This window comes from Pezoporus occidentalis, unplaced genomic scaffold (assembly GCF_034315485.1).
Source record: "Pezoporus occidentalis ecotype Australia unplaced genomic scaffold, CSIRO_AGI_Poc_V1 ctg172, whole genome shotgun sequence".
Classification (NCBI taxonomy): Eukaryota; Metazoa; Chordata; class Aves; order Psittaciformes; family Psittacidae; genus Pezoporus; species Pezoporus occidentalis.
In genome coordinates this window covers 3617886-3685000 of record NW_026913554.1, presented here as the reverse complement: position 1 = coordinate 3685000, position 67115 = coordinate 3617886, and the positions used below count along the sequence as shown (strand labels likewise).

The following is a 67115-nucleotide window of genomic DNA, read 5'->3' as shown; positions in this document are numbered from 1 at the left end:
GCCACCTTTCTCTGAATGTTAATGATTTCTCTGCCATATTAAAAATGAGCTATTTGTGTTTCTTTTTGAAGGCTGTATTCCCACTCACACCTCTCATTTGTAATTAAAAGCTCAGCTCTCACTCTGGCCAGCCTGGGATGCCACTGCTGCTGCCCACCATGGATTGGGATGTTCACACAAAGTATTCTGCAATCCCACCTGGACTATCCATGACAGGAATAAACACCCACACAAAGCCTCTCTCTTCCACATCCATCCTTAAAAAACCTTTTGTACCTTGAAGCATTCAAAACTTCATCTGTTAGGAACAAAAATCAAATACTGTTATATCACTTCTGCTGCCTCCCTGTCTAGGCATGTTGCCTGAGGTTGGTACGTGCTGCTGCGGCAACAGGCAGCGCATTGTTCTGTTGTCCACTCCACTCTCAGCAGGCCTTCACTCCCTAATTCAGATGCCTAAGTAAAGAACAAAGCAGGTTTAACTGAGATTGTGGTTTTGCTGTGTAAAACATGGTGCCCACAACCTAGCGGTCCTGCTGTAATTGGAACGCAGGAGCCATGGAATACTTTGACCATGGTATTATCTCAATTTTGGCAACTTCCTTCTAAAGGAGTAGATTTGGAGTGTGGGGAACATCAGGTTTAAAACAGCTTGACAGTACTTGGCAACTTGGCTACTTCTAGTCATTGTCTATGTGATCTATGAAAGTCACAGAGTAAAACAAAACCAGCAGTGTAAGAGCTTGATCCTGGGAATAGAGGTTGGCAAACTGAGAGCTTAGGAAATGCAGGATTATTAAATTAGCAAGATTAATTTTCCTTTTCATTGTTGTGCTGAATGGCGGTCCTGAGACATGTGATGGTGACGCTCTTTTGCACCCTTGTTCCCCTTTGTGCACACTTTTAGTTTTGAAAACACTCGGTTTTCCGAATGCACATTCCTCGTTACTGACACTTGATGGCTTTGACTAATATTTGAAGAGATAGGGAATCAATATTCAAGTTTGTTCATGTTGTTAACTGGTAATAAGGAAACAATAACTGTTAAAAATAATGTTTTCAAGTCTTGGGATTGTCTTGTCTGTATGCAAAAAGACCTACTAGCTTCCCTACAATGAGCAGGGGCAGTGCATGTTTTTTCTTGCTTGTTGCAAAGCAGGTTTTTAGCAGATATGAGGAAGTCCTTTTCTCTCAAGTAATATCTTTACTTTCTGCACTGTATATGTTAATATTAAACGCTCCACATTAGTTCCATATAAAACAAGGAGTTTTTGACATACAGAGCTCTGGTATGGCGATTAAAATTTGTGTTCAGCAGCTAATTGCTCAGTGGTCTTACCCTAAAAGAACAATTATTAAATAATTTTTCAAAAATCACAATGTGCTTTTTCCATCTCAGCCACTTGTTCCTGGCTGATTTAGTTAATATTGACCAACATAAAAAATATTAAAGACAAAGACACCATCAAGGTTTGGGAATTCTTGAACCACAAACTGCTGGAGAGCATTCAGAGGAAAAAATCATTAAAAATTTATCCAGTTCTTATACTCTTCTATTCATGTCTGGTATTGGGTCATTGCTAATGACAGCTTGGGGGCTGATGAATTTCTGATGTGTCCTGAAATTGCTGTTCCTAAATTCATCATCCCATCATGACAAAGGGGAAAGACTTACCCTTTTTAAAAGCAGGCTTCATGTGAACAAGCCATCAGCATGAGCCAAAATGCACCATAATATCAATTTAGGAGCAGATTCTGCTGCCTTTCCTTCCAGTGAAGGGAACCGCAATCTTGAAGTACTGCTATGGAAATCAGTTTGACTACTCAAGGCGGGAGTCTCTGCCCCATGCAAATAAGAATGTCCCTGAATAACTTTGTTCATTAATTTCACATGTTGAAAAAGTAATTAACAAAATCATTTCAAGAACAACTTCATCCAGTCCCCTTGTGGGAAATCTCCAAAGACAAGCAGACTCAATCAACTATGGTGTTACCAGGGCAAACATTCCAACAGAGCCAGAAGGCACTTTTGCCTCCTCCCTGCTTTGCCATGAACACCTCCTGCAGCCAAATGAGGACCCTTGCTTTTAATTATGAACTCACCAATAAATTCAAGTTTTGTTCTAGTAATAAAGTGTTTAGATGTGGCCATTAGGTATTAGGAAAAAACTTCACTATGAGGGTGCTGACCTGGCACAGGTTGCACAGAGAAGCTGTGGCTGCCCCATCCCTGGCAGTGTTGAAGGCCAGGCTGGTTGGGGCTTGGAGCAAGCTGGTCTAGGGGAAGGTGTCCCTGCCCATGTCAGAGGGCTGGAACCAGATGAGCTTTAAGATCCCCTCCAAACAAAACCAGTCTGTGACTCTATGATTCTATGAATTCATGAATTGCATTTTGAAGACTTCCGAGATGATGTGAACCTTTCCCCCACACACCATGTTTTCTTTCACACAAACAAATCTTGCATGTCAATGGTTGCGGAGCTTTTCTGCCTTTCAGAGAAGCGTAACTGGAAAGATGCATACAGACAGCTTGATCATATCCAGCTTCTGAAAAATTTCTATGCTTTGAACACCGTGCCTGAAAAAACATCTTGTCTCTCAACACCATGCATACCATCAAATGACAGCCTTCAGAAACAGACGGCCCCATTGTCAAAAAACTGACAGCTACCCAAGGCACGAGGAAGATGTTAAATGCTACCAGAGACAGAAGTATTCAAGTTGCTTTATCTTCCATTCAATTCAGAGAAAACTGGCACCAGAACATGAAGGCATGCTCAGTATGGCTTCTCCCAAAGTCTGAAAAACTTTGGAGTCTTTCCATAGCTGTCAGTCAGGTTCCTTGATAAGCCTATTTATCTATTTATTTCAAGGGGATCTTTTGAAAGAGCTGGTTGCAGTAGCAGCAATGAGCATGACCGGCTCTCCCATGTGCCTGGACAGCAGAGCAGATGCAGGGCACAGGGAGGTAGTCCTCTGCCCACCCATACAGACGTCCTAGACAAAGGGCCTCCAGAGTGGAGCAGACTCGTCTCTGCCAGCTCCAGCTTGAATAGGTGCCCATAGACCTGGAGCTGACGGCTCGCAGCTGCATGGATGGCCTCCAGCAAGCTCTGCTGCAAGTGCAGAAAGAGCAACTAAAAAAAGCAGGGGATGAGTTAATGCCAGACAACGGGTTATTCAAGGTGGGAGAATTGCCAAATGCTGGGAGAGACCCAGGGGCTTTTCCTGCCTTTGTTTTTGGCTTGTTAAGTGACTGACAGGCAAAACATTTATTTAACTCAATATTCCTCGTCTTTTCTGTAAAGAGGTTTTGTTGTTTTTTTTTTAACCTTTTTTTTTATTTATTTATTGGTAAAAAGTAACACCTTTGATAAGAGCAATATATAAACCAGAAATTATTACATTACTATTATTATTGGCATTGCGTTTTGTCCATATATATTACTGAATAAGACTGGATTGTTTTGTACTTGGGGAAAATACAGTGGTAAACTGAACAGCCATTATAATGGAAGAAGACAGAACAGATCATAATAAAAGTCCAGTCCACCTTGTAATCTATGAATAAAGACTTGAGTTTTAAGCAGTCTCCCTATGAGGTTGCTTAATGCTTGCCAAGACATAGCAAATACTCAACAGCTGTGCTCACAGCCTTAATTCATCATGGAAAGAGGAGAATTCTATTACTTACCTGATTTTGGGGTTTTTAATAGTCTATTTCCCTTTAGGAAATGCAGACTGAGAACAAGTTACATGAAGTAAGTTAAATGGAAAAAAACCCAAACCCTGACCTGAAACCACAGCAGCTTACTCTGTTTTGCCCCTTCAAACTCTCTTGAGTTTTGGTATTTTCAGAGTATCAGCTTCACCAAGAACTCTGTAATGTCATCAAGAACCAGGAGGCTCCTTTGCTGGCAACCTCCTTTATTAAAGGCACGAAACATCTTTCAAAAGGTTCTTAAAAAACTTCCTGTCCTCTCCGGCAGTTCCAAATAAAACAGACTGCCTTTCTGAGTACAGCTCTGGCAATGTACATTTTCATCACCATCCCAGCAGGAAAAAATGGAAAATCTTTGACATGGTCAAGTGAAATATTATGAATACCCACTTTAACTTCCCCTGGTTTGGCCTTTCCATTACACTCCTCGGCTGCTAATCTGACCACAGTTTTCTGTGTACTTCCTTCTCTTTTGGGAATACTAGCTTTGCATGCAGAAAAAAAATAAATATACCAGCCTATGCAGAGGGGCTGTTCCCCAGCAAGAAGTGCTTATGATTTGTCCTAGGTCTATAATGAACGCCATTAGAACTGCAAGAGTATTCTTAAATCACATTCCAACTGCTCGGCTTTGACTGGAGAAACTGCAATAGGTGCCTGGGACAGCTTTCCAACTGTCTGCATTTTTATTTGCTCCCAAATCAACTTGTGAATCCAAAATTTCTAGCCTTAAACCAACTAAGTTATTTAGCTGAAACTTTGGAGTTGTGGGTTTTGGGGGTTTTGATTTGCAAATGCCTTTGGCCCCCTTAAGAATTCAAATTGTCTGATAATGCGTTTGCTTTTTTTTTTTTTTCCCTTTTTTTTTGTTAACTTTTTATGAAGCCCTTAAAATTCATTCATGAATCATGAGGGTTTTGCAGACCACAGCTGGAAAACCACTGTTACCAAAGCAGCAGCTTGCCCACATTATGCGAGTCAGACTTCTCATCTTAACCCTGTGAAGTATCATCATTTAAAAAAACAGAAGAATAATAAAATTTAAGAATAGGAATCAGACTGGGATGAGGGTTTCTGGAACCTGGCCTATTTAACACAGGACAACAGCAAGTAAACCAGAAGTAGTTTTGTAGCAGACTAACATGTAATAACAGCTCCAAACACAGTTGTAGACTTGGTAGTTAAAGATGTCAGTCTCCCCAAACAGGCTAGGCAACTAGGCTGCACACTGCTTCTTTGTAAAACCATTTGCTTCAAAACGCTGCTCATGAAGAATTTATTTCTGCCCCCCAGAAACAGCAGACTGTACTCTGAATAAAGTCCTTCAGCAAAGATTGACTCTTACTTGAAATGCACATCCGTGTGATACACCCAGAGGCACTGGATAGGGATACAGTGATTCAGACATAAACCCTGAATTAGTGCTTCAACTGAAAGGAACTGTTAACCAGAGATGACTGCTTCAAACCTTCCAGATTCAAAGTGGCAGCAATTATTTTTCTGATCAGCTGTATCTGGCGTGGCTGTCCCCTGAATCATCCTCCCATTTTATCAAGGATACACGAGCAATGGCAGAAAGCTACTGTAGTTCTGTCAGTCTCCTATGCAAACACTGGATCATGCCCAAAAAGCAACTACAAACAGACTGGGGAGTCCAAGATGAAATAATAAGGCACCAAGATGAAAAAGGTCCCAAACCAAACCACAAAATCCTTTACTGTGTTCTGAGTTCATCAGAAATGTTACAGGAAGCAAACTAAATTCCTGCAGGCACAAGATTTTATCACAAGTCCATTACAAGTTACTTCTCCAGCTTAAAATCTCCCTGTAATTGTAGTTCTGTGACTTGGCTGGTCTGCTACAAACTTGCAAGAATAGAACTGCAAACAGTAGGTCTTCTTGGGACACCAGCAAATTAGATTTTAGCTCTAAAGATCAATTTGTTTATATACTACCTATATATACATTTGGAGACTTTAATAAAATTATTTGCCAAGTAGATTTCTCAGTCCCATACCCTCTTTCTGTGACTCTTTGTAGCATAAAATGATTAGGATTTAGATCAATGCCAAATTCTCACTGCTGTCTCTCAAAGGGCCCTCAACTGAAAAGTTTTAGTTCACTGTGCCAACATTGGAAAATACATGTAATACACAAGCCAAATTGTTCTAAAGTTCCCACAGAAGATTTGAAGTGCTATTCAACATGACTGTTTACATTCCATAGAATAAGAGATTAAAAACAGGTGCTGAATAATTTTATTTAAATATTATTACAGTGATTATCTGAAGAAAATGTATCTCTGGAATGCAATATAACTTACTCAAAGATAAATACAGTGAAAATGATTCTTTGCCTCAGTGAAAAGTAGCCACTGAACTAATGCATCACATACTCTGTTATTTCAGACATAAAGAACTTACACAAGAGGGTCAATAATTATAGTGAGAAACCACAGAAATACACAGAAAACAAGCCAAAAGGTACGAACAATTTGTCTTTCTCCTAACCTAGAAATCAGTTGATCAGTGAGCACCAACTGCTGGAAGCAGCGTAACCTGGGCTATATGGAGGTAAACTTGAACCACGATGTGCAGAAGGGACAACCAAACTCTTCCTTCACACTCAACAACTCTGCGGAGAAATGACAATGAGTGTATCATCTAAAGCACAAGTCAGACAAGATCACAGAGGCAAATGGGATTACTGCAACAACTGGAAAACTTCTCTCTCCTTTTTTTTAATAGCAAGTTCAAAGAAAATGAGTAGTCACCATCGGTAAGTGAGCTTTTGTTTAAACTGGAAATACTACGAAGAAACGCTGAAGAGGTAATTAACAAATACCATCTGAAAGGTAAAGAACTTAGCAGCAACTGAAATACTGAATTTATTTGCCCTCCTGGAATACACAGTATAAAAGGGTCATTTTAATCAAAAGAAGATGAATTTTCTCTTGCAAATGTTCAGGATTGACTCAGATTACTATCAAAAAGATCAGTTGAGTAATAAGCAGGGCCATACAATCATAGAATCACAGAATGGTTTGGGTTGGAAAGAATCTTAAATCTCATCCAGTTCCAACCCCCTGCCATGGGCAGGGACACCTTCTGGGTGTAGACCAGGTTGCTCCAAGCTCTGTTCAACCTGGGTTATGTCAGGGTCTGAGGTTTGCTAGCCTAGACTGCCTACTGGATACATACAGTGTGTTTCATTAAGTACTACACTAATCGACCTTTAAGTTTAATAACCTTCTCCTGAGATGTCCCAGGAAACAAGGTAGTAAAATTAAAACAGTTAAGATGTCTGCTGAAAAGCAAATATATTTATTATGCACTTTCATATACACAGGGATTTTTGCTTAATATAATACAAGGAATAAAATAAAAATTTTACAATGTGAAATTCATTCAATGTACATTAAAGGCTATTTACAACCCACTCCAGGAAAAAAACAGTCTATCTGCAAACCAAGTTAACTGAGGAGTTCAGATGGGGAATATTAAGCATAACAGATATTTGCATAGCAGAGTAACTGATGAGGGAAAACACCTTTTTATTTTTAAATAAATGGTAATGTTTTCAATACTGATCACAGAGAAGACAAAAATGCATCAATTGTGCCTCTGTACCTCTCAACACATTTCTCTTCTGAAGAGTTTTTCCATATGCATACTGTATTGATATTGTTATCCACAAACCAGTCCTTTTCCCTACTTCTCCCATCAAGAATTTCAGATGTCTTGTGGAGTTGACCTTGGAAGCGCCAGTGAAATGGGATGAAGAGAATCAGGATTTACATTTTACTCAGGTTTTTCAGGTTGTGAGAACTGTGACATTGCCAGAGGAAACCATGCTGAGTCACGGCTATGCAATTCCATTTACCTCCCCTTGACTGTACAAATCTGAAAGAGCAGAACAGAGCAAACAACTGGGGGAACAGCAAATTTCTTTGTACGCAACCCCCTCACAAACGATGATATCAAAAAATCACACGCAACAGCAATGTGGAATTACACAGACCTTCTGAGGAAGTACGTGTTTTAAAGCAATTCATGCTCTGTTCCAATATTCAAACACCTCTAGGAACTGTCATTCTGAAAACATTTTCAACAGGTCTGATTTCTGCTGATTTGGATATGAGGTTTCTCCAACAAGTGTTTTAAATGTAAATATTATTCACACAAAACCCACCAGGCTATCTATAAGTTGCAGCCCTTTGTGAAACTGGACATACCTTTACGCCCTTTGTCCACAAGGTGCAATTAATAACAACACAATAAAATTAAATAAATAGAACCTCAATGACAGCAAAGGTCAGTAGAAAAGTGTTGCATTCAGGGATCCCCTTCTACAGAACGAAACATATATCAAAAACTAAGAAAAATTGTGTTCTTGCACTGCATTGCAAATGTACTATAGTTAAGGTTCAGAACAAGTTTGCTGAGAACAGTTTGGTACTTTCTCTTTACTGAGCCACCAACCCTCTCAAGGCCATTCTGCCAGACTTCTGTTATGTTTGTTTTATAATTGTCCCACAGGGACAAGTAATTCCACACATGAAACATTCAGAATAATCAATATTGCCGTGTGTCAACCTTTAACATCTAATTTTACTAGAGGCTGAATGCCTGACTATAAAAGTTTGTTGGTTTGTTGTGTTTTTTTTTTTTTTACATTTAGGAGCAAGGAAGTAAGAATGGAGGTGCAAGATATTAAAAAAAAAAAAAAAATGTTCTGATGATTGATAATCGTAACAACATGACATGGAGCCCTTTAGTGCTTCAGAAGATGCATTACATACACATCTGGGGGCGCTTATTGAAGTTTAAGTTAGGATAGCCATACATCTAATTAATCCTCTATGAAAAATAACCTCAGGTTTTTATCATCTTATTTCTGGAATGATCAGAATTTGAGTATGAAAAAGATGAAACCCAAGTCTTTAGAAGAAATACTCATACAAAAATAGGCTTATTTTCTAAAGAGCAAGGCTGTGTAATGGTGAATAGTAGAATATAACTTGCATTTGTAGGAGAAAATAACTCACTTGTTTCATTTTACCACTCACAGAGCTGTGCAAGTAAGATGTGCACATTCAAAGGAAAAATTCATACTGTTCACTTTCACAACAATGGCCTTGATTTTGCTCTCTTTCATATAAGCAAAATTCTGCTGTAAGAGTGGGAAACCAGCTTTCCATTATCCGTAGATGGACTATCCAGACTGCTCCAGGTACAGATAACACTCACGCTGGCTCTACCTAACCCATCTGAAGCAGTAACCACATTCATACAAGTTTGTGCTTTAAAAGAGTTATTGTCTCAGGACAAGGCTAACTCAGTAATCTCTGTACTCCCCAGACAACACTATTACTAACTGTTTGGCTCTTCCACTGTACTTTCAATGCATATCTCTCAGCCTCAATAACAAAGTGTCTGTATTCTCCATGGTTCATTTACTGACATTCTCAATACAATCCCTTACCTTGGAAAAAAGAAAGAGCTGTTTCTAATGTCTAAAGATATAGATGAAAGCAGGATCAGACCTTTTACTTTAGCACCTAAAACATACCCATATTTGGTTACCTCACTACTGTAACAATAAGAGAGGCTATTTATGATCAAGTGTCCAAGAGCAAGTTTGCCTATTGCTTTCAGTGGTCGCATCCATCCAGATTTGGAGCTGCAGTACCAGGTAGTGGATTTTGCCTCTTAAAAAATCCCAAACATACTGCAGATGATTGCAGTCTGACTCCTACCATCGAACAGCAATTACACAGACAGAACACACAAGTACAGTATTTATAAAATACTGTTACAAGAGTTGTATTTGTGGAGAGAAATTTTGAAGAACACAGGGAACTGACCATACATTACAACAATGCAAATGTGACAAACTGCTTATTTTCTTTAGCCACAGGAAAATAAATACAAATAGCACTGCCTTTCCATACACAGTTCACTGTGGCACATGCACCTCTACTAAGCATTCTGGAATAGGAAATCAGAATTCCTTGTTCTTACCATTTTCAGCTGTTGTCAGAGAAACACAGTATATATCTTTCTGCAATTAAAAAAAAAAGTGCTCATTCTGTGTATTAAATACAAAGTACACAAAATAAATTTTTGAAGCACAGAGGGTTATACTGAGAAGGCAGCCTGAAAATGTAGGCACATTACAGTAATTAAGGTAACTGTACTGTATAATCACATTCTTGAATTTCTAGGTGGACTAAACAAGCATTGTATGCTTTTATCCCAGCCAGCTGATAAATCATTCGGACCAGAAGCACTTCTGTTCATAGCATCATGGAATTGGCCTGAAAGTACAAAATAAAAATATTAAGGTTTGAAAGACTCCATAATATGACCAGTGTTGTCAAAAAGACAGCTATACCATTTCTAATTGAAGTTAAAAGCACACAACAACACACCAATAACAAAAAGCATTTCCCGCCTAACTCAAATCCCATGATTGATCCCCTGTGCTCTCTCTATCATCCAAAGTAGCTACAATGTCCCCACAGCAAGACTGCTTCCCGAATTGAGCTCGGAAGTGGCAGCCAGGGAAGGAAAGCCATTCCTCCAGTGCTTGAGTGGAGTAGTTCCGATATGATTCTCCACAGGTGACTAATTTATTCACTGGTCAGGGGAAATTACTGTTTTTGTGTTCGTGACTTGGCAATAAAGGAGGTAAATTATAGCCTGCACCAACCAATTCATAATCCACACAAAACTGTTTTAAACTTCCATGCTTAAAATGAAGAGGTGAAAAATCAAGAAAAAGCAGAAGGAACCATTTAGTTACCCATCACCTCATATGCTTAGCCACTTGGATAATCAAGTACTTGACAAAATTCAGTACTACTGAATTTTCAATAAAGCACTATTTGTTCTAAACATGGCAAAAGCCCAACTTGGTTTTAAAATTATATGTGGAGTGTTCGAATTTTTTTTTTTTTTCCTGCTTTGTTTATATTTTGAAACCAACAATGATGGCAAATTCATTAAAACTAGTCTTTTGATGACAGGTCAGGTCAAAATCGAGATATCCTAGGTCAGAACCATATGATTTATTTACAATACAGTGCAACATGAAAGCAAGCAATAAATATCACGTACAGGTACATAAGAGTTAGGCAATAAAATTCTTGATTATGTATTTTAATATGTTTTATGGAGCCAGGAAAAAATACAAACAAATTTAAATCCTGTTTAGACATGATGTAGAACTGTGGGAATCTGAAACCCTTTTGACTTATAAAAGATTTAGGGCCCATGCTCTCTCATCTGCTTATTCCTTTCTGTGGCTGCTCCTGTTCTACTGCCTCTGCATTTTTGCCTGCCCCAGAGCTCATCTGACAACTCCCCAATACTTGTATTTATTTTACTAATGCACAGGTTCTAGTATAAAGTTTTTTAAAACATTGTATTGTTTCAAACATTTTAGTTTAACCAAAATGCCAACACCAAGGAAACATCTTACAGTCCTGCACAATATTCTAACACTCTGCAGTTCCCAAGAGATCCCAGCTACATCTAGAGAGATGAAGTCCTTTAAAGTGAAAACCATTTCCAGGACATTTTGGGAAAAAAAAACTATGTGTTTTTACAGCTGAAAGCCTCCTGTCTGTGGATTCTGCACCAGCTGCAATTGTCCTAGAAACCCGTAGTCTGTGCTGACCTGCAGAACTGAGTCAGTTAGCAAGAACATTCCTGCTCTAAGGAGCAGCAATCTGATCTGTCAAAAAAGCAGCATTTACACAAACAAAAAAATACGCTGTCAAAAAAAAAGCAAATAAGCAGTAAGAGACGTGCATGCATTTCAAAGATGCTGCTTCTTTGAAATTCAAATAGAAAACACATTAATTAATACATTCCCAATACCCTCAAAAAGATAAATGTCAAAGAGGGAGAAAATTAGTTCGGTTTTAGCTGACTCACTGACACTTTACATCTGAAAAAGCTACACAAAATTCCCTTAAAATGCAGTATGGGAGAGAATGTAAGAAATCTAAATGAACTCCAGTGATTAAGAACTACAGAAGGGTCAGAAAATTGGTACCATAACATAGATTCTAATCCTGCTCTTAAAAATGCCATCTCTCTTATACAAAGGTTACCCTCACCATTACAGAAATATAAATCCAAAGCTTTAGCTTAGTATTTTAACTTTTTAAATGTCTAGATAATTATGCTACTGAGATTTCACATTTAAAATCCAAATCCACATAAGTGGTTGCCTGTAACTTACAGGAATCTTCAGAAGCTTTCTGAAAATCTGTTTTTGTAAATTAAATAATTACTGTATCTGAAAATCGCACGCATTAAAATTCCCAGCTGTCAGTATGTTTGAAAATTCCAAATCAATGCTCCATGAAACTTGCTGGTTTATTCAGTCACATATGAATGATGGGGGGTGGTGGTGGTGGTGGTGGTAGTATGATTAAAGCAATCACAATGCAATAGAAAATACGATGGTGATCCAATTCCTTTACGGTTGATGCTTTTAAACAACAGCAAAACAAATACTTGCCAGGTTAAGATTTTAACATTCATGGTTCTCATTAAGAAAGCAATTATGATATAAGCAACAATGAAACGTGATTTTAGTGTATGTAAAATGCACATGAGGAAAGCATTTGCTTTGTTTGTGCTTGGATAGGTTACCTTTTATAATGGTGTTTCCTTCTTGTAGTTGAAACTTGGGTCACTACCTTCAATCTGAAGTTTTAAGGCTTGCTTAAGGCTGAGTTCTGTCTCTGCAGGAGGATAGCCTTCCAGAACTTCCTGATGCCCTCTATCCTGCACTGTTCGTGGGACAGAAACCCTACCGAGAAACACCTGATTGTTCTGAAGATGGTAATTTGGATTTGTCATAATTCCATTTCTCTTTTTCTGCTCTCCACTGTGTTGGTGAATTAGGAACTGCTGCTGAGATCGACCAACCTCTTGCTGACCTGGAGGGACCAAAATTTTGCACTGTGTCTCTGCTGGCATTGATTTAAGCTGCACACTGGTCCCAGATTTGGCAATAGGTACTCGTTTATCAAACTGAGTCATTTCATACTCTAACACTTTTGGTTGGTTGGAACTACTTTGTTTTGTTTTCTTTCCAGCTGACCCAGATTTACTGGAGTTGTCCGGTTTCCCACCTCTGTTAGCTTTAGTTGATTTCAAACTAGGTTTTACTTGGCTCCATTCAAATTCACTACTTGGTGAGTTATGATTTTGGCTTAGGGAATGAGTTGTGGAAGAAGGAGAAACAATAGACTGCCTACTTCTGCTGCGTGGCAGGGAATGTTGTTGTATTTGCTCTGTGAACGACAGGCTATGGAAACTATCAATGGGCACTGTCTGAGCAGTCGCAGTTGATGACGTGGTACGGAGAGAAGAATTTTTGGAGCTTTTCAGGGAATTATTTGATAAAGATGACTTCTGACGGTCAACTGTAGAATCAGGTGACTCTGAAGGAGAACTGAAGGCATGAGCAGGTCCATTAGATAAGCCACGCATACTAGGCTGCATATCTCCACCAGTGCTCCCTGAACTATTTGACTTCATTGTTAATGACTGCATTTTAGAAGAGACAGACTGTAAGGGTTTTTGCTCCATTGTGTGGACTGGAGATGGAGTGCAACCATTCAGAGTAGACGCACCATATTTTTCCAGTAATTTAATGATCTGAGAGTGTCCATTTTTAGCTGCAACACGCATTGCAGTGCGCCCAAATTGGTCAGCATGATTTGGATCAGCACCATGCTCCAGTAATATTTGTACAACATCAATGTGCCCTTCTTGGGCTGCAATGCAGAGTCCAGTAGCACCCTGATTACATGTATGGTCAACCAGAGCTCCATGCTCGATGAGAAGCTGCACTACCTTCACATGACCTTGCCATGCAGCAGACTGCAAAGCTGATCTCTTCTCATTATCTGCAGCATTCACATCTGCATGGTATGTTATCAGCACCTGTACCATCTCAAAATGTCCCTGCCAGCACGAAACATGGAGTGCTGTTCTTCCCTCAGCATCACTTGCTTCTACGTTTGCACCATTTTCTAAAAAATACTCAGCCATTGTAAGCTGGTTTTCTAATGCTAAGATATAAAGCGTTGGCCGGCCATCAGCATCTTTGTAGTTTACATCTGCCCCATGGCTGAGCAGCAGTTCAACTATATCTCTGTGACCTTCTAAAGCAGCAACCCGGAGAGCATTTCTCCCATCATAGCCTCTCTGATCAATATTGGATTTATTTTCCAGTAATATCTGCACACAAGCATAGTGGCCTTCTTGTGCAGCTAATATGAAAGGTATGCGTCCATCATTATCGATTTCATTTGTTCTAGCACCTTGCTCTATAAGAGCTTCACATATCAACCTGTGACCTTCAAAAGCTGCCATATGCAAAGGTGTCCAGCCTGCATCATCTCTGTGATTTTCATCTAGCCCCCTGTCCAGCAGAGTCCGAACTACTTCAACATTGCCTTGAGCAGATGCTATGCTCAGAACAGTTCTCCCTTCACTATCAATGCTATCGACAGCTGCACCCCAAAATAAGAGAGTATTTACAACTGACGCGTGGCCCATTGAGGCTGCTGCCAGAAGTGGTGTACGACCATTGTTGTCTGTGTGATCGACATCAGCTCCTCCTTCTAGAAGTAGATCAACAACATCTACATGTCCTTCATAAGCAGCTACCAGCAGTGGAGTCATGCCATCTTTATCACAATGATCAACTTCAGCACCGCGGTCAATTAGAAGGCTAACCACTGAGGCATGTCCTTTACTGGCTGGTACACAAAGGGCAGCAACAGACAGTGCAGTCCTTCCATCCACATCCTCGTGGTTTACCTCTGCACCATGATCCAGCAGGTGCTCCACGATCTCTTTATGGCCCATGTACGCGGCTGCAATCAAAGCTGTTCTGCCCTCATTATCAGCTTTATTAACTTCAGCACCATGTTGAAGCAGATTCAACACAATATCTTCATGTCCTCCCCAAGCTGCTGCTCGCAGTGCTGTTCGGCTATCAGCATCTGCACAGTCCACTTTGACTCCAGCATAAAGGAGTGCAGAGACCACCTCTGTGTGCCCACCCCATGCTGCAGATCGCAGTGCCGTCCAGCCATCATGATCAGTGTGATTAACATTAGCCCCACAACCAATCAAGCAATTGACAACCTTGGTATGTCCCTGCCGAGCAGCTAAGGTAAGTGCTGTTTGCCCATGAGTGTCTTCTATCTCTAAATCTGCTCCCCGTGAAACCAGTAAGTTAACGACATCGAGATTGCCGCTGTACGCTGCATTGGCCAAGAGCGTTCTCCCATTGGAATCACACTGGTTTACTGATGCTCCATTGTCTAACAAGGTGCGAATGGAATCTTCTCTTTCCAGAGCCTGCCGAACAATGCAAGATGTGCGGTCATCTTCACTGTTGACGTGAGCACCAGCTTTTACCAGCAGCTGTAATACTTCTTGTTCTTTAGGAATTAGGGTTGACAGCGAGTCTTTGACAGGTGTGCCATTCCATATCATCCATAACGCCAGCTCTGAAGTCTCTAACTGTAAATTGGAATTAATTAAATGCAATGCAAACTCTTGAGCTTCTAATGGTGTTAGATCCTTTGCTCGGCAAGTGTAACTCATTGCCAGCATTCTGTGTCCCTCTGCTGCATTGCACAAGTATTTTTGTGTACAGTGCTTTACATCGAGCAACCATTCTGCAAAACTGTAATGAAACAAGATTTTTGTATTTCCAAGTCCGTCAACAAGGACTTTTGACAGGACATCCAATTTGCGTTGAAAGTCTTCCATCGTCAGCATCATATTTTTGGTCCACACTGCATGATACAGTTCTGTTGTGGTTAACGGTCTACAGGCTGCAAGAATGACGTTAAGAATAGGCTGGACCTTTGCAAATTGTTTTCTCACAAAAAGCCTCTGACAGAGCCAAAGGTAGAGGCCATTTAACGTCCCTGGAATATCACGGATCTCTCGTAACATAATAAAATTCTCCACAACTCCATCTAGGACACGTTCCAGATACAAAAAGCAGCCGCTGCTTTTGATGTGAAGCTGATTCAGCATTTCTGCAGTTTCTTTCGTAAGATGTTGCCTCAGTGCTTCTTCCTGATCTAAACGATGCAGAATATACTGCTGCACATCTTTCACAATGTAAGCCTTTCGGAGATCATCCAGACTTATTTTTCGAAAGCCTATTAAAAAAGAAAGGATATATTATTATTATTATTTCTAATCAAGTTTTGCATAACTCAATGTTAAAATAAATAAATAAATGGCAGACATTTCTGGGTAAGGAACACCCACAATAATATATTTTGTGTGTGCATGTATTAAATGTAAATAAGTATAGCAAAGAACTTTGATAACAGATGCATTTTTATCATCATCTACTATAAGTAGCAATACATGCTACTAATGAAGCAAATACTAAAAATCACATTGCACCTAGCATGGACAATACTAAATACCTAGGCAAAACCACCAGCACTGCAACCAAAGTAAGTTTATTAAGTAGTATTATATCATTAAAGGAATAATCCCTTCTCCAATGTGGTTGACAATGGAATTCTAAATAATTTTCAGCTATTTAAATTTAGACAACTATTTTATTCATATATTATAGAAAAAGCTATTCACACCCGGTGCATATGCATGATGCATGTGCTAAATGTGAATATGCTAAATATGCACATGTTAAAGTGATCTACATATATCGATCACTTTAACTTGATCACCTTAATTTCTCTTAAAAGATAGCTTTTACGATATAACAGAGAGACACCCTCAAAAGCAGCTTTTCAGTATGTACTGAAAATTACCTAGTTAAAGTAATAAGGGCTGAGTTTTAGATGAACACCTTGGTTCTTTGGTAAGTGACTCATTCTATAAGGAAACAGGTTTTCTCACAGTCATGTGATCTCATTGTTCTTCCAACCTGTTTGCTCTTTATGGGAAAAGGAGAAATTATTTCACACACACAATGCTGTGTACATCTCCTCCCTACCTGCGCGCATGTACATCTTCCCTGCACAAAGCAAAGAACGCTATTCTTAGCAGCGGATCCAAAGAAGTCCCTAGGCCAACCTCAGTGGCCTTAAGGCTCTCGGGTATGAGGTAGAATGAAGATTTAGTTGTATGGTCTACACAGCTATTGCTGCCACTTAAAAGAATGCTTCGGTTGTGTCAAGTTAAGCATTTGATGAAGAGCTACCTTATTTGATTAATGACACATTGCACTGTTTGTACACTAGTTTTCCGGAAGCTATGGGAAAACCACAGAGGTCACCGGCACAGCAGTTTAAAATACTGTGTTTTAGGGCAGAACTGTACCTCACTTCTCCAGGCACAGGCTGTAATCTCTTCCTCTAGCGTAGCAGATTGCAAACATTTCCTTACAGTCAGCTCAGCTAGTCATAAAAACACCCAACTCTGCTTCTCAAACTAAAGCAGTTACTAACCTCCAAACTATACTGAAGAAAATGCAACCACAGAGCAACACATTCAATTTTGGCCCCTTTTCCATGGAACAAATAATTTTAAGTGAAACTCAGAAGAATGTTACTTTCAAATCTGTATTTTTCATTGTATTTAAACATTCAGTGGACCAAAGTGATCAGTCTGGGAGCTTGTTCTGACTGAAAATTACGCCTGGTAACAGACCTGTGTTTTTTGTTCCCTAGTGTCTTCAGCAGAGGTTCCGAATGTCACATTAATCTCACTCTGTTAATTATTCAGTCTACAGGAGTATTGTAGAAACACAACAGATTAGAATTGACAGTTAAACTGTGGCAGTGTTACTAAAATATTTATTCTCCCTTTAATAATTATGGTAGCACTACAAATCTCACAGGAGTGAATCAACAGAATACCTAAACCAAAATAGAATACCTAAACAAAAATCATGCTTCTCCCCCAAATCAAATCACTTTTGTACAGTCACTTCTCAGGCTAAGACTACACTGATAAGATTGTTTTCTTTAAGATTTGTGAATGAGAAGGCCATGAACTTTAAGTAATGTCCTAACCTGACTTGTAGAATGGCATAATTCATCAATTTACTATGTATTTGATTAAAATATTCTGTACATAACTTTGTAAAGCCCTAAATTCTTGCACATCAGCCAAATAAGAAACTTTACTGAATAAGGACAGTGCCCTGTGATCCTGCAGATCCCAAGCTTCCACTTCAAGTGAATATTTCTAGGTTAGGATCCTTCAGAAGATACAGAAATGAAAACAGAGGCATCAAAACCAGGACATTGCTTGGTGCATGCCTTCACAGTTGTATACATACTCAGAACTGTAAACAGACACAAGTGTTCCTTTGGTTGTCTGGTGTGCAGGGAACAACTCTTTTGCTCAATTCAGAGCAAATGCAACCACTGCATTCACTCACCTTCCAGCTCTCTGAATCTCTCTGTACCTGTCACTTGGCTGAATGAGAATAGACAGAGCGCTCTGCAAACTCCTCCTCAACGTGGTTAGTTGTAAGTGACTCTGCTCACAACATACCCAATCTCTCCCATTAATCCCATGCCCACATCCTCCCTTCCAATATATATGTACTTATGTGAGCTATTTTTATTTTTACATTACTGTTGTTTTTTTTTCTATTCTTACAGGAATTAATTCCATTTCCCCACAAGAAAACCTCTGATTGACTCAAGACAGCAACCCTGAGATTTCTCAGCTAATGCGCAGTTTTGCCTGACAACAACACTTCATGTCCCTTGATACTCTGCATTCACATGAAAGCTTGTAGGGTGGTAAATGTTCAAGCATCTTTGTCCCAGTATGTGTGCTTCAGAAGTAAAGAACTTACTCGTATGTTCTTTGAATACCAATTTTCATTTTGCTTCCCAAAAAGTGAACAAAACTATTTTGGATGGGATACAAAGAAACCCCAAGGCCTCAAAAAAAAGTAAAAGGGTTAGTGTGTTTGGTTATTGTTGTTTGTTTGGTTTTTTTTTTTTTTTGGGGGGGGGGGAGTTCCTTTATATGAGACTATATCATTACTTTACTCCATATTAGGGTTAAAATATTGCCCTGCTCTCTACTTAAGATATACCAAATGTCTAAGCACTTCAGCCAAACAAATAAATTTCAGAAGACTTCAGGACAGTGAGTACTCCAGAAGTCAGTAATTGAAACAATTTGACTGGCTCTATGTTCACAGCAGCTAAAAATCAGTATTTCCAAACATTCCTTGTTAATAAGATCCTCTATACCGAATCTGAAGACCAGTCTGTATAGCAAGCAGCACACTACACTCAGCTCTTCATACATCCCCGGCATGATCTGCTCTTTAAAGCCTGGGATTAACAAACTGCCATTGAAACAGACTTTTCAACAGAAATAGGTTAATTTTAACCACTGCACCATGCCATAATATAATAAACAAATAATTCAAAGAAGGCCTTATAGATAGAACTATTGTTTAAAAAAATAATCTCAAATTCTTGTTGCTAGTTTGAAGGAGGAAAACAAAGCTGTGTTTTTTTCCCCCCAACAAATGAGGTCATTTTACATTCTTAAACAAAGATCCTGCAAACTTGCTCTTCAACCCCACCATATACAATAAGTCACTTTCATGAGCAAGAAGCACCAAAACATTAAGAGAAAGCTCATTTTGTTTCAGATGCATTCCCACAAACTACTTAAGCCAGCAGAACAGGAGAAAGAAGTTGAAGTCCCACGACCCTGCTTTTTTGCATTGTTAAAATTCTTACAACACATCACTTTCAACCCAATGGGAGCTCCAATATGGATTTTCTTGATTTATTAAATTCCTGGCAGTTCTGTCAACAAATTAGTTCCAAATGTATTTCTTGGCAAGATCCAGGGTCATTCAAAGGGAAAAAAAAAAAAATAATAAATAGTATCTTGGCTATATAAATAGTTCTACAGTATGGCAACCTTTTCAAAATTTAATAATAAAAGTAAGCTATTACCTAGCAGGTTCCAGAAAATGCTTAAAAATATCCTTCTACTTTCATATCTTTTGTAATTTAATTATGTAAATGTATTTAAAGTTTTAAGTGCATTTTAATATATTTCATTTACCTGCATTGTTAGCTTTAAAATAATTTAAATTATTAAAACCACAGCAATGGTTCTGAATTAATAGCTGACACTGCTACTCTAAGCATATATTAAATTACCCATTTATGCACACCTGCCCAAATGAATAAGGTATCTAGCAGTGTAAGATGCACCTGAAAATTCAAGTAGAACACTTAGCTTTTAGTGCACTGGCACTATAGTATGCACAACAAATTTCACTGCAGGTACCAAAGATGCTAAGAGACATTCACACTGAAATCTGCTGCTCTCACTGGTCCGTGTCATTGCACAGAAGTTTATTTCACTAGATTTACAGGTAACAGTCCACTCAAAACAGTTTAGTCTTCCCTCTTGAATTACAAAGCAAATAGGTTCAAAATGTACACACAGCTTTTAATAAGGAAATATAAAATGCCCTAGCATCATGTTTTCAAAGTGGCAATCAGACCACTTTGAAAAAGACCAAAAGTGGTAATGAGCAGAAAGGAAACAGTAATTAAAAGTTCACAGTTTCTTTCCCAAGCCTTCTAAATAATTTATTTTTTTTTCCTAAGAGCCATACAAGAACAACAAATACACTTTTTCAAAGCTTTAATACTACAGAAGTAAATTTTACAACCACATAAATATATAAAAATGATCTTTTATAGTAAAAATCCAACTCCCATTAAAGACTTTAAAGTAACATGAAACCACCCAAATAAATTCCTACCTTCCAAAAATTAGACGACAATTTAGATGTTCTTTTCTGAAGCAGTCTCTCCTCAGTCTTATGCCATCTATTTTTCTGGAATGGCAGATAAGGTTCAATTCCAAACCAGGCCACTGATTTGATGTGGGGTTTCATTACTATGACTAGCTGGGTAGCTTCAAATACCAAATGGTTTGAGTGTTCCAGGAAGGTGGGCTGACTTTTACTCCATTTCTCTAAAGTTTCCACATTTTTAATTTTAGGAAAGGGTGCAACAAAAGCAATACTCCGCATGTATTTAGATCAGAACCAGGAAACCGTAGAAATATGAGAGAGACATGGTCCCAAGATTTCTAATACAGCGTAAGTTTGGCTAAATATCAGCCTTAGTATCTGGCTGTCTGGAACTGAATGCCAGATGAAAGGAAGGGTGACAAATGAATGACAGATTGTCTATTTTTGCTTATGGGGAAGTGGGTGAACGAAGCTTAAGCTGCCTCTGAGGCTAAACTGAACCCTTTCATGTCCACTTTTGATTCTTCCTATTGTAGTTTCCAGCATCTTTGTTATCTAACATTAATTTTATGAAAACTAGGGCTCCCTGAGGTGTGACATCTGCATGTGTTGTACCACACCAGTGCACTCATGCATCTCACATTGGAAGGAATTCTTTGGATGATGAATGTGTGTAATTGAGGGGTATAATCAAGCCAGATGCCACAGATATTTGATTTTTGTAGCAAAAGAAGAAACTAAGTAAATGCCTATTAAAAAAAAAGCCTCTTTGAATCAATAAAAAGCACATTTGCACATATGAATTTTTCTCTATCGACCTTTACGCTATTAAACAAATTAGCTGCTTTTCACTCAAACTTAGCTAAATAAAATCATCTGATTTTAAAATGCCTGAAGTTTTTAACTAATATGATGGATCTTTAAAAGGGAATTTAGTTTTGTAAGAACAAGTGCTTTGCTTTCAAGACTTAGGGATGAAGTGGGAGACAATCTTGATAATTAAGGACATAAGACAGAGAATTGTTAAATTTAGGGAAAAAGTCTGTAAGAAAAACAGAGACATGATATGGCAGTTGGTAACAGTGCACATGAAGAGACGGCAGGAGGACACCAGTATCTGTTCCCCTCCTTTTTTACTCAACTGGCTGGCTTCTTCTCACTGTGGAGGGTGACCGCAGACTCACGCAGGAATCATTGTGCATTTGGTTCATATTTTTGAGGTTGTCTCTGCAGCCACAAAAGGCAAAACCTTTTTTTTTTTATTTTTTTTTATTTCTAATTAATGAAAGCTGAGAATCTTGAGAAATGTCAAAAATCTGTAGCACATTGTGCTACTACAGAATCTGGGAATACAGAAGGGCCCAGAACACAAGCTGCAGCAGATGCAGACATGCAGGCACAACTATTTAACTTGCTTAAGTAAGTTGCCCACAAAAGAGAAGGAGCAAAGAGGATCAGAACAAACACCCCTCCTTCTTTTCTCATTCTTAGAGAAGCAGAGGTGATGAATTCACCACTGGCAGCGGCAAGATGCCACTGGATGAGAAAGACTGGACTCTTTTCCATGTCACCACTATTTTTGGCTAGGGAGATGCCTGCAGAGGCTTGTCTGTACTGGACACCCAAAAAACATTGTCAGGACCAGGCCACTGAAGTAATCCTGCTCCTGGTAACTGATAAGACTTGCTGACAAATAGGTTTAGCTCTCATTTCAGCAGATACCTGGAGGAAGTTTTCACTGCATAAAAATTTAAAGTGAAAACTGACTGTAACCAAATTAATATTGGTTAACATATACTTCATATTGTACTCCAAAATTTTTTGCAGAAAAAACTATACAGATGGGACACATTTTCCTAAAATAATCCTGAAAGGATTCCAATCTTCCTAAGTAAGAGTGAAACTGAGGGTTTTTTTGTTCCAAGTTAAAGAAACAAATTTAATGAAAATTTACAGTGATTACATTATCATTATGGTTGCAAACATTTATTTTCTGTGAAATTGGAAGTACTAGAAATTCAGTACAACAGCATTCCATTATACACCACTTATTTCTTCAGTCATGAGGGCAAAAAATACTTATTGCTGATCTTGAATTCTGTGTGCCCACCAATTAAATAGATTTATAAATTGACTCAGCTAAAAGTAAGCATTCAAATACCATAAAGGAGAAGAAAAGTCTTCCCTAGTACAAGCTTTAATGACAGTCTATCCTTGTCAGGCTAGAACAAGAAAAGAAATCAATATTATCTCAAGTTTTGCAACACAAACTTGCAATGTGTCTGAATTTAACAAAAGCTTCAGCCACGCTCCTCACATTGTCACTATACCTTTCACAAACTTGAATACTGGCTGTAAACAGGAAAATCATCCACCAATGTATTAAGCAGGCAATGGTCACATTGGCTGTAATGTCACAGTTTCCCTTCATAATGGATAAAACTAATTCCTCCAAACAGACCCTAAAATTTCTTCTCAATTTCTATCCAACTACTTTGAGATTAATTCTTTTCCTGCTGTACCTTTTCCACAGTGAAGATGGGATTTTAATATCATAAATCAGCTTTATGTTATTCATCAAGTCATCCTCCGTGGAAAGGAGAAACTAACTCATTCAAATTACATTTATTTTAAAGGCATATCCATTAGTTCAGCTGATTTTTCCCATCAGGAATTCCATCTGGAAACACACTCAGAAAACAACAGCAATTTTTTAAGACTCGTCTAAAACATTATATGATTCAATGGAAAGGAAATGGAACTGCTCTGAAGGAAGTTTTGTCTGTTACTTTGGCAATGACAACTTATCTAATCAGCCAAGCTTTGACAAAACTATTCCCATAGGAACATCCAAAGGAGCCCTGTGAAGCTTCCCCAACATTTCCTTTAGTTCTCACATGCTCCCAAATACCAATCTTCATGTCTGCCACTGATCAATACAGTGCTTCATTCCTAAATGCAATTATCCCATTGACCTTTTGCCACTGTGGAAAAGAGCAAGCCCATGGGTCTATGCTCTATAATCACATTTTTGTCCTAATTGTGGCCTTAATACACATAGGCTTTATATATAGGCCTGGAATCCAGTCTAGATATTGCCCTTTATTAAATTTCAGAGAACTTCCAATAACAATGTCATTATAGTGAAGAAATATTCTCATGACACAGTAAAGCCTAGATGAAGAAGCTGTAAAGAATTTTTTACTGTGTAACCTTTGCCAAAAGTATACTCCAAGAATCCCCATCTACATTGTTCTGCTTTCAACTTCTACCTTCAAAGATTATTCCCTGCTTTCTGAAAATGAGGGGAGAGATTTTAATGGCAGATGAAAAAAAATATTCTTTTGAGGTTGTAAGGAATGGGTGTACACAGCCGACATACTTCCACATCACCACATTATTTCAAAGCTTTTTAAAACTAGCAAAGCACAAGGAAAAGTCAAAGCAGAAGCAGCATATTCTTTGCAGAAGTACTGCAAAGATGTAACTTACCTCTAAAGTGTTTGGCTGATTTAAGCTTTCTATAGTCCTTAGTGAACTGGAATGTGTGTTTTTTAGAATTGTTATTGATTGCCATTTTTTAGAACTAAGCATGCATTGGTATTTTCAGCAATGACATGGGGTCTTGTGAATACCACGCTCTAGTTACAGGTAGCTAACATTTCTTATGCTCTGTACTCACCTGTAAACATTTTTGTAACAGCTTTACTCTGCTTGCGGGCAGAACACAGGAGAAGCAGCCAGGGAGGGAAGAACTCAAAGTGACCCGCTAAAAGTTCTGCTATTGTGCCAGACAAACTCGTAGAAGTCTGTTCACCCTCAGAAACGTTACAGCCCTCATCGACAGAATCCACAAGCAGGAAGAGGCTCTGCTGAGGGGGCTTCATTCCCAAGAGAGGGAGCAGAATACACCTGCAAGGAATGTGAATCAAAATTGGTATTTTAAATACATTTAACAACGCGTTGACTATCATACAATCATTCAAGTCGAAGCTATGATCAACTTAAAATGCCAAGTTACCTTTTCAAACAGTCTAAGGAGCTTTTTAAATAGTTACCACAGAAAATACTGAGGTGGACTGAACTAACAGAAAGAGAAACAGTTTGAACAGTCAGTGATGAAATTCTTGCTTAGACAATATTACTTCTTAATGAACTTTAATAACACTTTAAAATGATGTGATGTTGTTCAAGGCTGATTAGAAGACTTGCAAATGTGATGCTTCACTAAGAAAGAAGCCACTTGGCTTAAAGTTTAAGAACTTTAATTACAGCTGTCTGACAAAATTGTTGATATTGCTTATCAGAAACTAACAGCAAACAATGGCTGTAAAACAAAAGTTGAAATAAAAGACACAAAGTTCAGAGTGGAAGTCTGAATGAGTAACAGTCTTACAAAGAACAGAATTACTGCCATGCCTTCGCAAATGAAATGCAAATTAATTTAGTAGCAGACTGAGTAGTTATTTTGATGTATTTATTTATATTGAAGGTGCCCAGTTCTTATTACTAGAAAAGGATTCTCTGCATTGTCAGGATGCTAGCATCTATACCAATGCACCTGATCGTGTAGCTAAAAATCTCACATGTGCATGTATGGTTGCCACCCTTAATGATACTCCTTAAAAATATATTTAACTTTGCATTTATGTATCTTTACATAGCTACTACACAATGGCCATGTGTCTGTCCAGTATTTCCAGGCTACAATACTGTTATTTGGGAAACTTCATAATGATTTATGCCCATAAGTTTCACTGTCTAAATTATCTTTGAATATATTTCACAAGCAAACTTTGACATTACAGTAAAATGATTCAGAAAATTAAAGGAGGTGAGAAAAAAAAAAGTGTCTAACAGTTTACTCTTTTTTTAAGATTTGTTATTTGCATGTGTCCAGAAGGCATGCACACCGGAAATACTTTTTTCATTTACTCAAGACCATAATAATTTTTTTCAAGTTTTACTGAACAAATTTATCTTCAGAAGACTTTGGTCGACACATTATTATGTACCAAGCATTCAAACCGAAATATAGACAAGTCTAGCCTGTTAATGGAATAACGCTACTCATTTTAGAAAGGATTCATAAGCCCTGTTAGTAGAAGGTTTTTTCCACATTTTCTGATTGAGAAAAATCAAAATGAAACAAGAGTGGTGCAACTTTCAATGTCTGAGAGTAACACAGTAGAATCTAGCACAGGTAATCTATTACACTTGGAGAAATTTCCCCAAAGGTATAAGCCGAAGTACAAAAGACCTGTGTTCTGAAAGTATACAGTATTAGATGGATTTTAAATCCCTAGTACTGTTCCCTGTCATTCCCCCCCCCCCCCCCCCCCCACACACACACACAGATGCACAAGACTACCGAGAGCTTTTTGGTACTTCCACAGCTAGTTACTCTTTCAGAAGATGCCTGAAGTACAACTAAAATCACTGTTCACTAAGCTAGGAAGTTAAGCAGCTACCAATTTACAGAACAGGAAATTAAAGTAGCCATAAGGTTAAAATTACTTTCCTAAATGATGCCAATCCCACAATGAAATGAGGCAGTTGGAAATGACCACATTTTCCACCCCTTCCCTCGCCGGAATGGTGCCTTGCCCCCTCAGCTATTTATATCATGGCATTTTCCCTGCACTATTTCTTCTTCTATCAAAACCAATTTTCTTTTCACATAGTTCTTGATATGAAATTACTTTTGAAGTATTAATGTTACCATGAGATATGAAGAAAGAGTAATGGTAGCTTAACTTAAAATTTCACTTAAAATCTGTGTGACCCTAAGAGAATGCCTACAGAATGCCTATTATAAAGGCATCTGACAGCATTTTTTTTTTTTTTGGTATTTACCTGTTGGGAACACACCAAGAAAGCTAACTGTCACATCTGCAAACTGTGAGCACTGGGGTCATGCACTAAACTGCATTCTCCCAGAACTCTCAGGGACTGCAGCAAACAGTGCTCCTGGGACTTTCTGAACCAGAAATCTGGTCTTCGCATTTAATATCCCTTTACTTAGCATGCTTCCACAGTTTTGTACAAATCTTCTATGAACTGGTTTAAGTCTCTGCATCCACAACATTCCGTGGCAAGGCCTTCTGCAGCTTAGTTACATGCTGCATTTAAAAACTCTTCATTTTCATAGTTTAAAATCTAATATGTCCTTGTTTCCTTTGATACCCTTCAGCTTTCATACTGGATAGTAAGCAGTTATGTCAGATTCACCTTTTCTGTGCCATTTTTACCTTCTGACTTGTACCACAGCCCAGTGGTACTCACAGTTTACAGCAATATTGCTATTATTATCAAGACAGAAATCAGGCTTTCTTTTAAAGTGCCTTTAGAAACGTTTGATAAATGTTTGATCTTCCTAGACATTTTGTATCTCTTGGGTTCAGAGTAGATACCAAGTAACATAATAGTGAAACTACTAGAGACAGTAAGTTCAGTGCTATCTTGTGAGAAGTCATGTTAACCACCATAACATGACTTAGTAATTCCACTCCCCTGCAATTTCTTGCTTGCATAGGAAAATTACATAAATAATACAGAATTAGCAATGTCATGAAGTACTTCTGCAAATGGTGATTTATGTACAGACTGTTGTAACAGATTGCTTAATCTGCCAAGTGCCTCTCAAAAGATTAAGAGCTGATTTTCTTTACCTTCTGAAAAGGTAACAGATTTGTATCTTTTCTGCTCAATACAGACATAAAAGTGGTCATCATGACAGAAAATTTCTGAAATAGAAATCATGATTTAAAACAGCAGAATTAATTAGTAAAAATACAAAATCTCTCTAGGAAACAGCACATTTAAGTATTTTAAATGATGGCATCCACCTTAATGGCAGTGCAATGACTTATTTATGAAGAGCAGAGATGTTTTACATGCTCACTAACAAATAAGGAGTTCTCAGAATGATGAACCATCCCACAGAATTCTTCAGGATTGCTACTGAGTTGACTTAACCCATGCAAACATGAATTTCCACACATGAAAGGAATATATACAGGCTTTGTCGAAGTTCTGCTTATGATTATCCTTGAGATACCCACAAACATACCAAGACAAAACAAAACAAAGTAGAAAGACAGCGGTGTTGTACACAAAGGCTGAAAAGAAAGGTACAGTGAAATGCACATACTTGCTAAAAAAAAGGGCAAAAAAAAAGGCAAAAAAAAACCCAAACACACACACCCCACAAATAACAACTGAGTGGTTCTAGGAGCAAAAGAAGTTATAAATCATAGTTTCTTATGTGCTCCTCATATTTGATTGTCTCTGGTGTACAGGAAATTCAGTTACGTCCCCATTTAAATTGTTAAGATGTTACAGCATAAACATAACTTATCCCTAAAAGGGGTCCTTTTTCCATCCCCAGCTGCTAGCATTCACAACTGACAAACACACAGAACAAATGTATAAAACTCATCTCCTAAGCAAGCCAGAAGCAAGAAAATGAAACAATATCCAACACTTTAAATGTCATGATAGCAATGACTGATTTGGAAATGTGCTTAACTACTGCTACAGCTTAACTACTGCTACAAAAAGTAGGTAGTACTACAGCTACTACTACTACAATTCTAGTGTTTCTACATCAGTATGACAATTCTTCAAACTGCCTTTTGAGTCACCTTCTCCACAATAGCTTATAGCTTAGGTCTTGTGTTCAGTTACAGCTGCTGATCCCAATTGGATCCATCCCAGAGGCCTGCACTGGGAATTTACAAACTCTGTTCTTTTCAAAGCAAGATTCTAAAAAAACCAGAGAATATAATTATCCCACACATAGCCTTCTTTGTTTTTCTCCTCCTGCTTTTTTCCGAATGCTTTTACATCAGATTCCTTGAGCAAATTCACCAGCTATTTGTCATAGTCCTAGTCTTTGCATATTAAATTAGCCTATCCCCACCCTGCTTCCTTATTATTGAGGGATTAACTCTTCCTCCTAATTTTAAACTATTAGATGCCTCCAAACATTTTTCTTCAGAGGAAACAATTTCTGTAAACTACAGTTAGAGATCCAGTTTAAGGATTAATTCTGAAACTGGGCACACACCCTGCCCTCTCACAAAGGTGGAATGAGAAACTGATTTTGCATCCACAGACCAAACCAGTGACATTTTCAACAGGGCTATGGAGTGAAGCCTACTGTCCTCTTCCAACCTTTGCAGCTACTTTCACCAAGCCCACACTGAACTTCCAAAATGGTGTTAAGTTTCTCTTTTGTACCAAGAGAACAGACTGCGCCGTGTGCTTGTCCTGTCTGGAGCATGTGCAATGTTACCACTCTGATTGTGGCTGGATCCACTGTTTGGGTTGTAATTTTTCACTGCTGCATGTTGTCAAGATTGGAAAGAACAGTATCTCATTGGCAGCGCTGCAAGGTAAAACCACCATTACAGGACATGCGTACCAGGAAAGAAAGGCAAACATCCCAAACTAATTTTTAAAAATGGTGCTAAATGCTCTGAGTGATGTTTTTGATGCCAGGTAAGGTTGTCCTTACCCCCTACTTCATCTCATCTGTCTCTGGTTTGGGGAGTTTTTAGGAAGTTGGCATTCTCCTACTTGAGTTCACCAGCACCTCCCTGACAAGATCCCCACAGAATATCTTCTTTCCTAAAGGCTATTTACATTTCAAAAAGGAAAACAATATTCATTGCTCATGAAACAGTTCATATGTAATATTTACAACTAAGTTAATATTAATGCCCTATTCTGAGTCACAAGAAACAGTAGTAGGCAATCACATGGAATAACAGAAAGTAGCTGCAAACTCCAAAAGAACTGTAGTTCCTTAGAACTGAAGTAATTACTGAGGATTATAAACACATGCTGAAAATATGTATTCACAATACTTTGGATGAATAACTTCAGCCATTACTAACAACGTGATAGAGGTGATCAACTGCTATCGGCAACCAAGGTTATGATAAAGTTTACCTGAATTTATTATTTTATTGGCAAAAATTTGCAATAGAACTTTATTAAAAATTCACCTTACATGAAAGGGGCAAAACAGAGCTGTCTTCTGTAAGAGATCTTGTAGAGGTTCTAAGGAAACTGCCCACTTGCACATTTGATCTAAAAGAATTATTGAAGATTAAAGTAACAGAGGAATATGCCTATATATATATTGGATAGATATCTGTGCATGTATATAGTCTAACAATAAATGGTGTATAACAAAATAGACAACTCTTCAAATATTAACCTCAAAAGCAAACAAGCATCTTCCTTCTCATGGGTAGTTTATAACATGATGTTTCTCAGAACTTTACCACGTGATTTTTAAGACAGTCATTTCCATTTATGTTGTATCAGAAAATACAGAAAATGAAGTACATAGTGAAACTGTAAATAATCCAACTATATTTACATAATGTTGCATTAATTTTTGCCAGCAACGTAGGAAGTTGTGGGATTTTTGCCTAATAATCACACACAGACCTAGCAAAAATCTTCACAATTCCTGCTGCTCAGGTGATGAACTATTACCCTCCTTCTGAGAAGACTCTTGGCAGCTGTAGTCACACCGAAAGAAAAAAATAGAGCATCTTTACAAATTACTTGCAATACTGTTTGTAGATTAGTGAGTTTTACTTTGTCCTGTCACAAGGCCTTTATGTCTTATGGATGACTGACAGTAAACAGTTTATTTACCTGCCTTCTAATGCATTCTGGCTAATGATTAAAAGGGAAATTCTGGTGAAATATTTGAGAAATACAAGGGCTAGGAAGCCTAGAACAGCTCTACACTTAAAAAACCGTAAAATAAAGCATATGGCTAAGAAGGTGAAGTGACCCAATTTGATGTCTGCACACCTGTGTATGCGCCAATGGCAGGTTATTGAGTATCCATTTTGTGATTTGTCAACATGATAAAGTATACTGCAACTGATTATGACTTACTGACAAAGTGCAATACTGGAATTACACTCATGCACTGTAGTATAATACAGATTATTGTTTCTAGTAAATTATTTATTTACAGGCTGGACAGAAAGACAAACTGGCTCTAGCAGTCTGACTCAGCTTTATGAAGGAAGAGGTAAAAAGAAAAAAAGGAGAGAAGGAAAAAAAACCCCACAAAAAAACCCAAACAATGTAAAGCCCTGAGAATCACCTATTGGGAAAGCTCCAGGTACAGCACAGTGATGTGAATCTAGGGTCTGGTCTTTTCAGCAGCAGTGAATCAGAAACAGCAGGCAAGCCTTGTGCAATACAGTACCTGATTTTGCAATGTCTTGTAGCAACCTGACTTTGATCTGTAGACCTCCAGCCCCACAAGGAGAGCACAAAAGCAAGCTCTAGGGCATCAGGGCAGACAAAAGAAGAGTTTATCCTAGAACCAGCGCCATCAGTCACATGCAAACAGAGCATGATGGACACCTCTGTATTGATTAGAGACCTCTGTCTGTCTCATACAAATATACAGGCGATTTTTGTCTATAAAAATTGTCAGCAGATCTACTAGTCTACTAGAAACCTTAAGAGCAAATATTTTGATGCAGTAGTTGGACTGACTAGAACAGTTTGCAAACAACTCAGCAGTTAAAAGGACAGACAACTGTATCTGAAACCCATTCACACCTGCTACCATGAGCAGGTTGACTCTCGCTATGTATTTTTAAATGGAATATATCTGCCATATGTGCTAACATACACAATATGTTCTAAACACTTAGTCTGACATAAAAAAAAAACCAAAACTGGGTCCCTACGTAAGGCAAAGAGTAGGACGGTACAGGAAACAATGCAAATATTTTCCTGACCATGCAGTGTAAAATAGTAGTTTTTTTTCTACACACACTTTCCTAGTTCTGTTTTTTAGTGAAAATGCTATCTAGTCCACTTCCCTGCCTACAGACAAATCAGTTCTACATCTGTCATCCCAGAGATACACTAGCACAGGCATTCCTAAAGACCTACTGATCAATACTCTGCCTAAGCAATGTATTCCAGGGCTCCAATACTCTCATAATTGGGAAGTCTTCCCCTTTCCCCCATGTGCCTAACCTTCCTTAACCCGTTTCCTAGCAAATTAAACTGTCACATAGATAACACAAGGGTCATAACAAGGAAGACAGTAGTATCCAAAATCTACAACCATTTGCCTCCATTCAAGTCAGCCAGACCTCTAAAAAACACATTCAAAAGAGGCAGAGGCAAGACATACCTCTAAGAAACCCAGTGTACTATGTCAGTTTGAAAATGAACTACTGATAATTACTCTCCAAGTACAGTTACTCAACCATATTTGCACGCAGCCAAATATAGTTTACTTTGCACATGGTCTGTCTGCACAAGTCTCATGTAAGCATCAAAGCCTTCCTGGAGTCAAAATGACATTTATGATTATCCCCTATCCACTACTGCTCTGTCTCTTACAAAAACAAGTTGGAATAGATTTGTCAAAACCAAGCCATGACATGCCATGTTAGCTGTTTTTCAACTCTGTTACCTTCCAGTGGCTTGCAAATAGTTTGTCTAATTATTTGTTCTGGCATCTTTTTATTTCAATTGACACACTTCTAATTCCCCACACCTTTCTGTCCTTTTTTAAAGCACGGCACTAAATACACATCTTTTTCTTTCAAGTCTGAATTTTCACCCATCCTGATAACCTGTTCTTTCATGACAGTAACAGTTCATAGGCTGAACATTTTGAAAACATCTCATATACTCTATGTTGCTTATTCTTCTGTTGGTTTTGTTTTGTTTTTTGCTTTGGGTTTTTTTTTGGCTAGGCTACGGTTTTCTGTAATCCTACATCTTCGTTGCTAGTTTTAACTATGTTAGCTGACTGCAAAATGACTATTTTTAAGAAAGGGCAAATAATCAAGCATTGGACATTTTAGGTTTGCCAGTGCTATGAGTTTTTCCTCCCCAGGGACCAGCAGACCAACAGTTGGTGGATACTGTCTTCCTTCTGCTAATGTACATATGAAGTTATTTATCACCAAACAAACATGACCAATGCACCTTTAACTTTCAGTTTGCCATTATTCACACCTCACTCTTTTGTTTTCACATTCAGTAGCTGATCTACTTTTTTTCTGCAGCCTTCCTCCTAGTGCTTAATACACACATGATGAATAGCTCAGTTTCACTATAATGGACATTTCATGCTTTGAGACATCAGTGTTCTTTCCAGCTAATTTCATTATACTTGTCTTCATAAAAATCTCAGCCACAAATAATCTGAGGTCACCAGTATCTCCAAATCCACTGCTTTTATTTTGCCCTTCTTTCTCCTCCTCTTCTGAACATCAAGTATTTAAAATCATTTCAGTCACTGTCCCCAAAAGTTGTCTACGATTTTCTCAGCTGGTTCTTTCCAATCTGATTGAAGCAAATTCATGTCTTCCCACTAGCTATTTTGTCCTCTGACGTTAGAAATAAGGTCATTGACAGTCTCACTTATATCATGCTTTCCCAGCTGATATTCATTTTCTGTTGGTTTTGTTCCAATTTTTCAGCTACATAGACATTATTGTTCAAATTCTATGCTTTGAATAATTCCATTTGATATTTTAAAGAAGTTCAGCTTACTTGATCTTGCTTGTTTGGTAGAGTAAAGCACATGTATTTAGGAAAGACACAGTTTAAAGGTGTGGGAATCTCTCTGTTACTGACAACTACTATGCCAAAGCAGGTAACTCTTACATACGCGTATGGTCTAATTAAGGTAGTCGGTAGGTAGTCTTATCTACAGTCCATAAAAGGTAACAACAAGCCTTTAAATAGGTCCCATGTGTGGTGTATATCTTTTATTCACAGATTTTTCAATGGCTTTAACTTCTTTATTCTAGAACTACAAGCAGACAAAACTACTCCCGACCAACCTACTTTTTTTTTTTTTTTAGACATACCAGTTTTACAAGTTATCCTGACAGATCTTTCAGAGCATTTAAGTCAATCTTGACTCTGTACTAATATTTCCAGTTCTGCTTGCTTACCCCATACCTTTTTTCCATCAGTATAAAGATACCTAAGGCATTTGATTAGTACCTCGCTTATCCTCCTCCTTGTCCATCCCATGACCCTACGTGAATAACCTTATTTCCTCTCCCCCTCCACCACCAGTTCTTTTAAGCTGGTCTCATTTATATTAACTCCTGGAATCTATCAGCCACCAAGTGTAGTTTAAAAGCTGTCTTCTATTAGGGGAAAAAAACCCAAAACACCACCACCAACAAAACACTGCTTTTCTTTGTATTAAGCATCAATGAAATTCTCATTGTTTCCACAACTCAATTTTTTAAGAAAAACAAAAGATCAAGTTAGGGGGTGCCAAAGAAAGTCCACTTTACATCAAATGCAGGAGATGAAAGCATCAAATCAGACTCACTGAAAACTATTACTAGATGAAATGAGAGAATTACCTTTACTGCACCACATTTTCTATACCTGTAAAGTTATGATAACAACCTATTTTGTAAATATTCAGCAGTCTGTGGTTGAAATGCAACATGTAGGAGTGGAGTACGACAATAAGAAAACTAACAAGTTTATATATGCAACAGAGTATATTAAAGTTAGTTTTAAATAATTTACAGAACCAAACTTACAGCAAGTGAAATACATAGTCTTTTCTGCTTTCTTTATTAACTACCTGGTTCCCCAGCCATACAAAAATTATTATTTGTGAGACAAAAACGTTTCTTCTTCTATGAGCAGTGTTATCTGAACACACCAGCGTACACCTGAACTGAAATTCTTGTAGCTTTTACAGGCATTTGAATTCATTGGTATCATTTCATGTTTTGAAGATAAGCAAAACCCGTTCCTTCTGCCTCCATTTATGAAGAGCATAAATGTAACTGAAGTAACAGATATTGCTTTCTATGTATACAATTATATTGTTGATATGAGAGAAATGTTAGCCACAAAAACAGAAACAAAAAAATACCCCAAACGGATGAGACTGGTAGAAAACTGCACTGAATGTATTTAATAATGTGGTTTTTGTCAGGATATATTCTAGCCTACTGTCCAGCCAGTCCAATGTTCTATTATTCCATGTGTGTAACAAAAGACAATAGCACAATGCACATGGTACAGTCACCTTTATTACTACAGTTCAGTCAATTCCCAAATTAATTAAATTTGTCATATGCATTTGATTCCAAAATAGAATAATAAATAAAAAGAAAAAAGAAAAAACAACCAGAACTCAGCAAAAATCCAAGCACAAAGCACAAAGAAGAGGTGCTGCAGTGGTTATTTCAGCAGTAAGCTGTTTCTTTAGGAAACCAAGACAAACAATATACCTTTTGAAGTCTTGATCATACCCTGATCTAGTTACTCTCTACCTGCCTTTCTCATTTCTTGCACATCATCACAAAGCACCCCACACTTCAACTGTTGAACTAATTGCAGAATTATACTGTCCAACCTCATGTTCAGAAAATCCTCTGCACAAATACCAGAAGAAAAGCTGTTAAGATTCTACCTTACTAGTCAAGCACTTAAGATAGCTTTCCTCCTATGTTTGCACTGCCATGTATCTTTTTCAATCTTATTTTCTCAAGTAAAGGGACTATCCTAACCTTTCATTGCATTATCTTGGCTGAAGAGGCAACAGATGGAGCATCTTTCATGTGTCCCATTCAAAATTATTCTCCCAAACTCCCCAAAGAAGAATTCACAGCATATGTTCCTCATGCGTCACTCTTGGTCTGTATTAGTTACCTTCTGGTTTGTGGATTATTTTCCTTCCCCAGCCCCAAGCAGATACAGTTGCTCTTAATTTGACTGTAAATCTCCTGTTGATCCTTTCTGTATCTTCTCTGTAATTTACTTTAAAACACATTGTTAGGCTAGCACCATGTGAACCTGATTCTATTATCTTACAGCAGTGGTGTGTTTCACTTTGGAACTGATTCTACAGCTTTGTATTTAGTAAGATTTATTTTTAGACATAACTACAACGGAAGAAGTAACAAAAGCCTCCTCCTCTCCCCCCAGCAATTTACATATAAAATGTTTACTGCGGATGGCAACTTTATCATAATTTAAAACAACAAGGTACCAAGGAAAAAAAATACACCTGAAGTCATAAAAGTCAAACTTAATGTGAATGTACAGTATCTGCTACAACCTTTTGGGGAAAAAATAATGTGTTTTTTCTTCATTTTCTAAGAAAAAGTAAGTGAATGAGGCTGAAGCAAGGGAAGTGGCAATGCTCCAATACAGAATAAAGCAACTGGAACCAAACTGGTGCATGCTACTGTCAATGGAGTGAGAAAAAGTTTAGAAAGTTCATCAAAGTGTTTCTAGACTAATCAAGACTAATGTGTCTTGGTACCACTACCATCATGTACACCACTGCAACAGTGAGGGAATATCAGAGAAGAGCTGGTTAACATTCTTCCTACTTAAACTCACTGCATTATTGACTACTTAAGTTTCCACCTGTTAGAGAAGGAAGAGTTCATACTTCTTTGCTAATTTAGGGTAATTCATACATGACATGATTTTCCTATAATGGATTAGCCACACTTTACCTGTAGGGCTTTTTTCCAATGTCCTGTTGAACTCTGCTTCATGCAGAGAAAGGACAGATAGCTCAGTGACTGTATCACGCTCACCATTGCTGCAGGAGAGCTAATGTAGTTAAACCAAGACTTATTAATTAACTGCTTTAAGATGTAAACCATGGTGTAATCCAATTCTTAATAGATTTTCCTCCTGAGGTTCATTTAAGAGTTACCCATTACTGTCATCGCTATAATGCTGGTATTCTCCTTAACCAACCTAGAGCTTCTGATCACTTTTCTGTTTCTTCCAGCCTATTCTTCAAATGACCTTAAATAGGATGCTCCCATGCCCCTTTCCTCTTAATCTCTTTCACTGTGGTATCTACAAGATATCACAGATCTTTAGCACCCAAGCTTGCATCTGTGCAGCCAGATGCTTCTCTCTCCTTTCCCAAGCACCAGTATTACTAACTCTTATAAGTACGTAAGAAAAAAACCACCCCCCCCAAAAAAGCCCCCCAAAACCAAACCCACAAAAGAAAAAAAAAACCCAAACAACAAACTACACTCCCCCCCCACAAAAAAAAGAAAAAAAAAAAGACATTGTTAATGGGCCATGAACTGCAAGTCCACTCACGTATGATCCTTTGTTCCCATTCTTCCTCCCACTCCTGCCAATTTAATCAACAGCATCATCTTCTATCAACAACAAAGACTGCTTGGTCCTTGCTTTGTGTGAAGGTGTCTGCAAACATGCAACATAAGAGAGGACTTTGGTTGCAATTGTTTTGCCCCTTTCACTTCATCAGCTACATAAATTTCCCCATTTACCTTCCCTTCTTGATCTCATTATCAGTTCTTCTTTCATGCTATCCTATCACATTTTGATGTCATCAAGTATACTAGGAACCTATGCACCCACTCATTCTTTGCAGCAACTCCTCTGCAATACCTTTGAATACCCATCTATGACTCAACCCTTACCTCAACATAATTAAGTGGGTTTTTGTCATCACACTTGCCTTTTTTCCAAATTGTTTCTTTTTGAGCAGTGATTCTTCTAGGAGCAGTAAATGCTGTTCCTAGACAAAGATGGAAGATTTCTCACCATTCCTTGTGTATTGTACACATCATCAAGCAGAAGAAACTGAAACCTCTTCAATGCATTGCTTCACTAACACTTTCAGGAGGCGATATTTCAAGCCTATCTTTCCCCAGTATATTAGACACACTAAGTCCTTTCTACTTCACAATCCTCCAAATCCTTTTCATTTTTTCATTAAAAAGGAAGAAAAGAAAAGAAACTTAAACCCCTGCACAAGCTATGAACATGTGCATAGAAAACTGGAGGGAAGGGAAATAATTAACAAGTGAGAGTTGCCATGAAGCTACATCTAACTAAACAGCTTATAGGAAAACCTGTAAGGTTTAAGACTGAGCCACATAGATTAAAGGCAAAATGTTAATGCCTACAGAAGTAGAAGACAAAAAGGTCTATGTAAGTTGACATTATTAAAATGCCTTAGGGAAACTTTCTTATGGTAATTTAAACTGAAAAGGTTAAAACCTTAAATGGTATTATGTTCAGTCTATATGCAGTACTTCCATACAATGAAAGAAGAACACACAACTTGCTCTTGCAGAAACACTAACTGTTGCTATGTGACCTGTTAACTCTATGGATTTAAAGGAAAAGCCTAAAGAGAAACATACCACAAAGTACTTAAGTTTCAGGCAATGCTCAACTTTCTAATAATCTAGAGAGCACCAGAACATAATGTCTTCTATGAAACCCAACATCAGCTGAAAGTTTAAAGCATCAGTTACACATTACACATACATACTAGGAAACAGAAGCCCCATCAGAATCAAGATGCTCTCACGACAGTGAGTTTATGAAACACTAGTTTACATCCTGCAACTTCACTTTCAGTGAGCTGGAAATACAAACTGAAGTGGCAGATTCTTTTTAATATCTTGTGCAAAACAAACAGTTTCTCATCTCGCTCATGAATTGGTCTGATTTTCAGTCAGTGTTTTTGGCTCTATCACTTTTGAGTATAAAATAAATCATGTTAGTGAATAATTAAAATGTAGACAAATGTATTTACTAGAAGTCTCTATAATATACATGAAAAATACATAAATACTTATAAATTAACAAACTCATATCACACAAAAGTGAAAGCACAGAAATAGTATTTATAATTACTTGAGCTACTGTAATGAGTAAGCTACACTGAAGACAAGTAGCATTTTACCACACATTTAGCACCAATACACTTGTAGTAGTTCACATCATCACAGTACACCACTGCAAGGGAGACAGTATTAGGGTTCAACACAATATTTATTTTTTTTTTTTACTGTTCTTTGCTTCTTTCATGCAGACTGGCTTGGGCACCACTTTTCTTCATTAAATCTCAAGAGATCTTTTCATCTTGCAGCTATCAGCTTACATGGAGCTGCTTCTTATAGAGTTGTAAAAGGCTTTGTGCTGTATAGCCTGTCTACATAGCTTTTAAATATTTTATATCTCTCAATACACAACCACTAAGTGTAAGACTCCATATGGGAGGATTAGTCTACAAGGGAGCTAAAGCCTGTAAAACTGCCCAGTCTTTCTGATGGAATCCATAGGAATAGATTTTTTAAATTAAAAAAATACCTCAGCCACTTCATGTTGAATGTACGTATTATTTGACGCAAACTTTCATCACCAGAAATATGATACTAAAATAAAATTGTAATTATTCCATTATGATTGAGTGCATAGTACCGACAGTGAAAACAGAGGCATGTACTCCTTATGTTTTGGCATGACTACGTTTGACAGCCTCAGGTTTTTCAAAAAGCAGAGAAATTTAGATCTTTTCATGAATCTAGCATTAAATCATGCAGAATCAAGAGCTTGTCATTCCAACACCCAACGTCTGCAGAATCTCAAACGGAGTCTAGAAACAGGCACAAGACTACATGGGAGAGACCATGGAGAACCTCCCTCACTAGAACACTGCTTGCACTTCTTTGGCATGCTGTAGTTGCTGAGATCTTGAACAACCCATCAATGCACCCCAGGAAGTCACCAAAAAGGCACCTAACATGCACCAGCTTGCTGTTAGCTGAAATGAGCTTGTTTTTAGCTGAAAATGGCTGTGGCTCCTACTAAAAGTAAAATTCAATCTTGTACCAGATCAAGCTCCTCTGGGCTAGGATCCAACTAGCTTCAGGATTCTAGTCAAGCATAAGTGAAAGATGTAGGAATGTACAAAATTCTGGGAAACTACAGAAGTACAATGTTGTATATTTACACATCTGAAGCATTGCTAGGAAAAATTCCTCTTAAATTCAGAAAACTGTATTTAGCTAAAAGATTTTTTTAATGTCACATCTTAGGTGCAACCTCTGAGGAAAGACTAGCAAGTCAGAATTATTTAAAGATGAGACAAAAGAGAATAAAGCATTATTCAAATATGTAAGAGGTTTTATCCAAAAGGAAAGAAAGCATCTAATCTCCAAGTCTCTGTAGGAACAAGCTTAGATTACAGCAAGAAAATAAACTTCAGGTTAGACATATGGAAATTTTTTTCTGATAAGAATTGTGAAGCATAAGAGAGGATGAAGCAAGCATCTCTAATCACAGACTTGGCTTCTTCTGCCTGGTAAAGGTGATGGTGGACTTGATTTTCTGAGGTTCCCTTCCAACCTTCTCTTTCGAGGTCAAAATCAGTCACGCATTTGAACTTTACATGTGGTAAATGAATAAACACACTGAAAGTTTAAGAACTCTCTTCTTTAAAGGGTCTTGGAAATTAATTATTATGCATTCAGATCTTTCTTCACATGAAACAGGATACAGTTAGCCCTTGGCTTAGTTTCTGCCAATTGCAGCTCTATGAAATTAAGGCGTCTGACAAGATCTATGTTCACATCCTCCTTGTTACCGCTGCAAAGCTACAGCTACCAAGACTGTACTGGAGCTGCAGAAGCAGAGAGAAATGCAGCCCTTTTCAGAAGAAAGGAGATGTAGATAACTTCCAGACACTTCAGACTTGGATGAGAAAATTCAAGGTATTTCTTTTCTATGAAAAAGATTAATACTTAATTACTAGTGTCATAAATTGAGAGAAATCCCAGCAGCTTACAAAGATTCCAGTAGTCCAAGCTCAGGTATCCATAAACATCACCCATGCGTTGCCTCTCAGTGTATCTTTTATTTCAATTCCTCCTGAACTCATGGTAAACCCAAACTTCTACTAAATGCATTTCATTTAAAAAAAAAAAACAAACACCAAGAAACAAAAACAAAAAAAACCACAACAACAAAAACAAAAAAAAAACCCACACCAAACCAGTAGCAGAAGTACGTACTGTGGCTAATTCACTAGCAAGGAAAAGTCAAAGTTCGTAGTGTAAAGTATCAAAGGCTAAACCTATGAAAGTTAGGATACCCTAATTAAAGTTGATTTGAAACTTTGTTAGCTAAAGACAATGCAGTAAACAGTTAAAAGAGGGAAATAATAAAAAGAAAGGCAAGAACTAAAGAGAACCTGGCCTTCAACTTCTCAGAATTACTTCAAAACTCACTTAAGTTATTATGATTAAGAATGAGCTATTCTGAAACAGTGAAAAGCTCACTAATTTATTGTTCAATGAAGCCCACACAATCCATGATAATTTTAATTATATTACTGGCTTCAAAGATCGTACAAGGAGTTGTAAAAAGAACAGCTTCTTCACACTTCATCTGTTATTGCATACAACTCAATTTCTAAACCTGTTCCTTCGTCTATGCTAACTAAATGGCAAGAAAAATGGTATTTCAGTACTGCAGACAAGAGTCACAGAATATTTGCTAAACAAACCTGCATTTTTCTACATTGTCAGACAAACAATTCAGAACTTGAAATAAGACTCATTGCCCCTTACCATTTACGTACGGGTAAAAGCTCTCTCAATCACCTACAGTCTGCAACTTTCTGATGATACACTACTCTTTTTAGAGAAAGCGAAGAAAAAAAGAAAAAAATCAGTTGCATGGAAAGCAAATGCAGCTGAAGGGCCAGACTGGGGGTGGGGCAGTGAGGAGAGGAAATGCTTGTTAACATTGGTTGACAATCCTAGTTTTTTTTGCACTGAATTCTGGTGTTAATGAGACTTCTATCATACTGCCAAACACAAAACACTAGATGCTGAATCCTTTGGAGCTTTCCTCCAAACAGGTAGCAGTACCATTACACAGATAACAGCTATTGGCACAAGATCTGTTGTATTTTAATGCTGTCCAAATGAATGACTCATAGAAGGCAGCTTTCAATTCTAATCAACATAAACCCCTGCTTCAAACTCACAGTCAGCATAAAACTTTATACGACCTCTCACACTTTTTACATCAAGCCTACAGATATTTGTGCATTCTAGAGAACTATAAAACTGCTTTACTTTATCTATCACTTAACATTATTGGTCACGTTCCGTTACAACGCAAATCTGTTGCGCACACAGACACACAGGAGCTATACCACAGATACTTAGTACAGCCTTACAGAGCACTACCTGTAGAAGGAACAACACTGAATTTAGCACCAGTGTGCATAGAAAAGAAAGAAATCTGGTGTCCTTTTTGTACTTAGGTATCCTTTTTGTCAGGGTCATAGTTTCCTCTATATTCATCTTTGGTAGAGAAGATGTAACATCAGCTTGAGAGAAATTCTATGAAGTTCTATGCTGAAATTTGTTCAGCAGTTCTTTTTTATTTTTTTTTTAATTGTTCTTTTCTTGGCTCCCTACCAACCAGGGATGGCTACGTGCATAAAGATGCAATTCCAGCAATGCAAGTAAGTGGAAATCTGAATTCATAACATCATTTTCTCCCCAGTAAAAGTCTCTTTGATCAGACCATCTTACATTAAAGCAATTGTATTAGAAATACTTTAGTAATAAAGTTCTAGGACACTTTGCAAGTAAATCACACTTGAACATCACTGACCCAAATTCAATATGTGAGAAGTCTCACAAGCTTTGAAGTTTCTTGAAAAGACATGCAGAAGACAGCAGGAGAATTCAGCTGTGAGGGACAGTAAAGCAGTTTCATTTGCATCAACCTTCTGGGAGATGTGGAAATTTATCATTTTGTGGCGATTTAAGTTTGTACAAGACCAACAAAAACTAAAGGCGTTTAGTGCAAGTTGAAAAACAATGTTATTTAACAGACATGTTCTATCTCTGAATTCTCTGAAACTGGCTCAGGAGCTCTAGTTATGAATGCCTTTGAAACTCAGAGTTGACTTCTTTCACAACCATTAATCTGCAGGGTAAACTCAGGTCTACCCTTCCTGTAAAATTCACTTTCTGGGCTGTGAATTTACCAAGCTCTGCCTTCTACCACTAATTCTAACCAGCACAACAGGAACTATGTGCCTTTCTTTGCTGTCTGAAGGTGTTTAATGACATCTCCTTTGTCCGAAAAAGGTAAACCTCAATCGTAAGGGTAAATGTCTTTTTACAGACTACTTTGCACAAATTTCTTGGCTTATACCAGAGTTCCTCTATGTCCTCATGGCCTTGGATAACTAATATGTGCCTGTACTTCTAACCGCTGGAGGTATAAACTTGCTGCAGCAAAACCAGTATAAACCCCATTTGCAACCCTAAAGAAAGTACTGCAAAATTTGGGTTATTCAGATTTTGACTCTTCTATTTAAATAAATAAGAATAGCCTAATAGACTTTTTTAATACAGTTCTTTCAGTTTAACACATTTTTTTCTTACTTTTGGAATTTGTAACACTGCAATTTACTTTATGCTTTCTGCTTCACTTTCACCTAAAATTTGAAAGTGAGGCTTCAGCATTCTCCCTTACATTTAAGACTGCTTTCTGCTCCAGTAATGCACATGTGAGAAGAAAATTGCCTCAGAAGCGGTGCTGCAAGTATCAGTTCTCTCTCTCAGCTGCCAGTGCAGCAACAAATGCTTGTTAAATCTGTTTGTACAGATCACCCCTTGCAGCTCTTCAAATCTGTAAGACCTGCCCCTGAAAGAATTTTTAGGGCATGTTAAGATTAAAAATACAAGAGAATTTTTTAAGAGAAGACATCCAAGCAGGAGAAAAGTCTTAACTCTACACGTCATCACCTGCACATGTATCACTATGACTATCAGTTGCTGAAAGCTTATTTAAAAAGCATTCTTCAGAAAAAGATTCACTATTTTAACTAGTGAAATCTATGTTGTTTATAAGCTGGCATGTTACATGCCATTTAAAAGTTTTTCTTTCTGACTATTTCTAGAACAATTAGCACAAAAATAGAATGGTGTAATCTTGTTCAGCACTTTTGAAGAGAAGTCATTCCATTTTAGGCCATGAATACAAGCTGGGCCCAGAGCAGTCGTGCAAAGCAGAGCAAAAATTTGACAGTGTCCTTAAAGAAAGATCTTTCCCTTCTACTAAGTAAGTTAAAATAAGGTAAAAATCAATGGAGATTGAGACGAGAACTTTATGCTGTTTCAGTGCCTTTACACAATGTGAAAGGCAATCAGCTGACGGTTAAGTCTTCCTAGAACTCATTTCACATTACAACAGCTCTCACTGAACAGAAAGCATAAACACACCAGACAAGAATAGTGAAGCATTCAGCTCCAAGTCTCTGAAATCATGAAAAAATACTAACTTGCATTTTTGTTAAACATTTCTCACATGCATTATATATATTTTAAAAAGTTCAATTAACACATGATTGAGGTTTTTGATGGTGGGAAGGGATTTCCCAAGTTCCTCTGGTTTGTGGACAGTGATTGTATCATACAGGCAGCAGAACAAGCTCACAGAACTGCTGTCAACAGCCATCTCCTGGTCCCCTTCCACAGTGCTGAAAACTTATATTCCCAGTATAACACCTTGTCTCTAACACCTCACCTCCCTCAAATCTGAAACGTGAGAATGAACACAATCTACCACAGCTGCTTTTGAGAGAAGGAGATCAGGGTAGGTGGGCAGCAAGGGGAATACATGAAGAACCAAAAATAAAGAAAGAAAAATCTTCACTGAAGCTGTTGTGCTACAATGTAAGTAATTTTAGCATAGTAAGAGTTCACAGTCACTGCTGCAAAATTTGAGAAAGACCAGCACCAGATGTTGTGTCGTATTTTATTTTTCCAGTAGAAAAATCAAGAAAGCTGTATATTGACCTAAATACTCAACCAACCCATCATTGAACCCAGTGTTCATAAAAAGTACCTACCTCAAAGGCTGACTGACTCCCAAATATCTTTCATATTTCTATATTGCATTTTTGTCTAAAGACATTTACCTAACTCCTGCTCGTCACAGTAAGGCAATCATGTTTAGGACAGAGAAAGGATTCCAGCTCTTGGAGAGCACTTGCCTGTACCAAATTAGTAAGATTTCCTTCTAATGGACTTTTAAACATAAACAGGCTCTTACTCACCAGATTAATCCACTTCCCTGATTTTCAAAGACTGCCTAAAGCTAGATGGCCAGGCTCCTACTCAATTTATAGACCCTTAATTTCACTCAGTTTTAAATCATTAGAAATTGAGAGGGCTTAATACTTCTGAAATTAGGACCTATATAGCTGCTACACGTCACATCTCCACTTAGCAACAAACAAAAAAACCTCCAGAATTAGCCTTGGTTTAGACTTTGTTTTAAGACACTACACTGAGAACAATGTAGACACACATCCTGTTTATTCAGTGGGCAAGGACATAACAGCCATCAGACCCAGAAGGCTCTTTTACACCACCATGACAATGTAAGCAAGCACTACAGCTCAACCTCAGTACTTGTTTACATACTGTTAGTAGTAAGGGGAAAAAAAAAGAAAAAGGGTCAGGATTTTTTTTATACTGCAAACATCATCCGGTAAACCCTTAAGTACTGCAAAAAGTATCTCTATACAAAACTAAAGAACTTTAGTTTAACCAACATTGCAGTGAAATTGTATACTGGCAACACAATCAGTTGAAGCTCTGTTGCTAGAGACAAGCCTTCTCCTTTCTGAATTTTCCTCCATTGTGACCCAAAGGAATAAAGACCAAATAGACACGTGCCTGGGAAAGCTGCACTCAAGACAGCAGACTGTTCTGAGCCATCTAGGGTTATACACTCTTACAGACATATTAGTATCCTTACAGAAATGAAAATTCCCAGTGACACACTCAAGAGACTTTGGTTTGTTAGGGAACACCAAGTAAAACAAAAACAATAAAAAATAAAAAACTTCATTCATCTTAGATAGCTGACAAGCCTTCCAAGGAACAGGGTGAGCCCTCCTGATAAATTTCTGATCCTCTCAACACTTCGGGGTATTTATAAAATAAGTAGCAAGGAAGGTTTGATGTAATCTGTGCATACTGAGAGAAGTAACATAAGGAGTTAATTGACATTTTCCTACCACATATTTTTAGACAAGCATAAAACTGATGTGCTGGGTAAGACCCAGAGATCCATTAGTCCAGTTTCCTCTTAGAGCATGATGTCTGAAGCTTTTGCAAGGGCCCTGAAAGGTCTGTTTCAGGTCTAACAAGAACAATTGGCCTACCTTTTGGCATGTGAAGATTACTAACTAGGTATCTTGCACTCTGAGGTCAACTACTTTAAAGTCTTTCTAAAAGAACAATTACAACTGAGGTTATTAACATACAATGTAAATAAATTCACCCTTAATAATAACTTTTGCTTAAAAAGCAAGTATTTGTCAGCTATAAGGACAAACTTATTTTTTTCCATGGTAGGTCTGCAAGCTCTGACAGAGATGACAAACCATGAAACAAATATGTTTTAAACCATCTGAACCACAGACTTTTCGGGAGGAAGACCTAAACAGAAGCCAGCATTTTTTACTTTGGGTTTTATTTTCAATAAGGGTTTTTTAAAATTTATTTAGTTTTTACCTTTTAAATGCTTCACCAGGGTTCCTCTCACACTCCCCAGGCTGCAAGAGACTTTGAATAGCAGGATCTCTTAGCTTGTCCTCATATCCCTGGATCAGTCCACTGCGGCAGATCTGTGTAACTAAACCTCTAATAAACCCTCCGACACACAATGTGTCAGAGTCTTGGGCCCTGCAGAAATGGAAGGCTAGAGCCTGACGATGTAAGCCTCTTTGTAGGTTTGCAGCTGAACTTGGCCAGAGTAACTCAGTACAGAGGGCGGTCTTCCCACTCCCGGGCCCTCCTACCAGCAATACACCCCAGGCAGCTCCTTTCCCAGAGAAAACACCAGTATTATTCCCAGAATTCGCTACAAGAGACGGTTTGCTGGCAACACTACTGCTGCAGTTAGCTTTCTCCTGGAGGCAGTGCTGAAGCTTGTGGAAAACCCACTCCCTACAGTAAAACTGCTTTCCCTGCAGTAAGCTGGTTTGAGCCATTTTACAAAGCTTCTTCTCTTTGGTTTGTCATAAGCAGCAGTAGTACACCTTCAACATCTCAGAGCAGGGAGACACTCATTCGTCTTGCACAGAGAAGTCTTCTGCACACAACTTGACAGCGGTTAGGGTAATCAGTTGTCACAAACTTAACAGCCTCTTCTCAGGACGGGTGTCACTCCATTTGTATGCTTCATTACAGTCAACGTAACACCATCACAGCTCAGCTGACATCGTGAAGCAGCATCCGATACCAACACTCAGCAATGCTTCTCACGTGGCTCAGAAGTTCACACAGCTCCATGGCTGCATCTGTAGTTTATGCAGTGGTGTGTGTTCCCAGTATACAGGGGAGACAATACATCTGGAAAAATTGAGAGAAAGCCAACTTTTCAGTGTATACTAAATGCCTTTCAGTTCTGGGCATTAATCTCTCTGGATATACATTCAGAAAAACCTGTCCATAACAAAATGTTCCTTCTGGGAATTTTATAGAGAAAGCAATTTTTCTTCAGAGTACTATATACATCTCACAAATCTGGTTAAGTACCACTTACTAAAAAAGGGCCAGTCTGGACAGCAAGGTTTGCAGACTTCATGCATCTGGGTGAGGTTCCTTACACAGTACAGAGAACGGGAAAAAAAAAATGTTTACAGCTTCTCATTTCAATACATTTGTAATAGTCTTCTCCAGGCACTTGGATTCTTACTGAACCTGTTCTCAGGTATCTTAATCGCAAGATGTCAGAAGAGACAATATCTTCCCCTAGAGCTCTGAAATAAAGAAGACAGCACTTTTAACCGTGCATGCAAGTCATAGTTCAGTCAATTTCAGATGCAGACAACAAAGCACGAAGCAAGGACTCATTATTTTTGCTACTAAATTAATCTTAAAAGCTGTTTTAAAGACAATTGTTGTGACAAGTTAGGATGAGACACACATAAAAAACCCATGGCAATAAACAGATACGACAGTGGACTCTAAACCACAGGAATCCTGCATTTTCTCCTGCGGAGAACTGAATACACCCCTTCATTCTTCCTAATGAAGCTTCACCACCGAATCCTCTCTTCCCCTCATCTTTCTACTACCGGCTGAGGGGTATTTTTGAAGTTTATTTTACAGGGGATCGCTGCCGCCGGCTCTTCGCACACTTCTTTGTTCCGGGCTCGCCGGCAGCAGGGCGCCCGGCAGCCCCAGGGTCGCGACTTAACACCCGCACCGCCGGTACCTCCCTCCCCTGTCACCGCTCCGCTTCCCCCGGCCGAGCTCCGACCCCCAGAATCAACCCTTTTACCCAGGCTGGCCTTCACCCCCGAGCTCGGGCTCCTCTCAGCGAGGCACAGACACACACACTCGGCTCACAAGTCACTTCGGCAGCGCCCCGGCTGCCCCACTGCCTCCCCCTGAATCCCCTTCCCGAGCCAGGCGAGCAGCTGCGGGCTCCCCGCCCGCCCTTCCCTGCTTCCCGTGCCCCCGGCGCGGAGCACACACGCCCTGTCCTCGCTCCCCACCCCCAGCGCACACACACGCCGGGCTCCACACAAAGATCCCGTGAACCGCACCCGCCGCTTCGCTACCAACGCCTCGCACCGGTGTCAGCCCCATGCTCACCTCAGCCGGCAGGTACAGCCCGCCCCACATAAACGCCGACACCACCAGGCATGACCCGCGGCCAGGCGAGGGGCCTCTCCCCGCTGCTCGCTCGCTCGCTCACCTCCGGCGTAGCCCCGGCAGCTGCTGCTCCTTGCAGGCTCTCCCCGCGGCGGCTCAAGCACGCTCCTCCTCTTCCTCTGGGCGCCCAGCTCCGCCGTTCCAGGCCCACAACCACCCCTCTCCTCCTCCGCCACCACCGCTCAGCCACACCGGTGCTTTCCCCGGCGCCTCCCTAACCCCCCTCCACCCGGCCTGGCCCCGCCCCAGCCCCTCCCCGGCCACGCCCCCTTTCCTCTCCAGCGCGTGCGGCTGCGGATGAGCCAGATGCCTTCCAACATCTGGCACGAAGTAGTCCGAGGCGGAGGGAGATGGGCGGCGGCCCCACCACCACCCAGTCGCTTCGGCGACCCGGGCTTTGTCCCGGGCTCCGCGGGCCGTCCCGCCTTCGTCTCCCCCGCTTCAGCGCCCGCGGCGGCGCGACCGTCCCGGCGCGGTCCTGAAGGGGGCGGTAGCGCGGCTCCGGCGGCCGACGGGAGGGTCGGGCACGCCCGCCTTGTTGTGCTGTGGGGATCCGGCCCCGGTCGGGAGCGGCGGAACTTGGAAGGGAGAGGTTGGGGCTGGAGAAACCCGGGCGTTAAACCAGCCGCGGGCCGCCTCGCCTCCCAGCCCAACTGTGGTGTGGAAACGGCGGCCCTTTTAAGGGCCGTGTTTCCTTTGACCCAGCGCAGGCCTCGGATTTTTTGCCCTTATGCCGCACCAGCGCCTTTCCTCATTTAATCCTGAACCGTGCTATTTCAGGCAGAATTTCAGGATGCCGACAGCAGAAGCGTAGCCTCACTAAATACATGAGCAGTTTTGAACGGGGTTCACCCCCCCTCATTGCTTCTGGCACTACACACTAGCAAAAAGAAAACATCTCCACATTTTTCCACAGCGCCAGGGCTCCGCTATAGCCAATAGCAACGCTCAGGCTTTAAAAGTTGTAGATCCCTACAGACCCTCGGAAACGCAGACCTAATATGATAAAAATGAGGGTAGAATTTTCCTCTGTCAACCCATGACAAGGGATTAAGAGCTGTCCATTTTAGCCATGTGACAGCAAGCAAAGGAAAGGGTTTTCATTAAAATCTGCTCCCTTCAGAGCTGACTGCATTATTCACCATAAAGCACTTTGCCATTAACTGTTGGCTCAAGGTCTTTATGATTGCTAAACAGTGCCTTCATTTTAGCACGGCTCTGTATGGTTTGGCTCTGTATGGTTTCGTATACCCCGTAATTAAAGTATTGTTGAGTACACACTGAATACATCCATAGGATACAACGGAATGATTTAGGGCCCTTCAAGGAGCATCCCGAGGTTCTTTGTAGGAGCAAAGTGAAAAATTGCGTTAAATTCAATTGGATTACTGAAGAGCTTAGGAAAACAAGTTTGCCTGCTTCTGAAAACCAGTAGAACAAGTTTGAAGAACCTTTGGAAGCAGTGAATTACGAACTTTGCAAAGCAATTGGGAGTGGGGGAAGAACAGAAATAAGATCAGTAGTAAGAAAAAGTTGTGTGGTTGTTTTGTTTTGTTTTTTTTTAACCATGCAGGTTAGGCAAATAGTCATCTATAGGCTTTTTCCTTCTTCTCCAGCTGCACCATCCTTCCATTTTGAAATACTGTGGAAAATCAAGACTATCAAAACTTATGCTAATACAAGCTCTGAGAAACTCTAAACTGTAAAATCTATTCTTATTTTAACAATAAACAAATAAAGATAACATTTAGCGTGACAAATTCCTGGTCTGCAGAGTTGATTAGAAACAAAACAGAGGTTGACAGAGGGAAAGAAATTGTACAACACCCACAAGGAATAATTGTAGATTCAACACCTTAAGAGACAGATCTTGGGCTGCAAACATTAGACTGGTGGATGATAGAAGGGGAAGAAAAAAAAATAGATTAAATAGGACAATGGTGAAGAAAGTGCAGCTTCTGCTTTTTTATGACCAGGATGCAAATGAAAACCCAATGTACATGAAAAGGTGTTGTCAGATTTCACAAGATCCAATATAAATATGCCGCAGTGGGAGGAATAATAGCATGGTTTGCTAAAATCAGAAATATTTAAATGTAATCACAATGGAGTTCTAGGTAATAATTGTAAAAACACTAATCTTTTCACACCAATACACAATAAATTCTACAACCAAACTGATGGCAACGATTTAAGTTTAGCATGGGACAGAGGACACAAAATAACTATCCCCAGAAAGCTTCGCTTCAGGGTATCACTTCTGCACCTAGCAGGAGGAGCGTTAAGTACTTGTGGAAATGATGGAGGTAAGGAGAGGGAGGATGGGAAAAGAAGTAGGAAAAAAGTAATGCAGCAGGCCCACAATGTAATTGCAGCCTTATTACTGATATGATTTGTAGTCTTCCACTCAAAAGAAGGCAAAATATTGCAAGATCTGAGGTGACCTGCACAGTTCTTCCCAAAAGAATGTATGTACAATCTAAAGGTGAAGGTTGGTAGTGACTTTGTATTGACTCTCTGATTTGCTATTAGGAAGCAAAAACACATAGATACTTTTGATGATTAATCCTATTTATAAAGAAAAAAAAAAAGAAAAAGAAAAAAAAAGAAAAAAAAAAAAGAAAAAAAAATCCTAGGAGTTCAAAGGGCTTAAAAAAATGAGATTGTCATGAACAGGCTCAGACACTTAGGCTGGGATCTTTCATCTGTACAGAAAAAACTAAGCCCCTGAAGTCAACCTTCAAAAGCAAGGAAGGCAATTTGCTATGCAAATTTATTTGCATAGCACCTCCTACACATAATGTGACAGATGACATCATCCTAGTGAATTATTATAGCTGAGGGTCAGATATTACTGATACAATTGTGCAGTGTTGTAGTTAATGAAACGGTATCAGGGTAAGAACCAAACTTTATTTTGTGGATTTGTGTAACTTAGTTTGACATCGCTAGCAATCCAATCATGATATAATTGGCTGCAACCTTGCAGGCTACAAGGCTGACAGGTAAGACCGAAAAGAGACATGAAGAAGATGAAACAGATCAAAATTTTCTGTCCATTTTCTCTTTCAGCTTCAGTGGTCTGAAGTTGTAGCAACCTTCTTACTTAACCTGCCTGAGTTGCAGCACCTGGTTTTAAAATATGATGGGAGGTTTATGTCATACATAAACATTAGTTAAGGTGAAGAAAATAAGAAACTTTTAGTAAAAAGATTGCACAAAAAGCTGTAGCGTTACAAAGTCTGTGCTGGCACTGAAAAACCCGAAGGGGTGGGTTAAACAAGAATCTGTTACACTAAATGATTTGCTACATCTTTTTCAGGCTATTAGAAAAGAACAGGACATGTTTTTCAATTATTTTGAAGTTTCCATACAATGTTATTTGTGTATGAAAGTAGTTAATCCCTGACAAGCGAGAGAATGTAATTGATTACAATGAGAAAGGCAGCATGAGGCTGATCACGTCATCTAAATCTCAGCCTGCATATGTAAACTGTGGGTTGTTTTGTATGTAGTTTGGAGCACTACTACCAGTTTGTAGCTTCTCTTTCATGCAAGACTCAGACACACTCTGGGTCCTAGGGTTCGGGTGCATGCCCATTCCAGCCAGTTGGGAACTGGCTCTGCACGCAACAGGAGTTGAGCTCCAAATCCTTGCAAGCTTGAAATGTCTTTTGTAAAGCTTTTGGTAGGCAGTGATTCACATCCAAAAATAGAAGTTTTGCAAGGATGGGCCTGAGGCCCTTAACATGTAGTAGTCATTTCAACTACTTTTCTAACTTTTAAGTTACTGGTTTTCATGCATCATTATGAATTCATTCAGATACTTTATGACAGGTAAAATTAGTGAAGTTGATGGTAAATAAAGATAGCGTAGACTTGGTATAAGAACATTAATATTTTATAATATCCCAAGCAAATTCTGAAAGTCTTATCACATGAACTATTTAGGCGAAGGCATTTCTCCGATACTGATGATCCAGTCCCAAAATCTGTCTAGGGTGAGGTGTGCTTTCATCTTGAGCCTCTCAGAATAAGATGTTTCAACAAATTCATCTGGAGGTCCTGTACTAGGGCAGCCCATGTTCAGCCTGGCATACACCTCAATGTTTGTGATTGCTTTTGTCTGAGCTGGTGCTCCACTGGTTGCTTTGCAGCCTTTGGAGGTGTCTGGGCATGCTCTGTGCCACAAACAGGGCTCTGCACCTCTCCTTATTGAACTTCCTGAGGTTGCTACTGGTCCAGTTTTGAAACCCAGGAAGCTGCCTCTGGACTGAAGCTTGCTGTGTGCCATGGCAGCAATTTCTCCTGTGTAGCACAATGCTCTCCACAAGTTGCGCTCCATGTCATCATCCAGGCTAGCAATGAATATGCTGGAATTGCTGGAGTCCCTGGCATTGATCTTAGAGCCCCTCGCTAGTCAGTGACTGCCCTGTGGATGTTGCACTGCTGGTTGCCATTCTCTGAAGCAATTCTCTGTGAAGCAGTTTCCAACACACCAGTTAGAACCCATCCAGTCCTCCAGGCATAATTCCTCAGCTCCTGAATGAAAACACTGCATAACCTGGGAAGGGTCTGGTCAGATCACATTCACTATTTGCTGATCGGGTACAGAATCAGTCACTTGTTCTGGTAAAGCGCAGTTTGCCTGGCTACTTTGTCACATACATGGGAATGGACTTCGGGAAGGGGCTCCAAGAGACTCCAAAGGAGTCACTTTATGAGCTCCTCAGAAGCTCAGTTGAAGCTGACCATCCATAATGCTTGTTTTCCCTTTCCTCCCCCCCCAGTCATCATGATTTTCATTAGATGAAGGCAATAGTGTTCTTTTACATAAGAATACAGCCAGAAAGTGTAAAAGTTGCTTTCAGCTCCTTCTTCAAGCCTGCCTCATTACCCAGTAATCTGGGTAGGAGCACTGTCTGTCTAGTGAAACTGGATCTCAGTGGACAAAGGATGCAAGAATGACTGCGCTGAAGCAAAGCTTATCAAAAGGTCCTGGATAGGATCATGCAGTGGCTAGAACATTTGTCTGGGAGGGGAGGGAGCTACCATTCCCCCTGGAAAGGAAATTGCTTCCATTTCCAGGCTGACAGCATTAATTTCCAGGTCATTACAGAGCTGCAACCACAACATATTCAAGTTGCACTTTGGTAGAAAAAAGGCTATTGTGCTTTGGGTTAGAAAAGTCAATTATCAGCTCCTTGATAAACAAGGGCAAGAACCTGTGCCCTCTTTCAAATAACAGTATCTGTTCTGTAGCCACAGAAGGGAGAGGGGAGGTGGTTTGTATCCACATATCCTCATCCTTTGTGCAAATCCATATGTATATTGAATATCCCAGCAGTGGCAGATGGTCATTTATGTAGCTTAAAATGTCTCATTCCTGGAAGTGTTCAAGGTCAGGTTGGACGGGACTTAGAGCAACCTGGTATAGTGGAAGGTGTCCATGTCTGTGACAGTGTGGTTGGAACTAGATAATCTATAAGGTCCCATCCAACCCAAACCAGTCTGTGATTCTGTGATCCTAAAAGCCTAATTAGGACAAATTCAAGAGACATGCTGCCCATGCCTGGAGGAGACCATGGGTGGGAAGAGAAAGCAGGCACAGGAGAAGCACCCGTACCGCCTCGCTTAAGGCTCTTACCAGCCAGCAGCTTAGCCTCCTGCGCAGCTCAGGCATAAAGAGGCAGGGTAGGTAGGCTTACCCAAGCTGGAGTATCAGCAAGTGATGAATCAAAGTACAACCAAGTTGAGCTGCCAAGAACAGAGCAAAACACAGCAGCAGCATTACAGATACAGTAATTATATGAATGCCTGATAGCTTGGATATCTTTTGTATCACATGTAGTTATAACTGATTATATCTACTACTATGTAATACTATCATCACAGTAGTAGAATAGCTCATCACCGTTACGCTGTCAAGAAAAATGCTTCTCCAGATGGCTATTCAAAGACGGCCTGGTTTAAGTGCTTAGAATTGCTTTAGGAGTAGCCTTTTTCTTCCTTTCTCTTGAGAGGAGAGCACCATCCTCCCAGTGTAGACACCAGGACTGCACACTAAATTTAGCCAGTTTCGCCTCTTGGGCAAAACCCTGGGCCTTGGCTTTCAAGATATGCTGCAGCATCTTTTTTTCCTTCCATTCATATATATACACAAATATGCATCCTCACAGAACTAGGAAGATACTCAACCTCTGATACTCATTGGGCATGGATTTAGCTGGGTATCTGGAAGATGTGTTGCAATTTTTAGGCAGCTAAACAAAACAAAAACAAAAACAAAATCAAAAAAGAATCCCAAACCAACTGCTTTTAGCATCTATGAGTCACATGTTGATGTAGTGCCCTGAAGTGCTATAGTCTGTCCAGCCTGTGTCATCCTAACCTTGAATATTGCTGTGTATACAGGAACTACAGGAATATGGATATACTTCACCTTCCTCCTACCTTAAAGTAATAACATTTGACAATGCACAAGGCCAGCCAAAATTAATAGTAAAATATGATATCCTGGAAAACAGGTGCTGCAGTAGATAACTGATTTTTTTTGGATGAAAACGTGAGGAACAGGAAAGAATTTAAATGTCATTAAATGATGGCATGAAAATGTCTATGGATTGGAAAGAAAAAACCTGTAGCAGTAAGCCGTAAAAAAAACCCAAAAAAAACCACCACCCAAAACAAACCCTAAATCAAAGTGACTTTTTATGCGAGTTGGATATTCAGTATCATTCCCAGACTGGGCATGAAAAAAGTGATTGGTTGCCTAAGAATACAATACTTACATGAATAATCAGAATTACTACAATAACTGAAGACTAAGCTAGCACAAGATTTTGTGTAAGCTGTGATATCTAACATCCTGGTTAATGTGAGCAATGAGTAAGCTGTAAACTGGGGGAAATTTTGTGTACAAATAGATGAAGTACATAGTATATATTCCTAATGTAATCTCACTGTTCTCATCAGTTTGCATTACAGTGTTTGAATGCTTGCCCTGACCTGCTCTGTGATCTTGAGCAAGTTGTATCACCTTACCTGCTTCTGTTTCCCCATCAGTAGAATAAAAATAGTAAATCTTTCCTATCTCCTGTCTTATGCCTGGTCAAATAGCAAGTCAAAGCAAGATTTGCCAAAATATTTTGTACCACACTTTGGTAGCTCAAGGTAGCAGTAAACTTGCTCTTACTGGCTAAGTTTGACTGACATGTCATTTAATCAGCATAAATTATCCAGGATAAACCATAAGTAACAAATAACCAAAATACTTTCTGTATCTGCTTTTACAAACTTCTTCCCTAAGCCTATAAAAGCTTATAAGCTTTTATGCAAAAAGGCATGGTGATGTACTACAAAGAGTCAATTCAACTCATTTTCTGTCCATGTAGTTTACCCTGTCTCAACAGTTTCTTATTATTTTTGAATTTATGCATTTTAAACAGTTGCATTGCAATCCCTACATAGGCAGGCCGCCCATTTGACGGAATCCCCTGGTCAGTAAGCACTTAGTGTTGCATTTTTGCTGTTTTTCTGAATTTGTGGGTGATCTGTAAATCACCTTTGGAAGTGAGAAAATGGCAGGATTTTATTTTGCTTGTCTTTTTAAACAAATTTTACCTTAGCAGGAAGGAGCCTGTTCCATCTGTAGCTGGGGAGGCATTCCACCATTCATTGTATTAGCTGCAAGACTACTACATCTATCAAATGCAAGTTTGCTTTCATCAGTCAGCTAAGCTCTCAGATTTATCAGCATTTTAGAAAATAATATGGAATGCAATCGTGCCCATCCTTATTCCTTAAGATAAGGCATGCTTAAACCAGCAAATACAGATCTTCTTTTCTTACCAGATATCTGAAATTACATAAAGCACATACAACAGACGGCTTGATGGGGCTTTGAGCAGCCTGGTCTAGCGGAAGTTATCACTGCCCATGGCAGGGAGTTGGAACTGAATGATCTTTGAGGTCCCTACCAACCCAAACCGTTCCATGATTCTATGAACAGCTCAGTGAGAGCACTGGAGGAGCCAGAAAAGAGCAAGCTTGGAGCTGTCTTGGTGGGCCTTGCAGACAGCATCCCTTGGAGTGGTCACAGGGCTGCTCTGGCCTTTGCCCTTCCCAGGCTAAGGCAGGGTAAAGCACTACTTCAGCATCTTCTGTTGCTGCATTTAAATCTACTTGAAAAGTCATACCCATCACTTGTAGAATTATCTTAATGCGTACAAAGTAAGTACAAATAATCAACATAATCCTAAAAAATTGTAATATAAACTATATTTTTTACAAGCTGGGGCCACTGAAATGTTATAGACACTCAAAATTAAATTAGTCATGACAAATTGTAATCAACAGGGGAAAAAATAAAAGATTTTGTAATCTGTTTCACTGAATTTATGAAATTACTGATTAGTCCTTTTCTAACACATTTCTAAACAGAAAACACATGGTGAGAGGATGAATTTTTAGGGCATATTTTGCTTAGATTAATTGCAGATTGTCTGAATCTAGGAGAGGAAGCTAAAATACATTCCTATAAATGTCCTGTTAGACTTTGACAGTAAAATGAAAAAGAAAAATTAACGTTGATTGAAAAACAGCATTTGCATTTTGTATGGAAATGAACTTAGATTGATCATTGATGTCATTTGGTAACCGGAACTGTACTCAGTTCCCCTAAATAGTCTTTTATTTTCCAGACTATCTATTCTAACAGATTTTAAAGAACCCGAAATAATTCCTTTTATAAAGTAAATAATCAAATTATGTTTTCTTATGCAACACAATAAAATAATTTAAAATTTTAAGCACATATTGGAAGAGAAGACTCATATCAAAGCAAATAAGTTTTCCACTTGTGATTTTCCAGCATGAAAATATTGGTGGTTTATGGGCTGAAATTTAGTTCAGCATATCACAGGATAGATTTTTTGGTACTTACCAAACACAGAAGTCACATTATTTAGTTTTACTTCACAAGCTGGGGTAGTTTAGGAGAGATTCAGAAAATACATAAAGCTGATCCTGGGCAGATACTAAATTTTGGTATTAAAGAGTATTTGTAGAAATTTACAAAATCCGATATTCATAGGGCAACAGAATGAGTCTTCACTGCCCTACAGAGAAGAGTGGGGTTTGTGAATTTCTACTTTATATGTATAGATGCATCTAAAGTTGCACTAAACACTGCAGAATGAAATAGAAAATGCAGGTAACTGTCCTCCACAGAAGCAGCAGAATATCCTTTCTGTATCTGGGAAGCATGCAGTAAGCCACAGCAACCTATATAGTAGTAGTGATACTGGTAACAGGTTCCATAAATACCCTCTTTTACAGTAAATGGCAAAAACTTATCCTAATTTAAAGAAATAGACTTTTACAAAATAGTTTGGATTTCAGTGGCATTTGTTTTGGACCAGTTGGTGCACTGGGAAACTGGAAAACAAATGTGATGATGGCATTGAAACAATTCTTCTTCATACTCAATGCTGCTGATACATTGCTGAATATCTTGTTTATGATTAACCATCTCCTGTTCAACTTGCATTACACCAAGTACCCTTTGTTTTCTGCATTGCTTTAGCACACTGTAGAAGTCCAAATTGGAGTTAAAATCCAGGCCACATCTTTAGAGCTCTAAGGGTTTGAGTACAGGTTGTTTCCCTGAGTGCCTCATCTTCATAATGTCCTGTTAACACTCTTACAAAGCAGACAATGAAATTGAAACCTGTGAGAAGAGGTGAAGATCTGGCTTATACAGCAGATGGTTTATGACAGTGGTTTATGACTATGTTTAGATGTAGAACAAGACTCGTTATTTTAGTTTTTCCTTTAAGGCAAGTCTCAAAAAAGTCTAAAAAACAAGAGTTGACATTAGAAGAGAAAAAAACATTAATTTGATGATACAGTTCCTCTAAAAAAAAACCCCAAACTAGTATGTGTTGAAAATGGCAAACAAAACTTAACAGATTACCAGTCTGACCTATTCACCTCCTTATAGGTGAATTCCTTATAGATGTGATCCTGAACCTACAGGAAGACTGGGAAAAAGTACAAAGTCCATTTTGTTACATAGGCAGAAGCAGCAGAAAAGGGGCAAAAAAATGTTATCTTCAGTGGCTCTACTGAATCTTGGCAGGAACACTCCAGTACCTTGGTGTTGGATATACTTAGAAACATTAAGAGGTAGCACATAGGACCTTGAACCTGGGGATTTAGCAGAAGGAAAAAAGAATAGAAGGATTTAAATGGCTTAAGTGGGTGATGGGACAGAGGCAGAAGGAAAGAGAGATAACTTTACCTGTCTAATAAGTGAGAAAACGGAGAGATGATAAACAGAGTCCTAAAGCTTCCACAGATTAAATTATCTGGGTGAGTGGAAGGTGTGAATTACTGGGGAAGTGCAGGAACTAAAGGGATTTTTGTATTTGCTGGTATGAAGTAAGTTCTTCATGTCATGTATTCACAGTAGTGGAAGTGCTTGGAACTGGGTCCATCCGTAAACATTTTAACTAAGGCCCTGGGGATAACTCTCAGCCTGAGAATGAACCTTCAGTGTCTTGCAAAGACTCTGCAAAGGGCAGAAGGGCAGCAAAAGATCAACCTTGACATATGTCATTAGTCACCATGGCAAAGACTATCGTATAATGGGGAGGACTGAAAGTAGTCTGGAAAAAACTGGGGAAACTGCCTATGCAGCAGATTGATATGCTGCAAACGTTGCTAGAAATCAGTCACATACCCATGACACCAACAGGTTTGCAATCTCATTGCCAAGAGTCTCATTTTAAAATATTTTAAAATACTTTTGCTACAGTTTTCAGATCAGTCTGTCTTTCTCAAGTGGCAAGAATCCGTTTGGTGGCTCCACATCCATTATCTGCCACAATTTACTACAGTTTTTAGCCTATATTTATTTTCTCCCATTTTGACCACTGATTGAAAGGGTCTGTTACCCTTGCAATAAATCAAAATGAACAGATTAAAGCCAGGTTTATCAGAAGTTACCAAGTTTTGTCAGAAAAGTAGAAAATCAATTCAATGACTTTCTAATTAAGAATGATAAATTATGTCTCTATATTAAGCAGCTATATTAACTCCTCATGTTAAGACACTATTTTTTGTCAGTGCCATAATAAGTACTTATTTTCTTCCTTTGACATGTATTCTGTATTTTCAGAAATCACTGAAAGTCAGGTAGACGCTACTTTGCAACAGCTTTTAAGGAAAGTGAATAGCTAAGCGTCTGTTTTCAAGGAGTTTTAGACTCATCATGTTTTCTCTTGTGCTATATTCACAGCAATAAATTCATTGAAAGAGGATTAAGTGTTTTACTGCTAATTCAGTCTTTTTACTGGAGGCAGTAGCATCCATGTGTATCAACTGCTCTATAACCCTATTTACATAAACAAAAAATTCAGGTGTGAATAGTACACGAGTGGTGACCACAGCAGTTGTCCCAGGTTTATCATTTTATAGCAAGACTCTATGCTCTCATTTTGTAGAATTTTTTTCCCCCATCATTTCATACTTATATTTTCTTCTCAAGCCATGCACCTTAACCACGTGCATAGGGTGGTTATGTTCTTTAGTGTAAAGACTGCTTTCTCAGAGGGTTACAACCATTAGATCCCCTACTAGCTTGTTAAGTAGCTAGCTTGATTTTCCTAAATGCTCCTTAAGATCCACCCACACCACAAAGAATAATTCCCTTCAAATGAAATCAAATTATATTTAATCAAGACATTTAATTATGCCATGGCAATAGGTATTTTTTTGAATGGCACAGATGAGATGGATTAATCAGATGTTCAGGAGGTAGGTGGTTGATATTAATAGGGCAAAATTTGTTTGTACTTTATGTAACAGACAATTCTGAAACTGCCAGCCAGATAAGAAAGGAAGGATTTGTACTGGTACTTTTAATGAGAAGTAGATCAGGAGAAGCCGTGCAGTTGAAACAAAAACTAAAACAATCACTATTTTAAGCCATACAGAAGAGTGCAAAAACAGTTTAAGCTCTTAATTAATACAGAATCACTGGATGCTGACTGACAGCTTCAATATTATCTCACTATAAATGTATCATTAGTTGGGTAATTCAGCTTTCTGAGGAACTTTATTAACTATATTAGAATTGCAGTCAAGTCGGGAAATCAGATTCCTAAATACACTGAAGCCAGTGCCTGTTTTATATACAGTGTCTGGGAAGGAAAAGGGTTAATGAGCACAACTGCAGTTAGGTCACTGCAACACAAGCATTTTATGAACCTAGATCAGGATTTTCCTTGGCTGGAACTGTTTCCAGTTCCACAACAGGGTAAGACCCCAGTATAAAAGCAGTCCCTGCCCTGGAAGCAGCACGCAGCCAGAGCAGGTCAATGGCCTGAGATGCTGCAGGGAGAGTGCAGCAGCATCAGCAGCACTTATGGGTCAAGAGTGTGTGTGTATATAATTATATTCATGTTCTGATTATATAGCCAGATGACTCATGTTGCTGCTGCTCCTAGGAGCATAGAAAATTTGGACCACACCAGTCAACACAGAAGAAATAAGTAATGGCTGTCATCACATTGGCTTGTAAGCAAGACACACTGTCACCTTTATGAAAATCTACTTCATTAAGAAGAGCATCGGTGTGACATTTTCATTTAATCCTAATGACTGCATAATTATTAATTACAGTAGCTACAGAAGCAAATTCCCAGGATAGCTGGAATGTCAGTCATGTCATATTCTTCACAGTTGCCAGGTACTTTTGGATTCGTTTACCCAGGAAAAAAGCTAGCCATTATTTTTTTGAAATAGTCATCATGAACATAGAAGAGTCTTCAGTGACCAGCAGAATTCCTCTGTCAGACTTAAAAGAATCATAAATAACATTTATTTTAAAAAATGTTATAATTAAGATTAGGTATGAGGAAAGAATTCTTTATTGTGTGGTGAGGCACTGGAACAGGTTGCCCAGGGAAGCTGTGGCTGCCCCATCCCTGGCAGTGTTCAAGACCAGGCTGGACAGAGAGCAACCTGGTCCAGTGGAAGGTGTCCCTGCTTGTGGCAGGGGGTGGAACTTAATGAGCTTTAAGATCCCTTCCAACACAAACCATTCTGTGATAAAAGCCAAAGATCTTTGAAGTCAGAAAAAACAGAGAAAGGGGAAATTCAGAAGCCTTGATAGGGAAATAGGAAGTCTATAATAAAGGATGAGTGGATTTACAAAGCTTTGTTCTGAAGGTGAGAAAACATGTTTAATAGTAAGAAACAAGATCCTGGAATGGGGAAATTTATTTACAACACCAATTATAAACTCTTTACAGAGCTCTAGAACATGGAAGACAGTATAGCAAAAAGATGGACAGTGTATGCTTTAATTAAACACAGAACATAGAATTGGCCCGCTAAATCAATCATTATTTCTAGGAGGAAAGGACAAGTGCAGAGCTGTGCAAATATGAGAACAGAATTTTGGGTGAAAGCCCTGCAGATTTGTCTGAGGATAATATTTTGACAGATGTTGAGTGGGACGACTTCTCCTCATGTTGAACCCAAAGGCAACAAAAAAAAATTATTTTATGGTATCCAAGAACAATCTAAAAGAAATCTTGATGTGTAAGGCTGAGGGGTTATTTTCTCCCTGGTCTGAAGTGAAATACTGGAAGGAACACAGACTAATAATCTGAGATAAAATTCAGACACTAGGTAATTCAGGGCAATTTCCTTCCCATGCAAAGGCTTAATTCTTTTGCTCTTGCTAGATTCTTAACTGCAATGAAAGCATTGATGCAACTCTTCATGCAGTTTAAATGTGCCTACATCTATAAATATGAGCAGGAATATGCTTAGTTTAGCCAAGGATCTGTCCACTGCTTTTAGTGATAAGTGCTCTGAAATGGCGGTCTGCCAGAAGATCAGAAAGTATTCTGTCTCTATGCAAAAATCACCTGAACAGACATCTTGGTGATAAACCATCTCTGAGTCTTTTCAGGCGACTTGAGAAAAACAGGTTTTTGGTGATGACATTTGAAAACGTCTGTCACTTAAAGGGTGGGAAAGGAAACAAGGGTTTGTTATTTGCTAGTCAACGCTTGTCATCTCACTTTCTTGGAGTAATATTGCTATTCAGTATTTTTCATGAACCTTCTTCTAATATAATGTGATAACAGCACAATCAGTAGCCAGCAGTCCATGACTTAAGGACACCAACCATGACAGGAACAGAACAAGGAAACATATGAGACTGAGACAAGACTAAGCAGTTCTGGTGGTCACAGCAGAAGACTGGGCAGATCCCATGAGATACACACATCAGAGTAATGAGAAGAACATTGACTATCAGTGAAAAAAACAAACAGAACAAAAATATACACAAGATTTCCTCAAGTTCACTGTGACTGGAACGCAGTAATCTTTATACCTCTTTCTAGGTCTGCTCTGGAGCAAAACCACCCTTGCATGGTGTCAATGATAGTGCTGTCTGGAACAAAAATACTTATGAAATAAATAAAAAAAATACTTGTGAAAGAACTGTTCCACCTCTGAACACATCCAGCATCATTTTTTTCAGAGAGTTGTCCTTGAACTTCTAGGGTGCAATGAAAGTCGTTTGGCGCTTCCTGAATAGATTGTAGGGGGTCAGAGGAACAAAACTATTTACACATGCACATTTCAGTATGGAAAGCTTGTAAATATGTGCACATTTAAAGCTTTGCTGGCTCTGTGCAAATTTCTGGTCAGTTATGAATAACGTGCTTAGTCACATTCTCAAAAATACAGCTATCCGTAGTAAAACAAACCATCTGTTTCTCATTGACTTGAATTCTGCCCCATGCAAATAGCTGTGTCCAGGAAAAAGAGTAATCTCCATTTATATACATGTAGGTGAGAAGGTAACCTTTTTTTAAGGTTTTATATGTAGTATGTAACATAAGACAGTAGCATGTCAATATTTGCTCACAACTTTGTTGACTCATATGTCAGTCTGCCCAGTGACGAAATGTGTGTTTAATTCGTGAAAAGAAGGAATTATTTGAGACTGGGCATAGATTTAGGGTTAGAAGTCATCATGCTTTCCAAGAAAGCATTCTATAACCTATTCGACTGTAGAAAGACATAATTGGGAAACCAGTCAAGTACTAAAAATCAAGTGCTAGAAAGTCTTCTTTCAAGCCTTGTTAGGTATTACTAATTACCAGGGGAAAAGGCTTTGAATCAAACATCTGGAAGCAAATCAGTCACAATATTCTTGCAGCCTTTGAAGCAAAATGCATAGTCAGAGTGGAAGGCAGGAGACAAAAATGAATCCTCAGAGAATGAGTTACCTTCTTCCAGTCATCAAAACCTCATACATTTAGTTCACCCTGGGTGTGCTGGTCTGGACATACAGTAAGTAAACCACATTGCAGAATCCCCCACAACTGACCACTACAGATGTGACATAGTATTTATGCCATCTCAATTGTAATTTTTTATTTTTCAGATCTTTATTTCTACTCATCTGATGCCACAAGTGTCTAAAACCTGCCATCTCCCACAGACATTTTTCATTCCCCTTAAAAAAAAAAGGACTTTCAAGGCTTTTTTTCACTGCAGGGGACAGAGCTGGAACGCAAAGCTTTCTCCTCTGGTAGCAGCAACAGCTAGCATGTACTGGGTTACTCTGAAGTGGCAGACACCTATGTGCTTTAGTTGATATGGAGTTTCATGTTTTAATCAAGAAGCACCTGAAGGAGCAAATACTTTTTTTATTTTTACTATTTTCCTATTTCCATGGCTTTTCTTTCTAATAAAATGAAATAATCAAAAGTTTCCCATTAGGTAGATATTCAAGTTTCTCCCATGTGAACAGCACAGACACTAGCACTTCAGTTTGCTACTTCCACAGAACCTGCAAGAACTTTGCATTTTTAGGGTTATTCCTCTTCTTTCAGATCTGATATAAAGCAGCAAATGGATTCACAAGTGATGAGGTGAGGACAGGCAGATATACATACATATATGAAAAGCACCCAATTCCATAAGACATACTTATTTTAAGAAGTCTCATACTTTCATAAATACAGTTCCTCTTTTCAAGTCAAGCAGGGAAACATACTCCCCAATTCCAATGTAAATAAAGCATCTGAAGCTAAGGCTAAAGAAGCATCTAATTTCATGATATCAAACAACCAACTAGATACCTAACCTACAGCCATTGATAGAAGACTGATAGAAGCATTTGAAAGTTCATTAGTTTAAGGACTGCTTAGTTTTCCCCATTTGAAAATTAAAATGTAAGGTAACTCATTTGCCCTGAAATATTTAATGAGGCTTAGTGATTAATCAAGGCTTCCTAAGATAAATATCCTTAGAACTTTATGTTTCCAGGATTTGAATACAATACTTAAATCTTTCCATTACCTTTTCCCTGAAGAGCTGAGTCCACTTGTTATTGTGTAGCATGTGAATTAAACCTCTATTATAACTATTAGATTTCTAACACCATTGTTAGACATGCCATCTGTTTGTGAAATAATAACCAATCATATAATGGCATTATGTGAAATGAAATAATGAAATGAGCTTGCTAAATCATTTTATATATGCTAGCTGTTATAAGCCAGGTTTCACTAGTACATTTATACACAGCAGTTTTTAAGAGGTAAAGAATACTTTCTGCAAGGAAAACCCCTTTATTCCTAAGGAAAAGCCCTGTACAGCTAAATGAGGAGGAATCCATAAAAATAATTACAATTTCCTGCCTTGCATAACATGGGACAGAGTATTTCAGACAGAATATTTTACAGCAATTTTGTTACACTTAACTGAGAAATTTAAAAAGAAATCTTTTCAATGTATTTTACTGTCTACAATCTCCATTACTAATAGCCTGGGTTTTATGAATTTACTCACAGGAACAGGTGATTTAATGCTATTATATGGTGCAAATCCTTTTTCCAGGATGAAAAGCATGGCCAGGGAATAACAAAATTCCCTTCCTTCTTTCCATTTGTCCTGTCTTGTTCCTGCGGCAATATTAAGTTTCACTTTTCTACAGTACGTTTGAATACCTCTGGTAACATAAGAAATTAATTAAGATTACATACTTATATATGCTTTAGGAATGATATATTTCCAGTACTTCAACTCTTATTTTCCTGGGCCACACTGGAAAGTCCACTGGAAAAGTAATCCAGAAAGCGTGTTGTGACTCAGATATCAGAGAACAGATTTTCTTCTTTATCTACAGAAGCAAGTCTTCAGCATGACTAAGGCATTTAAAGTTTGATTCTAATAATCTTTCTGGAAGTAAACTGCATTATATTCTACAGGTGATTCCATTGAAGTGAAGTATTACATACTCTGAGTCATAAGAAAGGCTGCTGGGCCTTACCCCTAACTCAAATTTAGAGTAACTTAAGAAAGAGCATGTTAAATATGAGACTTTGAAAAATCACAATAGAGTGTAAGCTAATCAATTTGGCTTTTTCACTTACAGCATAAGTAATTAGGATAACAGATTTTTAGATGTAGCCTTCTGAATGGTTTCCATCTTCAGAGATTATACTGAATGGCTCACATGAAAGGACCATATTAAACATCTGTTACAATATAGATTGGTCAGTCAATGTCAAACAAAATATTGTTCAAGTTTCTAAATGCAGAATTGAAAAAAAAAAAGTACTGGAATAAAAATCGGAATTTTGCCATAGATAATAAATTAAGAGCCACAAACTGTTTCAAGCAGTGTTGAGGTAGTTTGCAGGAGCACATTAAAAGCAATGAAGACACTTGAATCTTTCCTTTCAAACAACATTAAAAAGGGAAGTTGCAAAATGTAAATGAAAATATTTCTAGAAAGATGTAAATAGTTTGCATTCCTGCATCCTATTGAGAAACTGCATGACAAATCACATTCGCAACCCATTTTCATATAATCACTAGAAGGGTTAACTCATGAAAGTCATATCCTGTACATGATGTAAACCAGGTGTAGGTATATTACTGGCTTTTTTCAAAAGGAGAATTGGGGTTTTCGTATTGTCTAATATTTCCTAAATATCATGTAATATTTAAAAGGTACAAGTGAATCCAAACTGGAACCAGTAAGATTTCTTCTGCTTGTCAGTTACCTGCTTGCTCTGGAGTTTTTGTGAATCCCATTGGACGCCTGTTTAAGCGTTCAGGTTCCCAAATTCTCTTACAGATGTGGTCTTTCATTTTCAGAACTGCCTGGCTGGAATATGAATTCCAGCTCTTTTTAAGTGAGCATTTGCTCTTTAACAAAATTGCTGTAGTCAGAAGACAGAAGTTATTCCTCACTATGAAATTACTACCTTTTGATTAAAAAAATTGATGATGCATCTCAAAAAAACACCCATCTCCACATGAAGAACAGTCACATTACTTTTTCAAAAGTTCTGTCTGACAGGTTGAAGAGGACAGATTGTTATATGACATTGCTTTTGAATCTATCCTGTGTAATCAGAAAATTATCAAAAATTACTATAATTGCACCTCAGAGGTCAGCACGAGGCATGATGTGCTCCTCTGAGCCTACTTGCAAGGGCTGTAGCAGAAGCAAGGCAACGTGCAAGGAGGCAAAGCACTCCTTTTTATCTCTTCTGTGCACTAACATATCTTGGAAAGGATGAGCCCTTGGGTTGCTGTAGCTCAGAGCAGGATAAATAAGCCAACCCTTCCCTGGCAGTCACCAAAGGCATCAGTTCATCTCTTTCCTAGTAGAAATATTCCAGGCAGGAAGAATACAATTAAGTGAAGACAGGCTGGTTTAGTAGGTCCTCCAGGTTCAGACAGAGATGAGCATCTCAGTACTCGTTCCCTACACTCCTACTGTAGCCTCCCCCAACCCATGGTTTCCCCCCGCACTGACTGCCTTGCAGCATTTTATTTGGTGATAGCATGGCTGGTGCATTTCCAGTCCTGCAGCAGAGGGGTGGCTGTCAGCAGCATTTGAGTGGCTGGGTGCTGGTGGGAGGCGCAGCTGGCTCCATATCTGCATCACAGGACTCATCAGCCAGTACTGCCTGCTTCCA

The 67115-nt window shown here is 38.7% G+C and overlaps 1 protein-coding gene across 4 annotated transcripts; it reads right to left on the bottom strand.

Moving 5' to 3' along the window:
- Positions 1 to 6591: 6591 nt before the first annotated feature.
- ANKRD50 (ankyrin repeat domain containing 50) lies at positions 6592 to 48271 on the bottom strand. Of its 4 annotated transcripts, none has more exons than XM_062614197.1 (5): positions 48022 to 48271; positions 45931 to 47180; positions 24198 to 24427; positions 12391 to 15938; positions 6592 to 10040 (listed from the first exon to the last, which is right to left on the bottom strand). In XM_062614197.1, the coding sequence occupies exons 2-4, from the start codon at positions 46407 to 46409 to the stop codon at positions 12394 to 12396; spliced, it is 4254 nt and encodes a 1417-aa protein (XP_062470181.1). In that variant the 5' UTR covers positions 46410 to 47180; positions 48022 to 48271; the 3' UTR covers positions 6592 to 10040; positions 12391 to 12393. The 4 variants fall into 4 exon arrangements, with proteins under 4 accessions (XP_062470181.1, XP_062470182.1, XP_062470183.1 ...); XM_062614198.1 differs by having other exon boundaries at positions 48125 to 48271; XM_062614199.1 differs by lacking the exon at positions 48022 to 48271 and adding an exon at positions 47773 to 47861.
- Positions 48272 to 67115: the final 18844 nt, after the last annotated feature.

Coding starts and splice junctions, on each gene's coding strand:
- ANKRD50 (XM_062614197.1), bottom strand. CDS start 46,409: ATGGCTCAAACCAGCTTACTGCAGGGAAAGCAGTTTTACTGTAGGGAG. Junction 24,428..45,930: donor CCTGGTGAAGCATTTAAAAG/GTAAAAACTAAA, acceptor CATTCCTTGCAG/GTGTATTCTGCTCCCTCTCT. Junction 15,939..24,197: donor TGTTACAAAAATGTTTACAG/GTGAGTACAGAG, acceptor CTTTTTTAATAG/GCTTTCGAAAAATAAGTCTG.